General features: G+C 33.7%; 5 protein-coding genes across 5 annotated transcripts; all 5 read right to left on the bottom strand.

Annotated features, from left to right (window-relative positions):
* Positions 1-8,059: 8,059 nt before the first annotated feature.
* Positions 8,060-8,751, bottom strand: LOC131868881 (putative germin-like protein 2-2). Its single transcript, XM_059215687.1, has 2 exons — positions 8,694-8,751; positions 8,060-8,595 (listed from the first exon to the last, which is right to left on the bottom strand). The coding sequence occupies exons 1-2, from the start codon at positions 8,749-8,751 to the stop codon at positions 8,060-8,062; spliced, it is 594 nt and encodes a 197-aa protein (XP_059071670.1).
* A 12,000-nt stretch (positions 8,752-20,751) lies between these two features.
* Positions 20,752-21,443, bottom strand: LOC131868880 (putative germin-like protein 2-2). The gene is made up of 2 exons (XM_059215686.1): positions 21,386-21,443; positions 20,752-21,287 (listed from the first exon to the last, which is right to left on the bottom strand). Exons 1-2 carry the CDS (start codon positions 21,441-21,443, stop codon positions 20,752-20,754), a joined length of 594 nt encoding a protein of 197 aa, XP_059071669.1.
* A 12,000-nt stretch (positions 21,444-33,443) lies between these two features.
* LOC131868879 (putative germin-like protein 2-2) lies at positions 33,444-34,135 on the bottom strand. The gene is made up of 2 exons (XM_059215685.1): positions 34,078-34,135; positions 33,444-33,979 (listed from the first exon to the last, which is right to left on the bottom strand). Exons 1-2 carry the CDS (start codon positions 34,133-34,135, stop codon positions 33,444-33,446), a joined length of 594 nt encoding a protein of 197 aa, XP_059071668.1.
* A 15,495-nt stretch (positions 34,136-49,630) lies between these two features.
* Positions 49,631-50,322, bottom strand: LOC131868878 (putative germin-like protein 2-2). The gene is made up of 2 exons (XM_059215684.1): positions 50,265-50,322; positions 49,631-50,166 (listed from the first exon to the last, which is right to left on the bottom strand). The coding sequence occupies exons 1-2, from the start codon at positions 50,320-50,322 to the stop codon at positions 49,631-49,633; spliced, it is 594 nt and encodes a 197-aa protein (XP_059071667.1).
* A 15,487-nt stretch (positions 50,323-65,809) lies between these two features.
* LOC131868895 (putative germin-like protein 2-2) lies at positions 65,810-66,501 on the bottom strand. Its single transcript, XM_059215703.1, has 2 exons — positions 66,444-66,501; positions 65,810-66,345 (listed from the first exon to the last, which is right to left on the bottom strand). Exons 1-2 carry the CDS (start codon positions 66,499-66,501, stop codon positions 65,810-65,812), a joined length of 594 nt encoding a protein of 197 aa, XP_059071686.1.
* Between the last annotated feature and the right edge of the window lie 5,588 nt (positions 66,502-72,089).

The following is a 72,089-nucleotide window of genomic DNA, read 5'->3' as shown; positions in this document are numbered from 1 at the left end:
CCTTATGACCACACATAATAAGGTCAAGTCATCCTAAAGCCCATACAACCTTGCATCCCTCTAATGACATGTGTGGTTAATAATCACATTCTAAACTGAATTAACAATAGCTTCGATTTTATGTCCAACGACCATTAAGTTTAATTTAATCTAAATTGTTCTATTGATCTAGATTCTCCTTTAAATAAGAATAATATTTAAGAAGTCATAAACATATAATTTAATATTAAATTTTTTAAATACATAATTAATTATTTTAATATTATAAACTTTTAAAAGCAATAAATATTAATAGATAAAAATTTCAAAATAAATTAAAACAAATTATTTTTAAAATTCAAAATATAATTTAAAAATAATAATATATAGAACTTTTTACATTTTTAAAAATACTAAAAAATCGAACTATTTCAACAATGAGGTTTAGACCAACCATGCACTACAATTTGCAATCAACAAATAACAAATGGTATGAGCACTAAGTAATTCATCATATATCTTCGCATTTCTCCATCATAATCAGTAAAATTCAATTAACTTTGAGAAGTAACAAGAACCCATGCAAAATGTAGAAAGACAGCACAAACATCCACCATATCTTCAACAAAACTTATGTATTAATTTCAACAAGTCTTGGAAACAATCTCTAGCTTCCTCCTCCTACTCTACTTTCTAACAGTTCTGCTCTACTCTATTATCCACCTATTAACCTTTAAAAATGAGAAGGCAAACCTTATATAGAAGTCTTGATACAAATGAATGTCCGAGATTGATTTGAATTTAATGGCCGAGATTTAACCATGAAACCCTAATTAGGGCTAGTTATAACAACAACCACTTTAACCAATGAGAAAACTACAACACTTTGGGCACATGTCCCTCTTTGAATGTGGATCAATGAGAAATGAGATTAGGTACATTGAATAATATTTGATGTAATGCCATATGTCACTTGCTCCTCCTTTGATGAGTTAGGTTCAATACACCTACAAGAACTGACTTGGCATCACTGAATTGGTCTATGATGATCAAGCACCACCTTAGCTTGCATGTCTCCCTAGCAATATGTCGACACTCAACATCATCCAATTGCTTGATGTGATGGTTCATATTCTCAAATTGCATCCTCTTGAAAATCAAGTTTCTAGCTTTGATTAACTCTTCTAAAACTATTTATAACATGTAATTTTTTTCATATCAGTTATCTTTTTCTTGAATAATATTTTAGGAGATTGACAAAATACCTAGGTTTACATTTATTATACTTTTAGTATTGTTATCTATTCTTTCATTGTGGTAGATGTAAAATGTTTCTATCATAATTTTGTGGGATACATATATGACTAATCCATTACAATACAAGGAACATTTTGGAGCACCAACAACAACTACGTATTTAGACTTTGTTAGTGTATCTGAATGTTCCTTCTAGATAAATTTTAGAGTTGATATTAGCTTGTTAGGATGTTGGTTTCTTGGGATTCTATGCCTGTGTGTGATGACATTTCATTATATTAATTAAAATATTTCTAATTGATAGAGTTTCTATTTTATTTATGATTTTAATATACATATTTATATAATTTATAAAAAACTTTTCAATAAAATATTTAATATATTTATAAAAATCTTTATCATAATAATGTATATTTAATTCAAATAAAAATTTCTATCTTAATTTGTTTTAAATTTAATGAAAAATAAATAAATAAGTATAAATTATTTTGTAATTTATGAAATAGGCTCATGACAATAACTGCATAGTTACTCTCTAGTTGGTATGATGTCAAAAAAATTAGATGCACGTAACATCATTTGGCTACCAGTTGGAGGAATTGTTGAAGAGATTGTATGGTTAATTAGTAACTTATATTTCATAAGTTTTATTTTTCAAAAAGCTTTGAATGAAACCTACACTAGATGTGTGTGCATGTAACCACCCAGATGATGGAACTTTACTACATTTTGTGTAGTATAATTCACGAAATGATACTTCATCATTAAAATATGTGAACAATTTTTAAAATAACCAAATTGGAAAGAGCATAAACAATACGGGGGCAAAAAGAACACAAAATATGCACTAGGAACTATTATTGTCTTCCTCCATAAAAGCCTCCACAAAAAAGTGCTTGTAATAGGAATAAATCTCTGGAAGCAATTATTCTCATCCAAAATTCATGTAACAAAGATTCATAGTTGACAAAGGATCTTTTCATCAGCAATGGAACAAGGGACACTATAGCCTAAAAAGGCAAACGTGACTACCAAAATAAAGTAAAACTAGATGAGGCCATGAGGCAAAACAAAATCTCCACATGCCCTCTAATGCTAGATAACTGGTCTAAGTGGTGCAAAACATGACCTTGAAGAACTCAAGTAACGGTAAAAAAAGGTTAAAAATTAGACCAAGAAGGAGTCTTGCGGCCTTTTAAATAGCCAAAATGACATTCATGCAAGGAAAAATTAATAGAGAAAGACAAAACAGTTTTATTCAAATTGTTCAAAATTCATGCAAAAATAGATAAGCAACATATGCAACTCTAAGATTGACCAAAAATTGATTTGATTTGACAATATTTATGTTAACAACAGCCAAGAGGGAAGAATGAGAGGGGGGTGAATCAGTCTTCACCGGAATAACAAACTTTACCGCAAAACACAGATTTGATAAACTGCAGTAATAAGACAGATAAGAAAATTAATAGCACAACACACAACACTAAGATTTTGATGCGCAAAACCCAGTTAAGCGAAAAACCATGGTGGGAACCTACCCACAGTAAGATGATACTCTACAATAGTATGTGAAAATATTACAATGAGGAATGCACATGCATTCAGGCACACTGCCTAGAGCTCACTGCTCAAATAATATTTGCTCGGAAGGCTACAACCCTTAGGGAAGTCTCACTGACTCGCAATAAGATTTGGACTACAATTCGAAAGAAATGAACGGAAAGAATAGCATCTCCAAATAGAATCTCACCACAAACTCAACATCGAAGGATACATCACATGTTCGCACACAAACCTCTCTCTGATAATGAAGACACAACATCAAACAACCAAATTACATGACTATATCACCTATATATATAATTTATCAACCTTGATAACAAGGTCGGCTAAACCCTCGACCCTCAATTAAAAAATTACATCACACGATACAAACACTGACCACCAGACCAATATAGTGGTTTACATAGCATAGCATGGTTCTAGGTCAAATTCCCAAACACATAACTCCACCGAAAATCACGCAAAGATCAATCGCAACACGCTACACCACCAGAAATGGTGCATAACACACAAATCATCACTGGTTGATAGAAACCACCAAAAACTCACACAACGATAAATACAGATTGCCAAAACAAATAGGACATAATTAAAAAAAATACCAGCAAGCACATTAGAATCATCCACAATAGCTGCACCAACACTACTTTTCAAATCTTCATCGGTCAACGTCTGAAAGCTAAAGAACACAACCAATCAACAACGGCCAGGAAGAAAGATAACTTGCGGAGAACCAAATCATGATTCAACTGAAATTAAGATACACAAGACCTTCCCAAGAAATATCCCAAAATCTCAGCACCAGATCTGATCACACCAAAATATACCAGAGGATATACCGAACTCTGCGAAACAGTGATCAACAAAGCATCGCTACAAACCGGATCAGAAAATCTTCCCAATCTGCAATCACCAGAGAAAATCATAGGAATATGTTGACATCAATGACCACAACATATCCTAGCATGACCAACAATATCCAACAATTTATGCCAAAACAACCACTTTATATCACTAGTTCAAATCAAATATCTATGCCAAAAGATCAGCCTATGCAAATTTTACCACACCAGAAAGTGCCAAAAAGCCAGCACACAAGGATCGGCTTTTTAATAAAATATCCCAAACCTTTACACATGCAGATTGACCATAGTAAAATAATTGATCGTCTTATTAAAATTGAAGACAAATCATCTTTTAGCTAATTAAGCGCTTCCACTATCCACACAATAATGTGTTCCTAAAAAATCGCCCTACAGTAGAGCTTCAAATTTGTCAACTTGGTCTCCATGATCAACAATTTAATAAAAAATATATATAATTTAAAATACACTAATCAACCATGAAATAAAATCTCCTATTTTTATTTTATTATTTATACGATGAATTTTATAAACTTCAATTCATCGGGATTTTTAAAATCACAGTAGAAACACCTTCGGATTATCATGTCCTCACAAGAACACAAAAATATTATGGCACAAATCCACATTCCTTTCAGATGCTCAACCTCAATCAAAACCTCTATAAATCTGCAGTCATAATTAAAATAAATTACAAACATGTGAGTACCAAAAAACTAGTGGAGCTCAAAAAAAGAAAATGCACAGATTGAGATGAATGATAAGCTCTTAATATCTTTGATCAACTTAGGGGTGATTAAAAATACATATCTAATACAGTTCCACCTATAATATCAGATGCTATCTAGAATCATGTAATGTTTCATGGATAAGATTAACATAACCAGGCATTATTCTAACAACTAACCATCTAGCAAACTTACATAGAAGAATATTCTAGTTAGAATATCATACACTAACAACACATAGCTTGAAAAATTGGCGTAGGCTATTTTGGGTTCATGGAGGTGCGAGCAAACGTTAATCTATAGTAAGTGAAATTGCTCAAACCCACAAAAAGGTCATTTGGAGCTCGTCGATTTTGCACAAGTCACGAGTTTTCTCTTGCACAAGTGTTTATCCTTTTGTAGACTACGGTCTTCTTCAGCATGGTTTTCTATGTGGTTTTCTTCTATTTTTTTGTGTGTGCCTGGTTTATTCGTGTGTGTACCTAATGTTCAGATTGCTTTGGAAAACCAGGTTATTTCCCCTGTTGGTGAACTTTTAACTAGCACATTTTTCAAGGACTAGTGCACCCAACACCCCTATTTTGCTAAAATAGGCTCAACTGTTGAGAGATGAAAGTGGACCTTGTAATTTGCATGAATCTAATTTGTTTTGTTGTCCCATCACAACAAAATGTTTCGAAAAGGTGTGAACTTCATATAAACACAACTCCCTTTCCCATTCTAGGAATCAATGTACTCAATATAGAAAACCAAAAAACCTAGTCAATCAAGCATTCAGGGAGCGAAACGATAAAGAAGTCCCAATTTGATTATTCAATCATTGAAATATATGCTATAGCAATTATGATCAAGTGTATTATGTAATTCGTACCTAAGATAAGGTGTCATCATTTCACCATTTATCATTTGCTTAGCCTCTTTTCTTGTGGGGGCATGCATCCTATCTCATCATTATCATTGTTGAAGAGAGAACACTAATACGCGGTTTGGATAAGGTAATCCCTTATATGAAATAACCATTTCTCCCAATTTTCTCTATCTACAGGTCCAAATCCGATAACAAGAAAGTTAAAGAAAAGTAGACCAGACATTAGCAGGCATCACAAAACATTGATTGAACGAAAACCCTAAGAACAGGGCACCCAGCAGTCATTGACCCATATTTTTAAGAGGCAAGTGATCAAATATTGTCGATTTCATTTTCGATCATCTCTCAATTTTCCCTCAACTTTAGACACGGATCTCCAACGTTTCTCTCTAGTACAATTAGCTTCATATTACAGTCCCAATTTCCTCTCTATGTCTCCATCTCAGATATGTCTTACTCTTTCTATATTTCATCTTGTATCTACTACATTCTATAAAACTTAGTCATTTTACCATTGTTAGACTAGTTCATCTATAGACACTTCACTGTCTCCATCTCATGCAACAAAAGGAACAGGAACCTAATTTCGTATCCCTTCCTTAAAGACAACAACTAGTCCTATTCTTATTACTAATTATGTTGTGTCAACTAAGATCTTCTAGCTTACATTGGTCAATCGTAGGATCTTGTTTCCTCCATTTCAAGGTTTACATTGATTTATGAGATGGTATGATTATATATGCTACATAAACCAACATTTTTTAAGGTATGATCCCATATTGTATTGGTATAAAATTGGTGGTACTGAAACCAACATTGATATAGAAAAAAATAGACATTTTTATTTCTAACGTGTTTCCATCTACATCTTTCACTTGTCTTGCAATTGTGTACATTCTCATGTAAATACCAACGATGTTATACTCGCGCCCTTTTATGCTTCATACCATAATGTGACTCCTCTAATTCCATAAGACCAGGAGTGCGCAAGGAGTGTAATGCTTCGTGTGGTTCATGTAACTAAACTCGGCTTCTATTTGTAGATATGAGCAAAGGTTGTGTTTTTATCACTTAAAATGTGCTTTATATGTTTTCTTAAATGCTCACATATACATACTGGTGGCATAAAATGAAAGTAAGCGTGTAGGACTCAATAGAATATAAAATAGTGACTAGTGATTTAGAACTTTCCTTGGTGTAACCCAATAAAAAATATTGAAAAGAATGGAGTTGTACCCTCATCTCTAGTATCAATTAAATGCAAGATTCACAAGCCAACTTCTCAATTTGAGTCTTAAATACAAAGTGGACATTACCTAGCACTTATGTAATTTCGTACAATATTGTATTCTTGTGGAAAGAGCTTGCTTAACAATATGCTCGAGTTCTACGCTCATTGACTAATTCTCTCCAATGACAAAACTTATGTTTCCATGAGTTGAAATCTAGAATCTCCATTTCCAAGTGTTGCACCATCTTATTACTCGACGTTTTTCTTCATCCAAATCTATTGATTGATATCTTCATTATTTTATAGTCTCTCTTTTCAATGTCTTCCCCCAAGCTAAACTATGCAACCAAATAGCGTTCACTTCCTTGTCAACCTCAATCAAAACCTAGAATAAAAAACATGCACCTAGCTATCAAATATGGAATAAAATACATGCACTTGTCTAAAACAAATTAGCACTTCCCTAAATAAATCATGTAGAAAACTTTCTCCAATACCAACCGATCGATAATCAAATCGAATATTCCATTCTAATCTCACCATCGCTGATTTTTGTTCTCTTCACTTATGTGCCGATCCAATGCACTATGCTACTGATGTGAACATTCAGAAAGCCAAAATTGGTATCTTCTACATCTACACCTTCCACTTGTCTTGAAATTTTGTATGTGGTCAAATTTTGTGCCTACAATGTTATACATAATATTTCGCACCCCTTTGTGATTTATAACAATATGTCACCCCTGTAATACCACAAGACTATTTAATAAAGAGTATGTTGATTGAATAAGATTTATGTATTTGAAATATGCTTCTTTTTTGTTGTGAGCATGTACTATGTTTTTCATCAACTCAAGACATTATTGTTGCAGTTTCTTAAGAATTTGAGTATCTGCAGTAGTTGCATAGAATGAAAATGAGCAAGCTTCAAAGACATAGGTTATATAGACATCGAAGGCATGAAAGAAGAGGTCGTGAAGCTTTAGAATGAACTGATGTATGAAGCTCTATTTTATTAGATCATTTATAAATGCATGGGAAAAGTAGAAGATTATGATATTTGCAGATCTCACTGATAATGTATGAGTTATATCTATTATCTTATTCTTGATGGAAATGCGATTGCCAATTTCTCAATATGACGACACTTTTATCTTCTTCGTATCAATCAACAAATACCTTGAGATATTGGAAATTATATTCAAAATGCGCTTACAACTTACCTTAAAATGTGTTACAGCAAAGTGAAATTTTAATGTTGTCATCAAAGGGACAAAACGACATCAATATTTAATTTTCAATCTTTGGAATATGATGAGGACATACTGATGTCCAAAACAGATGCTATGAATGGCACAAGAGGACGCCAATAACCCTAAAATGATAGTTTTATTCAACGGTTAATTTTCAATCTTTGGAATATGATGAGGACATGCTGATGTCCAAAACAGATGCTATGAATGGCACAAGAGGACGCCAATAACCCTAAAATGATAGTTTTATTCAACGGTGAGAAAAAAGAATTGGGAAAGACGGTCTTCATTGGGAGACCTCTTGTTTGTTTTGTTTAGTATGCGAATTTCTTTTGAATGTAATTCACCAGTTCCTGGGTGATGCGGAAGGCCTTGCTCAAAACGGAATCGGGGAGAGGGGGATTCGCCGCAAACAGAGAATTGGCGATTGTCTGAACTCCGGGAAACTGGCTGCTCAATCCAGCTATGGCCACTGCATTTTCATGCCCCACATTCTGCTGGAAATGAACAAGTGCCTTTGGAAACACAAACACATCTCCCTTCTCCAAAGTTTTGCTGAAAAATTTGTTGCTGGTGTCAATGAAACCCACAAGAAGCTGGCCTTCCAGTAAAACAAGAACTTCGGTGGCTCTTGGGTGTGTGTGAGGAGGATTTATTCCACCCACTGCGTAGTCGATGCGGACCAACGATATTCCAAACGTATTGAGGCCTGGTATCTGTTTAACGTTCGCCATCGTTACGTTGGAGCCCACATCATTGTCGGTGTTCCCTGCCTGCCCAAGTCCCCGGAAGAAGAAATCGTTTGCTGAAACTTGCATTGGGTCTTTGCAAACGAACCCGTTCACCAAAACTGTTTAAAACAAGATCAAATCAATCTGTCTGTTAGTAACTCGACTCGTCTAATAAGCAAATCATTATCATTGTTTATGTATAAATATTCTCACTCACCGTTGCTTTCCTCATCTGCAACGCAGAAATCTTGCAAGGGATCCGGATCCCCTGCCATGACCCTGTCGCTGTAACAGCATATCAACAGAAAAAGTCCCAACGTGAAGTAAATCATGCGGTTAGCCATTGTAATAGAAACGCAGACACAAGAGATCAGGATATGAATGTCTATTACAAACCCATTACACGCTTTATATAGCCCAAACCATAACTCTCCGCAAAGACTAATTCATCTTGACTCCGTATATTTCACGGATCCTTCCAGAGTTGTTGCTCTTTTCCTTACGTCACACTAAGTCTTACTGCATGTGGTTGTCTCGCCTGCTACCGCAGATGTATTCTCACCATCCTTTCATTAACGTTGAAATTTTCTATCTTCTCCCTGCCCTGCTGCGTATGCCTATCTCAAGATCAACTTACCTCCTGCCTTACACGTATTCTCGCCATCGCCATCATTTTAGTAATGTGGAATTGTTTAGACTTAATTGGAACGGTGGGCTTCTTCAAAGGAAACAATATATAAATCTTTCTCCACCGTGGGAGAATCGGTATGAGAGGAAAGTTTCTTTCTTGGAGTTGGATATTGGCCTAAAGACTGTCCATGCTTTGTACCCTTTTTCAATGAGATTTTTATCTCTCGTCATTTAAATTAATTTATGTTATTCAATGTTTATTTCTCAGATTGTCTATGTTCTAGGACAGAAAAACATTGCTCAAAATAACTTATGTTCATTTACTTTACATTGAATGCGTTGATTAGAATATCTATTTCACATCCATCTACAATTTTGAAGTCAAGTAGGTGTATTACTTTTCTTTAGCAGTTTTGGAGACCTAAATTATAGGTTTAAGACAACATATGCAAACATAAGAACCAATTTATGGAGGATAAATGTATAAGAAGATAGATTTTGGAGAGGTATTCTACAAGAAAAAAAACTTTTTGGTGGTGTTGAGAATCCCATCTTGGAAGAGACCATGTTGTCCAAGGGATCTAGTATTTAGAATTATTTAAGATCGTTTTATTTTTCCAAACCCTAGAGGGTAGATGGGTAGCGGAAATAGAATCCGGTTTTGACATTACAATTCACTAGAATCCATCACCTCTATAAGATATAACCTTATTAAGACGTTGATGTCTGATTTTCAGAATGTCATGGGTGAGTAGTTTGAATGCATCTTGAACTACCTTGGGTCAAGGTACAACAGTGACTAAAAATCGTACCGCTTCCAATACTCATAACTATAATGAATGTAAACCGCGATATTTTAGAGAAAAGAGCCTTCATTCTCAAACTGTTGATGGGTGCGAAAACATTGCTCACGTTGCGTTGAGTGCGTTGCTTAGATTGTCTCTTTCACATCCATCTACAGTTGAACTCGGCCAAAATTTAATCTTTAGGTGAGTGTGTTGTTGTAAATGAAGTGCATTGTTGTAAATGAAGTAGGTGTCTTTTCTAGCAGTTTTGGAGATCAAAATTTTACCTTTAGGTGAGTGAATTCTCTTTAATAAAGTAGGTTTACTACTTTTTCTAATGTTTGAGATCTGTCTATTTCCATTTTTCGACACCAAAACTTTTCGTCCAGTTGACTGCATTGTCCTCTCGATTCTCCTTTTAACAAAGTACATACAGTTGATTTAGATGATTTATTTTTTATTATTTTTGTGAGATATATGTTTATTTAATATTTTTTTTAACTTAATGTTTTGATGAATTAGTTGTTTGGGGTAACTAAATAGGAAAATATAATATTAAAGATTATTTTTTTCCTCTTACTTCAATCAAATATATGAGAAAAGTATTTCATATTGATTAGACATTTCATTTTATTTATTTTTATTTATATTGATTGAATTTTCTTTTCTTTTATATCAAATAATATGACAATTATAAATAGTTTATAAAAAATATTCAATTTGAGAAGTAAAAAATGCGTTAAAAGTGATATATTGGGATGATTCTTGGTTGGGAAACGTTTAGTTCCATGATCCCTTGTTTACCTATCAAGAATTATCTTTTTACTCTCTTTGGATAAGGGTGGCTAACTAATGAACTTTTTACAATTAAGAAATCAAAGTGATCAACAATCGAATATAAGGAACAAATAGAGTGAGAGGGGGAATAAAATTCTACACCTGATCGATTCATGATTATAATAAGTGGTTCATATTATAGAAGAGCAAGTCAATAAAACAGTTTGGTCATATTTTACGCTAGTATAATCTCAGTTTTCTTGATAACTACTCGAGTACATTTTTTTTTAATATCTCTCATAGGTTTTACCTTGTCTTTCATACCACACTCACAATCTCCAATTCCCCATTGAGTTTCCACAAATGACTAATACGAAAGGTAAATCTACATCCATGTAAGAGCATGGACACCGGGAGTGATCTAATATTGGATGCAATTAAGTGAGGAATATTTTTTGAATGAATCCCTATACTTTTGGACCCTTTAATGACATGGTTTGCATAAGTAAGAAAATGTTTATTAATGTAGAGAGCATGGTTTTAGGTACTTTTCTATGTGGAGGTGATACAAATAGGCATGGGTAGCCTATGCGGTTACAGATGATTGTGGTTCTTCCATCAACGCTATTCTCTTTTTTATTGAATGATATGGTGTAATAGAAAAGTCAAGAATATACAACTAGCAATTGCACCTTGGTGTGCAATATGTACGCCGAATAGATGTGGAATGATTATTAAAAAAAATTGATCTATTTTTTCATATATTTGTGCAACACGTGAGATAAATTAGCAAACCATTTAGTAAATGATATTATTTATTCAACAAAGGTCTCAACATTTGAAAAAATTATAGATCCAAATCAACTATGCATCTACTTAAACGGACAAATGCAATCAAACAAAACCCTTAAACCGGGAATATAATCGAGTTCCATTACCAATATTCTTATGTTTTGTTTGAAATAGGGAGAGAAGGAGAGAGGGAGATATAGGGATATAAAGAGAGAGATAGAGGAGGAAGAGTGAGGGAAAGATAAAGGAGTGAGGAGATAGAGTTAGGCGATAAATATAGAGAGGAAGATAGAGATCGAGATTGATATAGATATGGAGAAGAATAGGGATATGGATATGAGAGGAAGAGATAAAGAGAGAGGAGAGAGAAATAGATAGAGATAGAAGAGATAAATATATAGAGAGGGGGAGAGAGAATGAGCGAGGGATAACTTTGAATCAATTGTGCATTCATTAATACAAACCAAACATAAGTGAAAGAAAACCTTTCAATCAAAAGATAATTGAACTCCATTACCAATAGGCTCATGTTATGTTTGCAATAGTGAGAGGGGAGAGATGAATAGATAAAGAGAGCGAGACATGTCTGGAGATAGGGTGACAGAGGAAGAGAGAGCTAGAGATGGGAATGAAGAGAGGGAGGTGGCAAAGAAATAGATGGTTAAAGAGAGTGAGACGTGCCTAGATAGAGTGAGAGAGGATGAAAAGGACAAATAAAGAGAGATATAGTTGTAGAGGGATAAGGAGAAATTAAGATAAAGATTAGGAGATAGAAACGGATAGAAAAGAAGAGATACAAAGATACAAAAGGGGAGAGAGAGAGGGAGGGAGGGAGGGATATTTTTGGGCCAATTTGTAATTCAAACTCGTTAATGAAGATGTTAACATAGGTTGACACCTAGTATGGTGGTTATACCTTTTGTAAATCTTTGAACCAATAGTAATAGTATTAACATAGTATTGAATTATTTGTAATTGCCATGTATAACCTCATTTTGTGTGTTTTGTCACGTATGCACTATCCTTTAGTGCATTATCCACTTATACTTCTCAGTACATAATACATCTGAGGAATTTTGTAGATAGAGTGGCAAGGGAAGAAGTTACATAGAAGTTGTATACTTCAACACTTCTCTTGTTTGTATTTATTTCTCACATTTGGGAGTCTTAAATTACACACTATAATTATTTTCTCGATATCCATACTTGCCTTGCTTTAGCTTTACAAACAACCTTATGACCACACATAATAAGGTCAAGTCATCCTAAAGCCCATACAACCTTGCATCCCTCTAATGACATGTGTGGTTAATAATCACATTCTAAACTGAATTAACAATAGCTTCGATTTTATGTCCAACGACCATTAAGTTTAATTTAATCTAAATTGTTCTATTGATCTAGATTCTCCTTTAAATAAGAATAATATTTAAGAAGTCATAAACATATAATTTAATATTAAATTTTTTAAATACATAATTAATTATTTTAATATTATAAACTTTTAAAAGCAATAAATATTAATAGATAAAAATTTCAAAATAAATTAAAACAAATTATTTTTAAAATTCAAAATATAATTTAAAAATAATAATATATAGAACTTTTTACATTTTTAAAAATACTAAAAAATCGAACTATTTCAACAATGAGGTTTAGACCAACCATGCACTACAATTTGCAATCAACAAATAACAAATGGTATGAGCACTAAGTAATTCATCATATATCTTCGCATTTCTCCATCATAATCAGTAAAATTCAATTAACTTTGAGAAGTAACAAGAACCCATGCAAAATGTAGAAAGACAGCACAAACATCCACCATATCTTCAACAAAACTTATGTATTAATTTCAACAAGTCTTGGAAACAATCTCTAGCTTCCTCCTCCTACTCTACTTTCTAACAGTTCTGCTCTACTCTATTATCCACCTATTAACCTTTAAAAATGAGAAGGCAAACCTTATATAGAAGTCTTGATACAAATGAATGTCCGAGATTGATTTGAATTTAATGGCCGAGATTTAACCATGAAACCCTAATTAGGGCTAGTTATAACAACAACCACTTTAACCAATGAGAAAACTACAACACTTTGGGCACATGTCCCTCTTTGAATGTGGATCAATGAGAAATGAGATTAGGTACATTGAATAATATTTGATGTAATGCCATATGTCACTTGCTCCTCCTTTGATGAGTTAGGTTCAATACACCTACAAGAACTGACTTGGCATCACTGAATTGGTCTATGATGATCAAGCACCACCTTAGCTTGCATGTCTCCCTAGCAATATGTCGACACTCAACATCATCCAATTGCTTGATGTGATGGTTCATATTCTCAAATTGCATCCTCTTGAAAATCAAGTTTCTAGCTTTGATTAACTCTTCTAAAACTATTTATAACATGTAATTTTTTTCATATCAGTTATCTTTTTCTTGAATAATATTTTAGGAGATTGACAAAATACCTAGGTTTACATTTATTATACTTTTAGTATTGTTATCTATTCTTTCATTGTGGTAGATGTAAAATGTTTCTATCATAATTTTGTGGGATACATATATGACTAATCCATTACAATACAAGGAACATTTTGGAGCACCAACAACAACTACGTATTTAGACTTTGTTAGTGTATCTGAATGTTCCTTCTAGATAAATTTTAGAGTTGATATTAGCTTGTTAGGATGTTGGTTTCTTGGGATTCTATGCCTGTGTGTGATGACATTTCATTATATTAATTAAAATATTTCTAATTGATAGAGTTTCTATTTTATTTATGATTTTAATATACATATTTATATAATTTATAAAAAACTTTTCAATAAAATATTTAATATATTTATAAAAATCTTTATCATAATAATGTATATTTAATTCAAATAAAAATTTCTATCTTAATTTGTTTTAAATTTAATGAAAAATAAATAAATAAGTATAAATTATTTTGTAATTTATGAAATAGGCTCATGACAATAACTGCATAGTTACTCTCTAGTTGGTATGATGTCAAAAAAATTAGATGCACGTAACATCATTTGGCTACCAGTTGGAGGAATTGTTGAAGAGATTGTATGGTTAATTAGTAACTTATATTTCATAAGTTTTATTTTTCAAAAAGCTTTGAATGAAACCTACACTAGATGTGTGTGCATGTAACCACCCAGATGATGGAACTTTACTACATTTTGTGTAGTATAATTCACGAAATGATACTTCATCATTAAAATATGTGAACAATTTTTAAAATAACCAAATTGGAAAGAGCATAAACAATACGGGGGCAAAAAGAACACAAAATATGCACTAGGAACTATTATTGTCTTCCTCCATAAAAGCCTCCACAAAAAAGTGCTTGTAATAGGAATAAATCTCTGGAAGCAATTATTCTCATCCAAAATTCATGTAACAAAGATTCATAGTTGACAAAGGATCTTTTCATCAGCAATGGAACAAGGGACACTATAGCCTAAAAAGGCAAACGTGACTACCAAAATAAAGTAAAACTAGATGAGGCCATGAGGCAAAACAAAATCTCCACATGCCCTCTAATGCTAGATAACTGGTCTAAGTGGTGCAAAACATGACCTTGAAGAACTCAAGTAACGGTAAAAAAAGGTTAAAAATTAGACCAAGAAGGAGTCTTGCGGCCTTTTAAATAGCCAAAATGACATTCATGCAAGGAAAAATTAATAGAGAAAGACAAAACAGTTTTATTCAAATTGTTCAAAATTCATGCAAAAATAGATAAGCAACATATGCAACTCTAAGATTGACCAAAAATTGATTTGATTTGACAATATTTATGTTAACAACAGCCAAGAGGGAAGAATGAGAGGGGGGTGAATCAATCTTCACCGGAATAACAAACTTTACCGCAAAACACAGATTTGATAAACTGCAGTAATAAGACAGATAAGAAAATTAATAGCACAACACACAACACTAAGATTTTGATGCGCAAAACCCAGTTAAGCGAAAAACCATGGTGGGAACCTACCCACAGTAAGATGATACTCTACAATAGTATGTGAAAATATTACAATGAGGAATGCACATGCATTCAGGCACACTGCCTAGAGCTCACTGCTCAAATAATATTTGCTCGGAAGGCTACAACCCTTAGGGAAGTCTCACTGACTCGCAATAAGATTTGGACTACAATTCGAAAGAAATGAACGGAAAGAATAGCATCTCCAAATAGAATCTCACCACAAACTCAACATCGAAGGATACATCACATGTTCGCACACAAACCTCTCTCTGATAATGAAGACACAACATCAAACAACCAAATTACATGACTATATCACCTATATATATAATTTATCAACCTTGATAACAAGGTCGGCTAAACCCTCGACCCTCAATTAAAAAATTACATCACACGATACAAACACTGACCACCAGACCAATATAGTGGTTTACATAGCATAGCATGGTTCTAGGTCAAATTCCCAAACACATAACTCCACCGAAAATCACGCAAAGATCAATCGCAACACGCTACACCACCAGAAATGGTGCATAACACACAAATCATCACTGGTTGATAGAAACCACCAAAAACTCACACAACGATAAATACAGATTGCCAAAACAAATAGGACATAATTAAAAAAAATACCAGCAAGCACATTAGAATCATCCACAATAGCTGCACCAACACTACTTTTCAAATCTTCATCGGTCAACGTCTGAAAGCTAAAGAACACAACCAATCAACAACGGCCAGGAAGAAAGATAACTTGCGGAGAACCAAATCATGATTCAACTGAAATTAAGATACACAAGACCTTCCCAAGAAATATCCCAAAATCTCAGCACCAGATCTGATCACACCAAAATATACCAGAGGATATACCGAACTCTGCGAAACAGTGATCAACAAAGCATCGCTACAAACCGGATCAGAAAATCTTCCCAATCTGCAATCACCAGAGAAAATCATAGGAATATGTTGACATCAATGACCACAACATATCCTAGCATGACCAACAATATCCAACAATTTATGCCAAAACAACCACTTTATATCACTAGTTCAAATCAAATATCTATGCCAAAAGATCAGCCTATGCAAATTTTACCACACCAGAAAGTGCCAAAAAGCCAGCACACAAGGATCGGCTTTTTAATAAAATATCCCAAACCTTTACACATGCAGATTGACCATAGTAAAATAATTGATCGTCTTATTAAAATTGAAGACAAATCATCTTTTAGCTAATTAAGCGCTTCCACTATCCACACAATAATGTGTTCCTAAAAAATCGCCCTACAGTAGAGCTTCAAATTTGTCAACTTGGTCTCCATGATCAACAATTTAATAAAAAATATATATAATTTAAAATACACTAATCAACCATGAAATAAAATCTCCTATTTTTATTTTATTATTTATACGATGAATTTTATAAACTTCAATTCATCGGGATTTTTAAAATCACAGTAGAAACACCTTCGGATTATCATGTCCTCACAAGAACACAAAAATATTATGGCACAAATCCACATTCCTTTCAGATGCTCAACCTCAATCAAAACCTCTATAAATCTGCAGTCATAATTAAAATAAATTACAAACATGTGAGTACCAAAAAACTAGTGGAGCTCAAAAAAAGAAAATGCACAGATTGAGATGAATGATAAGCTCTTAATATCTTTGATCAACTTAGGGGTGATTAAAAATACATATCTAATACAGTTCCACCTATAATATCAGATGCTATCTAGAATCATGTAATGTTTCATGGATAAGATTAACATAACCAGGCATTATTCTAACAACTAACCATCTAGCAAACTTACATAGAAGAATATTCTAGTTAGAATATCATACACTAACAACACATAGCTTGAAAAATTGGCGTAGGCTATTTTGGGTTCATGGAGGTGCGAGCAAACGTTAATCTATAGTAAGTGAAATTGCTCAAACCCACAAAAAGGTCATTTGGAGCTCGTCGATTTTGCACAAGTCACGAGTTTTCTCTTGCACAAGTGTTTATCCTTTTGTAGACTACGGTCTTCTTCAGCATGGTTTTCTATGTGGTTTTCTTCTATTTTTTTGTGTGTGCCTGGTTTATTCGTGTGTGTACCTAATGTTCAGATTGCTTTGGAAAACCAGGTTATTTCCCCTGTTGGTGAACTTTTAACTAGCACATTTTTCAAGGACTAGTGCACCCAACACCCCTATTTTGCTAAAATAGGCTCAACTGTTGAGAGATGAAAGTGGACCTTGTAATTTGCATGAATCTAATTTGTTTTGTTGTCCCATCACAACAAAATGTTTCGAAAAGGTGTGAACTTCATATAAACACAACTCCCTTTCCCATTCTAGGAATCAATGTACTCAATATAGAAAACCAAAAAACCTAGTCAATCAAGCATTCAGGGAGCGAAACGATAAAGAAGTCCCAATTTGATTATTCAATCATTGAAATATATGCTATAGCAATTATGATCAAGTGTATTATGTAATTCGTACCTAAGATAAGGTGTCATCATTTCACCATTTATCATTTGCTTAGCCTCTTTTCTTGTGGGGGCATGCATCCTATCTCATCATTATCATTGTTGAAGAGAGAACACTAATACGCGGTTTGGATAAGGTAATCCCTTATATGAAATAACCATTTCTCCCAATTTTCTCTATCTACAGGTCCAAATCCGATAACAAGAAAGTTAAAGAAAAGTAGACCAGACATTAGCAGGCATCACAAAACATTGATTGAACGAAAACCCTAAGAACAGGGCACCCAGCAGTCATTGACCCATATTTTTAAGAGGCAAGTGATCAAATATTGTCGATTTCATTTTCGATCATCTCTCAATTTTCCCTCAACTTTAGACACGGATCTCCAACGTTTCTCTCTAGTACAATTAGCTTCATATTACAGTCCCAATTTCCTCTCTATGTCTCCATCTCAGATATGTCTTACTCTTTCTATATTTCATCTTGTATCTACTACATTCTATAAAACTTAGTCATTTTACCATTGTTAGACTAGTTCATCTATAGACACTTCACTGTCTCCATCTCATGCAACAAAAGGAACAGGAACCTAATTTCGTATCCCTTCCTTAAAGACAACAACTAGTCCTATTCTTATTACTAATTATGTTGTGTCAACTAAGATCTTCTAGCTTACATTGGTCAATCGTAGGATCTTGTTTCCTCCATTTCAAGGTTTACATTGATTTATGAGATGGTATGATTATATATGCTACATAAACCAACATTTTTTAAGGTATGATCCCATATTGTATTGGTATAAAATTGGTGGTACTGAAACCAACATTGATATAGAAAAAAATAGACATTTTTATTTCTAACGTGTTTCCATCTACATCTTTCACTTGTCTTGCAATTGTGTACATTCTCATGTAAATACCAACGATGTTATACTCGCGCCCTTTTATGCTTCATACCATAATGTGACTCCTCTAATTCCATAAGACCAGGAGTGCGCAAGGAGTGTAATGCTTCGTGTGGTTCATGTAACTAAACTCGGCTTCTATTTGTAGATATGAGCAAAGGTTGTGTTTTTATCACTTAAAATGTGCTTTATATGTTTTCTTAAATGCTCACATATACATACTGGTGGCATAAAATGAAAGTAAGCGTGTAGGACTCAATAGAATATAAAATAGTGACTAGTGATTTAGAACTTTCCTTGGTGTAACCCAATAAAAAATATTGAAAAGAATGGAGTTGTACCCTCATCTCTAGTATCAATTAAATGCAAGATTCACAAGCCAACTTCTCAATTTGAGTCTTAAATACAAAGTGGACATTACCTAGCACTTATGTAATTTCGTACAATATTGTATTCTTGTGGAAAGAGCTTGCTTAACAATATGCTCGAGTTCTACGCTCATTGACTAATTCTCTCCAATGACAAAACTTATGTTTCCATGAGTTGAAATCTAGAATCTCCATTTCCAAGTGTTGCACCATCTTATTACTCGACGTTTTTCTTCATCCAAATCTATTGATTGATATCTTCATTATTTTATAGTCTCTCTTTTCAATGTCTTCCCCCAAGCTAAACTATGCAACCAAATAGCGTTCACTTCCTTGTCAACCTCAATCAAAACCTAGAATAAAAAACATGCACCTAGCTATCAAATATGGAATAAAATACATGCACTTGTCTAAAACAAATTAGCACTTCCCTAAATAAATCATGTAGAAAACTTTCTCCAATACCAACCGATCGATAATCAAATCGAATATTCCATTCTAATCTCACCATCGCTGATTTTTGTTCTCTTCACTTATGTGCCGATCCAATGCACTATGCTACTGATGTGAACATTCAGAAAGCCAAAATTGGTATCTTCTACATCTACACCTTCCACTTGTCTTGAAATTTTGTATGTGGTCAAATTTTGTGCCTACAATGTTATACATAATATTTCGCACCCCTTTGTGATTTATAACAATATGTCACCCCTGTAATACCACAAGACTATTTAATAAAGAGTATGTTGATTGAATAAGATTTATGTATTTGAAATATGCTTCTTTTTTGTTGTGAGCATGTACTATGTTTTTCATCAACTCAAGACATTATTGTTGCAGTTTCTTAAGAATTTGAGTATCTGCAGTAGTTGCATAGAATGAAAATGAGCAAGCTTCAAAGACATAGGTTATATAGACATCGAAGGCATGAAAGAAGAGGTCGTGAAGCTTTAGAATGAACTGATGTATGAAGCTCTATTTTATTAGATCATTTATAAATGCATGGGAAAAGTAGAAGATTATGATATTTGCAGATCTCACTGATAATGTATGAGTTATATCTATTATCTTATTCTTGATGGAAATGCGATTGCCAATTTCTCAATATGACGACACTTTTATCTTCTTCGTATCAATCAACAAATACCTTGAGATATTGGAAATTATATTCAAAATGCGCTTACAACTTACCTTAAAATGTGTTACAGCAAAGTGAAATTTTAATGTTGTCATCAAAGGGACAAAACGACATCAATATTTAATTTTCAATCTTTGGAATATGATGAGGACATACTGATGTCCAAAACAGATGCTATGAATGGCACAAGAGGACGCCAATAACCCTAAAATGATAGTTTTATTCAACGGTTAATTTTCAATCTTTGGAATATGATGAGGACATGCTGATGTCCAAAACAGATGCTATGAATGGCACAAGAGGACGCCAATAACCCTAAAATGATAGTTTTATTCAACGGTGAGAAAAAAGAATTGGGAAAGACGGTCTTCATTGGGAGACCTCTTGTTTGTTTTGTTTAGTATGCGAATTTCTTTTGAATGTAATTCACCAGTTCCTGGGTGATGCGGAAGGCCTTGCTCAAAACGGAATCGGGGAGAGGGGGATTCGCCGCAAACAGAGAATTGGCGATTGTCTGAACTCCGGGAAACTGGCTGCTCAATCCAGCTATGGCCACTGCATTTTCATGCCCCACATTCTGCTGGAAATGAACAAGTGCCTTTGGAAACACAAACACATCTCCCTTCTCCAAAGTTTTGCTGAAAAATTTGTTGCTGGTGTCAATGAAACCCACAAGAAGCTGGCCTTCCAGTAAAACAAGAACTTCGGTGGCTCTTGGGTGTGTGTGAGGAGGATTTATTCCACCCACTGCGTAGTCGATGCGGACCAACGATATTCCAAACGTATTGAGGCCTGGTATCTGTTTAACGTTCGCCATCGTTACGTTGGAGCCCACATCATTGTCGGTGTTCCCTGCCTGCCCAAGTCCCCGGAAGAAGAAATCGTTTGCTGAAACTTGCATTGGGTCTTTGCAAACGAACCCGTTCACCAAAACTGTTTAAAACAAGATCAAATCAATCTGTCTGTTAGTAACTCGACTCGTCTAATAAGCAAATCATTATCATTGTTTATGTATAAATATTCTCACTCACCGTTGCTTTCCTCATCTGCAACGCAGAAATCTTGCAAGGGATCCGGATCCCCTGCCATGACCCTGTCGCTGTAACAGCATATCAACAGAAAAAGTCCCAACGTGAAGTAAATCATGCGGTTAGCCATTGTAATAGAAACGCAGACACAAGAGATCAGGATATGAATGTCTATTACAAACCCATTACACGCTTTATATAGCCCAAACCATAACTCTCCGCAAAGACTAATTCATCTTGACTCCGTATATTTCACGGATCCTTCCAGAGTTGTTGCTCTTTTCCTTACGTCACACTAAGTCTTACTGCATGTGGTTGTCTCGCCTGCTACCGCAGATGTATTCTCACCATCCTTTCATTAACGTTGAAATTTTCTATCTTCTCCCTGCCCTGCTGCGTATGCCTATCTCAAGATCAACTTACCTCCTGCCTTACACGTATTCTCGCCATCGCCATCATTTTAGTAATGTGGAATTGTTTAGACTTAATTGGAACGGTGGGCTTCTTCAAAGGAAACAATATATAAATCTTTCTCCACCGTGGGAGAATCGGTATGAGAGGAAAGTTTCTTTCTTGGAGTTGGATATTGGCCTAAAGACTGTCCATGCTTTGTACCCTTTTTCAATGAGATTTTTATCTCTCGTCATTTAAATTAATTTATGTTATTCAATGTTTATTTCTCAGATTGTCTATGTTCTAGGACAGAAAAACATTGCTCAAAATAACTTATGTTCATTTACTTTACATTGAATGCGTTGATTAGAATATCTATTTCACATCCATCTACAATTTTGAAGTCAAGTAGGTGTATTACTTTTCTTTAGCAGTTTTGGAGACCTAAATTATAGGTTTAAGACAACATATGCAAACATAAGAACCAATTTATGGAGGATAAATGTATAAGAAGATAGATTTTGGAGAGGTATTCTACAAGAAAAAAAACTTTTTGGTGGTGTTGAGAATCCCATCTTGGAAGAGACCATGTTGTCCAAGGGATCTAGTATTTAGAATTATTTAAGATCGTTTTATTTTTCCAAACCCTAGAGGGTAGATGGGTAGCGGAAATAGAATCCGGTTTTGACATTACAATTCACTAGAATCCATCACCTCTATAAGATATAACCTTATTAAGACGTTGATGTCTGATTTTCAGAATGTCATGGGTGAGTAGTTTGAATGCATCTTGAACTACCTTGGGTCAAGGTACAACAGTGACTAAAAATCGTACCGCTTCCAATACTCATAACTATAATGAATGTAAACCGCGATATTTTAGAGAAAAGAGCCTTCATTCTCAAACTGTTGATGGGTGCGAAAACATTGCTCACGTTGCGTTGAGTGCGTTGCTTAGATTGTCTCTTTCACATCCATCTACAGTTGAACTCGGCCAAAATTTAATCTTTAGGTGAGTGTGTTGTTGTAAATGAAGTGCATTGTTGTAAATGAAGTAGGTGTCTTTTCTAGCAGTTTTGGAGATCAAAATTTTACCTTTAGGTGAGTGAATTCTCTTTAATAAAGTAGGTTTACTACTTTTTCTAATGTTTGAGATCTGTCTATTTCCATTTTTCGACACCAAAACTTTTCGTCCAGTTGACTGCATTGTCCTCTCGATTCTCCTTTTAACAAAGTACATACAGTTGATTTAGATGATTTATTTTTTATTATTTTTGTGAGATATATGTTTATTTAATATTTTTTTTAACTTAATGTTTTGATGAATTAGTTGTTTGGGGTAACTAAATAGGAAAATATAATATTAAAGATTATTTTTTTCCTCTTACTTCAATCAAATATATGAGAAAAGTATTTCATATTGATTAGACATTTCATTTTATTTATTTTTATTTATATTGATTGAATTTTCTTTTCTTTTATATCAAATAATATGACAATTATAAATAGTTTATAAAAAATATTCAATTTGAGAAGTAAAAAATGCGTTAAAAGTGATATATTGGGATGATTCTTGGTTGGGAAACGTTTAGTTCCATGATCCCTTGTTTACCTATCAAGAATTATCTTTTTACTCTCTTTGGATAAGGGTGGCTAACTAATGAACTTTTTACAATTAAGAAATCAAAGTGATCAACAATCGAATATAAGGAACAAATAGAGTGAGAGGGGGAATAAAATTCTACACCTGATCGATTCATGATTATAATAAGTGGTTCATATTATAGAAGAGCAAGTCAATAAAACAGTTTGGTCATATTTTACGCTAGTATAATCTCAGTTTTCTTGATAACTACTCGAGTACATTTTTTTTTAATATCTCTCATAGGTTTTACCTTGTCTTTCATACCACACTCACAATCTCCAATTCCCCATTGAGTTTCCACAAATGACTAATACGAAAGGTAAATCTACATCCATGTAAGAGCATGGACACCGGGAGTGATCTAATATTGGATGCAATTAAGTGAGGAATATTTTTTGAATGAATCCCTATACTTTTGGACCCTTTAATGACATGGTTTGCATAAGTAAGAAAATGTTTATTAATGTAGAGAGCATGGTTTTAGGTACTTTTCTATGTGGAGGTGATACAAATAGGCATGGGTAGCCTATGCGGTTACAGATGATTGTGGTTCTTCCATCAACGCTATTCTCTTTTTTATTGAATGATATGGTGTAATAGAAAAGTCAAGAATATACAACTAGCAATTGCACCTTGGTGTGCAATATGTACGCCGAATAGATGTGGAATGATTATTAAAAAAAATTGATCTATTTTTTCATATATTTGTGCAACACGTGAGATAAATTAGCAAACCATTTAGTAAATGATATTATTTATTCAACAAAGGTCTCAACATTTGAAAAAATTATAGATCCAAATCAACTATGCATCTACTTAAACGGACAAATGCAATCAAACAAAACCCTTAAACCGGGAATATAATCGAGTTCCATTACCAATATTCTTATGTTTTGTTTGAAATAGGGAGAGAAGGAGAGAGGGAGATATAGGGATATAAAGAGAGAGATAGAGGAGGAAGAGTGAGGGAAAGATAAAGGAGTGAGGAGATAGAGTTAGGCGATAAATATAGAGAGGAAGATAGAGATCGAGATTGATATAGATATGGAGAAGAATAGGGATATGGATATGAGAGGAAGAGATAAAGAGAGAGGAGAGAGAAATAGATAGAGATAGAAGAGATAAATATATAGAGAGGGGGAGAGAGAATGAGCGAGGGATAACTTTGAATCAATTGTGCATTCATTAATACAAACCAAACATAAGTGAAAGAAAACCTTTCAATCAAAAGATAATTGAACTCCATTACCAATAGGCTCATGTTATGTTTGCAATAGTGAGAGGGGAGATATGAATAGATAAAGAGAGCGAGACATGTCTGGAGATAGGGTGACAGAGGAAGAGAGAGCTAGAGATGGGAATGAAGAGAGGGAGGTGGCAAAGAAATAGATGGTTAAAGAGAGTGAGACGTGCCTAGATAGAGTGAGAGAGGATGAAAAGGACAAATAAAGAGAGATATAGTTGTAGAGGGATAAGGAGAAATTAAGATAAAGATTAGGAGATAGAAACGGATAGAAAAGAAGAGATACAAAGATACAAAAGGGGAGAGAGAGAGGGAGGGAGGGAGGGATATTTTTGGGCCAATTTGTAATTCAAACTCGTTAATGAAGATGTTAACATAGGTTGACACCTAGTATGGTGGTTATACCTTTTGTAAATCTTTGAACCAATAGTAATAGTATTAACATAGTATTGAATTATTTGTAATTGCCATGTATAACCTCATTTTGTGTGTTTTGTCACGTATGCACTATCCTTTAGTGCATTATCCACTTATACTTCTCAGTACATAATACATCTGAGGAATTTTGTAGATAGAGTGGCAAGGGAAGAAGTTACATAGAAGTTGTATACTTCAACACTTCTCTTGTTTGTATTTATTTCTCACATTTGGGAGTCTTAAATTACACACTATAATTATTTTCTCGATATCCATACTTGCCTTGCTTTAGCTTTACAAACAACCTTATGACCACACATAATAAGGTCAAGTCATCCTAAAGCCCATACAACCTTGCATCCCTCTAATGACATGTGTGGTTAATAATCACATTCTAAACTGAATTAACAATAGCTTCGATTTTATGTCCAACGACCATTAAGTTTAATTTAATCTAAATTGTTCTATTGATCTAGATTCTCCTTTAAATAAGAATAATATTTAAGAAGTCATAAACATATAATTTAATATTAAATTTTTTAAATACATAATTAATTATTTTAATATTATAAACTTTTAAAAGCAATAAATATTAATAGATAAAAATTTCAAAATAAATTAAAACAAATTATTTTTAAAATTCAAAATATAATTTAAAAATAATAATATATAGAACTTTTTACATTTTTAAAAATACTAAAAAATCGAACTATTTCAACAATGAGGTTTAGACCAACCATGCACTACAATTTGCAATCAACAAATAACAAATGGTATGAGCACTAAGTAATTCATCATATATCTTCGCATTTCTCCATCATAATCAGTAAAATTCAATTAACTTTGAGAAGTAACAAGAACCCATGCAAAATGTAGAAAGACAGCACAAACATCCACCATATCTTCAACAAAACTTATGTATTAATTTCAACAAGTCTTGGAAACAATCTCTAGCTTCCTCCTCCTACTCTACTTTCTAACAGTTCTGCTCTACTCTATTATCCACCTATTAACCTTTAAAAATGAGAAGGCAAACCTTATATAGAAGTCTTGATACAAATGAATGTCCGAGATTGATTTGAATTTAATGGCCGAGATTTAACCATGAAACCCTAATTAGGGCTAGTTATAACAACAACCACTTTAACCAATGAGAAAACTACAACACTTTGGGCACATGTCCCTCTTTGAATGTGGATCAATGAGAAATGAGATTAGGTACATTGAATAATATTTGATGTAATGCCATATGTCACTTGCTCCTCCTTTGATGAGTTAGGTTCAATACACCTACAAGAACTGACTTGGCATCACTGAATTGGTCTATGATGATCAAGCACCACCTTAGCTTGCATGTCTCCCTAGCAATATGTCGACACTCAACATCATCCAATTGCTTGATGTGATGGTTCATATTCTCAAATTGCATCCTCTTGAAAATCAAGTTTCTAGCTTTGATTAACTCTTCTAAAACTATTTATAACATGTAATTTTTTTCATATCAGTTATCTTTTTCTTGAATAATATTTTAGGAGATTGACAAAATACCTAGGTTTACATTTATTATACTTTTAGTATTGTTATCTATTCTTTCATTGTGGTAGATGTAAAATGTTTCTATCATAATTTTGTGGGATACATATATGACTAATCCATTACAATACAAGGAACATTTTGGAGCACCAACAACAACTACGTATTTAGACTTTGTTAGTGTATCTGAATGTTCCTTCTAGATAAATTTTAGAGTTGATATTAGCTTGTTAGGATGTTGGTTTCTTGGGATTCTATGCCTGTGTGTGATGACATTTCATTATATTAATTAAAATATTTCTAATTGATAGAGTTTCTATTTTATTTATGATTTTAATATACATATTTATATAATTTATAAAAAACTTTTCAATAAAATATTTAATATATTTATAAAAATCTTTATCATAATAATGTATATTTAATTCAAATAAAAATTTCTATCTTAATTTGTTTTAAATTTAATGAAAAATAAATAAATAAGTATAAATTATTTTGTAATTTATGAAATAGGCTCATGACAATAACTGCATAGTTACTCTCTAGTTGGTATGATGTCAAAAAAATTAGATGCACGTAACATCATTTGGCTACCAGTTGGAGGAATTGTTGAAGAGATTGTATGGTTAATTAGTAACTTATATTTCATAAGTTTTATTTTTCAAAAAGCTTTGAATGAAACCTACACTAGATGTGTGTGCATGTAACCACCCAGATGATGGAACTTTACTACATTTTGTGTAGTATAATTCACGAAATGATACTTCATCATTAAAATATGTGAACAATTTTTAAAATAACCAAATTGGAAAGAGCATAAACAATACGGGGGCAAAAAGAACACAAAATATGCACTAGGAACTATTATTGTCTTCCTCCATAAAAGCCTCCACAAAAAAGTGCTTGTAATAGGAATAAATCTCTGGAAGCAATTATTCTCATCCAAAATTCATGTAACAAAGATTCATAGTTGACAAAGGATCTTTTCATCAGCAATGGAACAAGGGACACTATAGCCTAAAAAGGCAAACGTGACTACCAAAATAAAGTAAAACTAGATGAGGCCATGAGGCAAAACAAAATCTCCACATGCCCTCTAATGCTAGATAACTGGTCTAAGTGGTGCAAAACATGACCTTGAAGAACTCAAGTAACGGTAAAAAAAGGTTAAAAATTAGACCAAGAAGGAGTCTTGCGGCCTTTTAAATAGCCAAAATGACATTCATGCAAGGAAAAATTAATAGAGAAAGACAAAACAGTTTTATTCAAATTGTTCAAAATTCATGCAAAAATAGATAAGCAACATATGCAACTCTAAGATTGACCAAAAATTGATTTGATTTGACAATATTTATGTTAACAACAGCCAAGAGGGAAGAATGAGAGGGGGGTGAATCAGTCTTCACCGGAATAACAAACTTTACCGCAAAACACAGATTTGATAAACTGCAGTAATAAGACAGATAAGAAAATTAATAGCACAACACACAACACTAAGATTTTGATGCGCAAAACCCAGTTAAGCGAAAAACCATGGTGGGAACCTACCCACAGTAAGATGATACTCTACAATAGTATGTGAAAATATTACAATGAGGAATGCACATGCATTCAGGCACACTGCCTAGAGCTCACTGCTCAAATAATATTTGCTCGGAAGGCTACAACCCTTAGGGAAGTCTCACTGACTCGCAATAAGATTTGGACTACAATTCGAAAGAAATGAACGGAAAGAATAGCATCTCCAAATAGAATCTCACCACAAACTCAACATCGAAGGATACATCACATGTTCGCACACAAACCTCTCTCTGATAATGAAGACACAACATCAAACAACCAAATTACATGACTATATCACCTATATATATAATTTATCAACCTTGATAACAAGGTCGGCTAAACCCTCGACCCTCAATTAAAAAATTACATCACACGATACAAACACTGACCACCAGACCAATATAGTGGTTTACATAGCATAGCATGGTTCTAGGTCAAATTCCCAAACACATAACTCCACCGAAAATCACGCAAAGATCAATCGCAACACGCTACACCACCAGAAATGGTGCATAACACACAAATCATCACTGGTTGATAGAAACCACCAAAAACTCACACAACGATAAATACAGATTGCCAAAACAAATAGGACATAATTAAAAAAAATACCAGCAAGCACATTAGAATCATCCACAATAGCTGCACCAACACTACTTTTCAAATCTTCATCGGTCAACGTCTGAAAGCTAAAGAACACAACCAATCAACAACGGCCAGGAAGAAAGATAACTTGCGGAGAACCAAATCATGATTCAACTGAAATTAAGATACACAAGACCTTCCCAAGAAATATCCCAAAATCTCAGCACCAGATCTGATCACACCAAAATATACCAGAGGATATACCGAACTCTGCGAAACAGTGATCAACAAAGCATCGCTACAAACCGGATCAGAAAATCTTCCCAATCTGCAATCACCAGAGAAAATCATAGGAATATGTTGACATCAATGACCACAACATATCCTAGCATGACCAACAATATCCAACAATTTATGCCAAAACAACCACTTTATATCACTAGTTCAAATCAAATATCTATGCCAAAAGATCAGCCTATGCAAATTTTACCACACCAGAAAGTGCCAAAAAGCCAGCACACAAGGATCGGCTTTTTAATAAAATATCCCAAACCTTTACACATGCAGATTGACCATAGTAAAATAATTGATCGTCTTATTAAAATTGAAGACAAATCATCTTTTAGCTAATTAAGCGCTTCCACTATCCACACAATAATGTGTTCCTAAAAAATCGCCCTACAGTAGAGCTTCAAATTTGTCAACTTGGTCTCCATGATCAACAATTTAATAAAAAATATATATAATTTAAAATACACTAATCAACCATGAAATAAAATCTCCTATTTTTATTTTATTATTTATACGATGAATTTTATAAACTTCAATTCATCGGGATTTTTAAAATCACAGTAGAAACACCTTCGGATTATCATGTCCTCACAAGAACACAAAAATATTATGGCACAAATCCACATTCCTTTCAGATGCTCAACCTCAATCAAAACCTCTATAAATCTGCAGTCATAATTAAAATAAATTACAAACATGTGAGTACCAAAAAACTAGTGGAGCTCAAAAAAAGAAAATGCACAGATTGAGATGAATGATAAGCTCTTAATATCTTTGATCAACTTAGGGGTGATTAAAAATACATATCTAATACAGTTCCACCTATAATATCAGATGCTATCTAGAATCATGTAATGTTTCATGGATAAGATTAACATAACCAGGCATTATTCTAACAACTAACCATCTAGCAAACTTACATAGAAGAATATTCTAGTTAGAATATCATACACTAACAACACATAGCTTGAAAAATTGGCGTAGGCTATTTTGGGTTCATGGAGGTGCGAGCAAACGTTAATCTATAGTAAGTGAAATTGCTCAAACCCACAAAAAGGTCATTTGGAGCTCGTCGATTTTGCACAAGTCACGAGTTTTCTCTTGCACAAGTGTTTATCCTTTTGTAGACTACGGTCTTCTTCAGCATGGTTTTCTATGTGGTTTTCTTCTATTTTTTTGTGTGTGCCTGGTTTATTCGTGTGTGTACCTAATGTTCAGATTGCTTTGGAAAACCAGGTTATTTCCCCTGTTGGTGAACTTTTAACTAGCACATTTTTCAAGGACTAGTGCACCCAACACCCCTATTTTGCTAAAATAGGCTCAACTGTTGAGAGATGAAAGTGGACCTTGTAATTTGCATGAATCTAATTTGTTTTGTTGTCCCATCACAACAAAATGTTTCGAAAAGGTGTGAACTTCATATAAACACAACTCCCTTTCCCATTCTAGGAATCAATGTACTCAATATAGAAAACCAAAAAACCTAGTCAATCAAGCATTCAGGGAGCGAAACGATAAAGAAGTCCCAATTTGATTATTCAATCATTGAAATATATGCTATAGCAATTATGATCAAGTGTATTATGTAATTCGTACCTAAGATAAGGTGTCATCATTTCACCATTTATCATTTGCTTAGCCTCTTTTCTTGTGGGGGCATGCATCCTATCTCATCATTATCATTGTTGAAGAGAGAACACTAATACGCGGTTTGGATAAGGTAATCCCTTATATGAAATAACCATTTCTCCCAATTTTCTCTATCTACAGGTCCAAATCCGATAACAAGAAAGTTAAAGAAAAGTAGACCAGACATTAGCAGGCATCACAAAACATTGATTGAACGAAAACCCTAAGAACAGGGCACCCAGCAGTCATTGACCCATATTTTTAAGAGGCAAGTGATCAAATATTGTCGATTTCATTTTCGATCATCTCTCAATTTTCCCTCAACTTTAGACACGGATCTCCAACGTTTCTCTCTAGTACAATTAGCTTCATATTACAGTCCCAATTTCCTCTCTATGTCTCCATCTCAGATATGTCTTACTCTTTCTATATTTCATCTTGTATCTACTACATTCTATAAAACTTAGTCATTTTACCATTGTTAGACTAGTTCATCTATAGACACTTCACTGTCTCCATCTCATGCAACAAAAGGAACAGGAACCTAATTTCGTATCCCTTCCTTAAAGACAACAACTAGTCCTATTCTTATTACTAATTATGTTGTGTCAACTAAGATCTTCTAGCTTACATTGGTCAATCGTAGGATCTTGTTTCCTCCATTTCAAGGTTTACATTGATTTATGAGATGGTATGATTATATATGCTACATAAACCAACATTTTTTAAGGTATGATCCCATATTGTATTGGTATAAAATTGGTGGTACTGAAACCAACATTGATATAGAAAAAAATAGACATTTTTATTTCTAACGTGTTTCCATCTACATCTTTCACTTGTCTTGCAATTGTGTACATTCTCATGTAAATACCAACGATGTTATACTCGCGCCCTTTTATGCTTCATACCATAATGTGACTCCTCTAATTCCATAAGACCAGGAGTGCGCAAGGAGTGTAATGCTTCGTGTGGTTCATGTAACTAAACTCGGCTTCTATTTGTAGATATGAGCAAAGGTTGTGTTTTTATCACTTAAAATGTGCTTTATATGTTTTCTTAAATGCTCACATATACATACTGGTGGCATAAAATGAAAGTAAGCGTGTAGGACTCAATAGAATATAAAATAGTGACTAGTGATTTAGATCTTTCCTTGGTGTAACCCAATAAAAAATATTGAAAAGAATGGAGTTGTACCCTCATCTCTAGTATCAATTAAATGCAAGATTCACAAGCCAACTTCTCAATTTGAGTCTTAAATACAAAGTGGACATTACCTAGCACTTATGTAATTTCGTACAATATTGTATTCTTGTGGAAAGAGCTTGCTTAACAATATGCTCGAGTTCTACGCTCATTGACTAATTCTCTCCAATGACAAAACTTATGTTTCCATGAGTTGAAATCTAGAATCTCCATTTCCAAGTGTTGCACCATCTTATTACTCGACGTTTTTCTTCATCCAAATCTATTGATTGATATCTTCATTATTTTATAGTCTCTCTTTTCAATGTCTTCCCCCAAGCTAAACTATGCAACCAAATAGCGTTCACTTCCTTGTCAACCTCAATCAAAACCTAGAATAAAAAACATGCACCTAGCTATCAAATATGGAATAAAATACATGCACTTGTCTAAAACAAATTAGCACTTCCCTAAATAAATCATGTAGAAAACTTTCTCCAATACCAACCGATCGATAATCAAATCGAATATTCCATTCTAATCTCACCATCGCTGATTTTTGTTCTCTTCACTTATGTGCCGATCCAATGCACTATGCTACTGATGTGAACATTCAGAAAGCCAAAATTGGTATCTTCTACATCTACACCTTCCACTTGTCTTGAAATTTTGTATGTGGTCAAATTTTGTGCCTACAATGTTATACATAATATTTCGCACCCCTTTGTGATTTATAACAATATGTCACCCCTGTAATACCACAAGACTATTTAATAAAGAGTATGTTGATTGAATAAGATTTATGTATTTGAAATATGCTTCTTTTTTGTTGTGAGCATGTACTATGTTTTTCATCAACTCAAGACATTATTGTTGCAGTTTCTTAAGAATTTGAGTATCTGCAGTAGTTGCATAGAATGAAAATGAGCAAGCTTCAAAGACATAGGTTATATAGACATCGAAGGCATGAAAGAAGAGGTCGTGAAGCTTTAGAATGAACTGATGTATGAAGCTCTATTTTATTAGATCATTTATAAATGCATGGGAAAAGTAGAAGATTATGATATTTGCAGATCTCACTGATAATGTATGAGTTATATCTATTATCTTATTCTTGATGGAAATGCGATTGCCAATTTCTCAATATGACGACACTTTTATCTTCTTCGTATCAATCAACAAATACCTTGAGATATTGGAAATTATATTCAAAATGCGCTTACAACTTACCTTAAAATGTGTTACAGCAAAGTGAAATTTTAATGTTGTCATCAAAGGGACAAAACGACATCAATATTTAATTTTCAATCTTTGGAATATGATGAGGACATACTGATGTCCAAAACAGATGCTATGAATGGCACAAGAGGACGCCAATAACCCTAAAATGATAGTTTTATTCAACGGTTAATTTTCAATCTTTGGAATATGATGAGGACATGCTGATGTCCAAAACAGATGCTATGAATGGCACAAGAGGACGCCAATAACCCTAAAATGATAGTTTTATTCAACGGTGAGAAAAAAGAATTGGGAAAGACGGTCTTCATTGGGAGACCTCTTGTTTGTTTTGTTTAGTATGCGAATTTCTTTTGAATGTAATTCACCAGTTCCTGGGTGATGCGGAAGGCCTTGCTCAAAACGGAATCGGGGAGAGGGGGATTCGCCGCAAACAGAGAATTGGCGATTGTCTGAACTCCGGGAAACTGGCTGCTCAATCCAGCTATGGCCACTGCATTTTCATGCCCCACATTCTGCTGGAAATGAACAAGTGCCTTTGGAAACACAAACACATCTCCCTTCTCCAAAGTTTTGCTGAAAAATTTGTTGCTGGTGTCAATGAAACCCACAAGAAGCTGGCCTTCCAGTAAAACAAGAACTTCGGTGGCTCTTGGGTGTGTGTGAGGAGGATTTATTCCACCCACTGCGTAGTCGATGCGGACCAACGATATTCCAAACGTATTGAGGCCTGGTATCTGTTTAACGTTCGCCATCGTTACGTTGGAGCCCACATCATTGTCGGTGTTCCCTGCCTGCCCAAGTCCCCGGAAGAAGAAATCGTTTGCTGAAACTTGCATTGGGTCTTTGCAAACGAACCCGTTCACCAAAACTGTTTAAAACAAGATCAAATCAATCTGTCTGTTAGTAACTCGACTCGTCTAATAAGCAAATCATTATCATTGTTTATGTATAAATATTCTCACTCACCGTTGCTTTCCTCATCTGCAACGCAGAAATCTTGCAAGGGATCCGGATCCCCTGCCATGACCCTGTCGCTGTAACAGCATATCAACAGAAAAAGTCCCAACGTGAAGTAAATCATGCGGTTAGCCATTGTAATAGAAACGCAGACACAAGAGATCAGGATATGAATGTCTATTACAAACCCATTACACGCTTTATATAGCCCAAACCATAACTCTCCGCAAAGACTAATTCATCTTGACTCCGTATATTTCACGGATCCTTCCAGAGTTGTTGCTCTTTTCCTTACGTCACACTAAGTCTTACTGCATGTGGTTGTCTCGCCTGCTACCGCAGATGTATTCTCACCATCCTTTCATTAACGTTGAAATTTTCTATCTTCTCCCTGCCCTGCTGCGTATGCCTATCTCAAGATCAACTTACCTCCTGCCTTACACGTATTCTCGCCATCGCCATCATTTTAGTAATGTGGAATTGTTTAGACTTAATTGGAACGGTGGGCTTCTTCAAAGGAAACAATATATAAATCTTTCTCCACCGTGGGAGAATCGGTATGAGAGGAAAGTTTCTTTCTTGGAGTTGGATATTGGCCTAAAGACTGTCCATGCTTTGTACCCTTTTTCAATGAGATTTTTATCTCTCGTCATTTAAATTAATTTATGTTATTCAATGTTTATTTCTCAGATTGTCTATGTTCTAGGACAGAAAAACATTGCTCAAAATAACTTATGTTCATTTACTTTACATTGAATGCGTTGATTAGAATATCTATTTCACATCCATCTACAATTTTGAAGTCAAGTAGGTGTATTACTTTTCTTTAGCAGTTTTGGAGACCTAAATTATAGGTTTAAGACAACATATGCAAACATAAGAACCAATTTATGGAGGATAAATGTATAAGAAGATAGATTTTGGAGAGGTATTCTACAAGAAAAAAAACTTTTTGGTGGTGTTGAGAATCCCATCTTGGAAGAGACCATGTTGTCCAAGGGATCTAGTATTTAGAATTATTTAAGATCGTTTTATTTTTCCAAACCCTAGAGGGTAGATGGGTAGCGGAAATAGAATCCGGTTTTGACATTACAATTCACTAGAATCCATCACCTCTATAAGATATAACCTTATTAAGACGTTGATGTCTGATTTTCAGAATGTCATGGGTGAGTAGTTTGAATGCATCTTGAACTACCTTGGGTCAAGGTACAACAGTGACTAAAAATCGTACCGCTTCCAATACTCATAACTATAATGAATGTAAACCGCGATATTTTAGAGAAAAGAGCCTTCATTCTCAAACTGTTGATGGGTGCGAAAACATTGCTCACGTTGCGTTGAGTGCGTTGCTTAGATTGTCTCTTTCACATCCATCTACAGTTGAACTCGGCCAAAATTTAATCTTTAGGTGAGTGTGTTGTTGTAAATGAAGTGCATTGTTGTAAATGAAGTAGGTGTCTTTTCTAGCAGTTTTGGAGATCAAAATTTTACCTTTAGGTGAGTGAATTCTCTTTAATAAAGTAGGTTTACTACTTTTTCTAATGTTTGAGATCTGTCTATTTCCATTTTTCGACACCAAAACTTTTCGTCCAGTTGACTGCATTGTCCTCTCGATTCTCCTTTTAACAAAGTACATACAGTTGATTTAGATGATTTATTTTTTATTATTTTTGTGAGATATATGTTTATTTAATATTTTTTTTAACTTAATGTTTTGATGAATTAGTTGTTTGGGGTAACTAAATAGGAAAATATAATATTAAAGATTATTTTTTTCCTCTTACTTCAATCAAATATATGAGAAAAGTATTTCATATTGATTAGACATTTCATTTTATTTATTTTTATTTATATTGATTGAATTTTCTTTTCTTTTATATCAAATAATATGACAATTATAAATAGTTTATAAAAAATATTCAATTTGAGAAGTAAAAAATGCGTTAAAAGTGATATATTGGGATGATTCTTGGTTGGGAAACGTTTAGTTCCATGATCCCTTGTTTACCTATCAAGAATTATCTTTTTACTCTCTTTGGATAAGGGTGGCTAACTAATGAACTTTTTACAATTAAGAAATCAAAGTGATCAACAATCGAATATAAGGAACAAATAGAGTGAGAGGGGGAATAAAATTCTACACCTGATCGATTCATGATTATAATAAGTGGTTCATATTATAGAAGAGCAAGTCAATAAAACAGTTTGGTCATATTTTACGCTAGTATAATCTCAGTTTTCTTGATAACTACTCGAGTACATTTTTTTTTAATATCTCTCATAGGTTTTACCTTGTCTTTCATACCACACTCACAATCTCCAATTCCCCATTGAGTTTCCACAAATGACTAATACGAAAGGTAAATCTACATCCATGTAAGAGCATGGACACCGGGAGTGATCTAATATTGGATGCAATTAAGTGAGGAATATTTTTTGAATGAATCCCTATACTTTTGGACCCTTTAATGACATGGTTTGCATAAGTAAGAAAATGTTTATTAATGTAGAGAGCATGGTTTTAGGTACTTTTCTATGTGGAGGTGATACAAATAGGCATGGGTAGCCTATGCGGTTACAGATGATTGTGGTTCTTCCATCAACGCTATTCTCTTTTTTATTGAATGATATGGTGTAATAGAAAAGTCAAGAATATACAACTAGCAATTGCACCTTGGTGTGCAATATGTACGCCGAATAGATGTGGAATGATTATTAAAAAAAATTGATCTATTTTTTCATATATTTGTGCAACACGTGAGATAAATTAGCAAACCATTTAGTAAATGATATTATTTATTCAACAAAGGTCTCAACATTTGAAAAAATTATAGATCCAAATCAACTATGCATCTACTTAAACGGACAAATGCAATCAAACAAAACCCTTAAACCGGGAATATAATCGAGTTCCATTACCAATATTCTTATGTTTTGTTTGAAATAGGGAGAGAAGGAGAGAGGGAGATATAGGGATATAAAGAGAGAGATAGAGGAGGAAGAGTGAGGGAAAGATAAAGGAGTGAGGAGATAGAGTTAGGCGATAAATATAGAGAGGAAGATAGAGATCGAGATTGATATAGATATGGAGAAGAATAGGGATATGGATATGAGAGGAAGAGATAAAGAGAGAGGAGAGAGAAATAGATAGAGATAGAAGAGATAAATATATAGAGAGGGGGAGAGAGAATGAGCGAGGGATAACTTTGAATCAATTGTGCATTCATTAATACAAACCAAACATAAGTGAAAGAAAACCTTTCAATCAAAAGATAATTGAACTCCATTACCAATAGGCTCATGTTATGTTTGCAATAGTGAGAGGGGAGATATGAATAGATAAAGAGAGCGAGACATGTCTGGAGATAGGGTGACAGAGGAAGAGAGAGCTAGAGATGGGAATGAAGAGAGGGAGGTGGCAAAGAAATAGATGGTTAAAGAGAGTGAGACGTGCCTAGATAGAGTGAGAGAGGATGAAAAGGACAAATAAAGAGAGATATAGTTGTAGAGGGATAAGGAGAAATTAAGATAAAGATTAGGAGATAGAAACGGATAGAAAAGAAGAGATACAAAGATACAAAAGGGGAGAGAGAGAGAGAGGGAGGGAGGGATATTTTTGGGCCAATTTGTAATTCAAACTCGTTAATGAAGATGTTAACATAGGTTGACACCTAGTATGGTGGTTATACCTTTTGTAAATCTTTGAACCAATAGTAATAGTATTAACATAGTATTGAATTATTTGTAATTGCCATGTATAACCTCATTTTGTGTGTTTTGTCACGTATGCACTATCCTTTAGTGCATTATCCACTTATACTTCTCAGTACATAATACATCTGAGGAATTTTGTAGATAGAGTGGCAAGGGAAGAAGTTACATAGAAGTTGTATACTTCAACACTTCTCTTGTTTGTATTTATTTCTCACATTTGGGAGTCTTAAATTACACACTATAATTATTTTCTCGATATCCATACTTGCCTTGCTTTAGCTTTACAAACAACCTTATGACCACACATAATAAGGTCAAGTCATCCTAAAGCCCATACAACCTTGCATCCCTCTAATGACATGTGTGGTTAATAATCACATTCTAAACTGAATTAACAATAGCTTCGATTTTATGTCCAACGACCATTAAGTTTAATTTAATCTAAATTGTTCTATTGATCTAGATTCTCCTTTAAATAAGAATAATATTTAAGAAGTCATAAACATATAATTTAATATTAAATTTTTTAAATACATAATTAATTATTTTAATATTATAAACTTTTAAAAGCAATAAATATTAATAGATAAAAATTTCAAAATAAATTAAAACAAATTATTTTTAAAATTCAAAATATAATTTAAAAATAATAATATATAGAACTTTTTACATTTTTAAAAATACTAAAAAATCGAACTATTTCAACAATGAGGTTTAGACCAACCATGCACTACAATTTGCAATCAACAAATAACAAATGGTATGAGCACTAAGTAATTCATCATATATCTTCGCATTTCTCCATCATAATCAGTAAAATTCAATTAACTTTGAGAAGTAACAAGAACCCATGCAAAATGTAGAAAGACAGCACAAACATCCACCATATCTTCAACAAAACTTATGTATTAATTTCAACAAGTCTTGGAAACAATCTCTAGCTTCCTCCTCCTACTCTACTTTCTAACAGTTCTGCTCTACTCTATTATCCACCTATTAACCTTTAAAAATGAGAAGGCAAACCTTATATAGAAGTCTTGATACAAATGAATGTCCGAGATTGATTTGAATTTAATGGCCGAGATTTAACCATGAAACCCTAATTAGGGCTAGTTATAACAACAACCACTTTAACCAATGAGAAAACTACAACACTTTGGGCACATGTCCCTCTTTGAATGTGGATCAATGAGAAATGAGATTAGGTACATTGAATAATATTTGATGTAATGCCATATGTCACTTGCTCCTCCTTTGATGAGTTAGGTTCAATACACCTACAAGAACTGACTTGGCATCACTGAATTGGTCTATGATGATCAAGCACCACCTTAGCTTGCATGTCTCCCTAGCAATATGTCGACACTCAACATCATCCAATTGCTTGATGTGATGGTTCATATTCTCAAATTGCATCCTCTTGAAAATCAAGTTTCTAGCTTTGATTAACTCTTCTAAAACTATTTATAACATGTAATTTTTTTCATATCAGTTATCTTTTTCTTGAATAATATTTTAGGAGATTGACAAAATACCTAGGTTTACATTTATTATACTTTTAGTATTGTTATCTATTCTTTCATTGTGGTAGATGTAAAATGTTTCTATCATAATTTTGTGGGATACATATATGACTAATCCATTACAATACAAGGAACATTTTGGAGCACCAACAACAACTACGTATTTAGACTTTGTTAGTGTATCTGAATGTTCCTTCTAGATAAATTTTAGAGTTGATATTAGCTTGTTAGGATGTTGGTTTCTTGGGATTCTATGCCTGTGTGTGATGACATTTCATTATATTAATTAAAATATTTCTAATTGATAGAGTTTCTATTTTATTTATGATTTTAATATACATATTTATATAATTTATAAAAAACTTTTCAATAAAATATTTAATATATTTATAAAAATCTTTATCATAATAATGTATATTTAATTCAAATAAAAATTTCTATCTTAATTTGTTTTAAATTTAATGAAAAATAAATAAATAAGTATAAATTATTTTGTAATTTATGAAATAGGCTCATGACAATAACTGCATAGTTACTCTCTAGTTGGTATGATGTCAAAAAAATTAGATGCACGTAACATCATTTGGCTACCAGTTGGAGGAATTGTTGAAGAGATTGTATGGTTAATTAGTAACTTATATTTCATAAGTTTTATTTTTCAAAAAGCTTTGAATGAAACCTACACTAGATGTGTGTGCATGTAACCACCCAGATGATGGAACTTTACTACATTTTGTGTAGTATAATTCACGAAATGATACTTCATCATTAAAATATGTGAACAATTTTTAAAATAACCAAATTGGAAAGAGCATAAACAATACGGGGGCAAAAAGAACACAAAATATGCACTAGGAACTATTATTGTCTTCCTCCATAAAAGCCTCCACAAAAAAGTGCTTGTAATAGGAATAAATCTCTGGAAGCAATTATTCTCATCCAAAATTCATGTAACAAAGATTCATAGTTGACAAAGGATCTTTTCATCAGCAATGGAACAAGGGACACTATAGCCTAAAAAGGCAAACGTGACTACCAAAATAAAGTAAAACTAGATGAGGCCATGAGGCAAAACAAAATCTCCACATGCCCTCTAATGCTAGATAACTGGTCTAAGTGGTGCAAAACATGACCTTGAAGAACTCAAGTAACGGTAAAAAAAGGTTAAAAATTAGACCAAGAAGGAGTCTTGCGGCCTTGTAAATAGCCAAAATGACATTCATGCAAGGAAAAATTAATAGAGAAAGACAAAACAGTTTTATTCAAATTGTTCAAAATTCATGCAAAAATAGATAAGCAACATATGCAACTCTAAGATTGACCAAAAATTGATTTGATTTGACAATATTTATGTTAACAACAGCCAAGAGGGAAGAATGAGAGGGGGGTGAATCAGTCTTCACCGGAATAACAAACTTTACCGCAAAACACAGATTTGATAAACTGCAGTAATAAGACAGATAAGAAAATTAATAGCACAACACACAACACTAAGATTTTGATGCGCAAAACCCAGTTAAGCGAAAAACCATGGTGGGAACCTACCCACAGTAAGATGATACTCTACAATAGTATGTGAAAATATTACAATGAGGAATGCACATGCATTCAGGCACACTGCCTAGAGCTCACTGCTCAAATAATATTTGCTCGGAAGGCTACAACCCTTAGGGAAGTCTCACTGACTCGCAATAAGATTTGGACTACAATTCGAAAGATGTCACAACCCTCCTTTATCACCCTTTTTTTTGTTTTAAATTACAAAACTCTACTTATATTCTTTGGATGAATTATTGAATGAATATTGTAAGGGAATAAAAAAAATAATAATAATAATAAACCCCACACATGGAAAATGCATATATATTTTAAATTAGTTACTTAATTTCCCTCACATTAAGGCACATGTTGTAGGAGGAATAAGAAGCTTCTAGAGGCTTCTCCACCTCCTTGCATGTAACTCCTCCCACTAAGCCCAATTAATTTGCATGGAGGCCAAATTGGGAGAGAATCTCATTTTTTTTTTAATTTAAAATTAGGTAGTGGGAATTTGAAATTTGCTTTATAAAATAGGTACAAGTTTCAAAAGAAAAGCTAGCTATTCCATAAGAAAATTCTGCAATTTCTCCTTTGTAGTCCATTTTTCATTTGCAGCCAAGGTTTTGTTGGGAGGATTTCTCTTCAATTTGGAGGATCAAGGAAGACTCTACACCATTTTTGCAAGCATCCAGGTTCCTTCAAGCTTAGTTTGTGCATCTTGTTCTTGTTGTAGATTAGATTAGATTATTTTATGGAAAAGAAATTCATTCGTGAAATTAGTTTCAGACTTTGATAAGAATTAGATTAAAATGTTTTAAATTGTTTATTCATTGTTTGGATTCTTGATTTTGGAAAATTGTTGATTCATTATTCAGATTTTGATAAAATTTAGTTCAAATTTGGAGTAGATTAAAATGTTTGATAGAAAGAAAAATAAATTTGTTGATTCATTGTTTCAACTTTGATAAAATTTAGTTTTAAATTTTGGAGTGGAATAGAACAAATTGTTGATTATTAGTTTCAGATTCTTGAAGTAGATTAAATTTGCTTGACAAAGAATTAGATTCACTGTTTTTTTTAAAAAAAAAAATAATGTAATATTAAATCTAGATCCAGATTTAAATTGTTCCTCTTATTCTTTTTGATTCTTGCTAAGAAGAACCATCTTTCATCTCTCTGGTTATTGTTATCCAAATCTCATTTAAGGAGTATTCTTATTATTATTTTCTTTTTGAAACTCTCTGTGGATTGAACAAAGAGCTCACTGAAATTACCAGTCGAATAAATCCTCCTGGACTCTGAGAATAACCCTGGAAACAAACCAATTTCCTGAGAAGTCTAAGAACAACTCCCTTCCTGTAATGGCTGGATAAATCTTTCTCTCTCTCTCTGTGATTCAGATAAAAATATATATATATACATTAAAAGTCTGGTTTCTGTAAGGAGACAAACCAAGAAATGCTCAGTTATTTTACCTGTTCTTACCTTCTTAAATAAAAATTATCCTTTGTAAAGAATTTGAAACCATATATATATATATATATAAATATATATATATATATATATATATATATATATATATATATTTATATATATATATATATATATATATATATATATATATATATATATATATATATTTATAATCCTAATGTCAATTTACAAATATTAATGTTGCATTATCAATCACTGCATTCGGCACAGACCCCAAAATATCCGCACGTACGCACAGACCCGAAAATAACCGCGTGTACGCAGAGCGGCGTTACCGAAAACCGGCAGGGTTAGTGGTACCCCCCCACTACCCTGCGGTCACTACAAGTGGCCGCAGGGGAGTGGAGGGGACCACGTGGCCCCGCCAACCCCTATGGGCCTGCATATGCAGGACCGCAGGGAGTGACGGGACCCGTGGTCCCCACCCCCTGGTTTTATATATATATTAATAAAACGAGATTGCCGTAGGAATTTTCGATGGAAGTTTTAACATTCGATTTAACATTTAAGTATTTTTGTGTATCGTTTTAAATTAAAATTAAATTAATTTCTTTTTCATGTACATTTGTTTAGTTAAATTTAATTTCCTTAAAATTAACAAGAGTTGAATTCAATGTATTATTTCAATTCCTTAGAGAAATGAATGGATTATTTGACCCATAATTTTTGGAGATAAGTAAAGTCTCATTATTATTCAATTTGGTCACTCATGAGAAATTTGTAACATTATAACTAATTAAGTCTTGCGATAGAGAAAACATTTCTGCATTTTGAATATAAATTACGTTACTTTTGCATTGCATTATGATTAATTCGTATTTTTCATGCAATTACTCATAAGTTCGCAATTATCATTACCATGCTAATACATGTATTAATCCAATTAATTGTAGAATAATGATATTCTTTGTTCAAATAGTATTTAAGGTTTAAATTATGTACATCCATTTCATAATTATATTCAAGTATGATGTTAGTTTAGAAAACTAAACAAATGGAGTTGGAAAACTAAAACTAGCAGCGTTCGGTATATACGGTGCCTCTGGGTCACGCTTACGGGTAATGCCGTCGTGTTGAACTACTGCACTTAACGCCTAATAAAGCTGCATTAACGACGTCTGTGGCATCGTCCCTATAAATCGTCGGGGAGTAATAAGGGACATTTGGAAGTTAAAAATCCAAGGGGCGGGTAATCCCTCTTGGATCGATAATTTAATAAGATAACTTTCAATTGAATTCCACATCCGTTGAGATAAACCATAGTAAACCCTCTTAGGGATGGTCAAGTTAAGAGCTCTCGTGAAATTTACTTTATTTATTTATTTATTTATTCACCTCGAAGGGATATTGGTGATTGAAATTGGGTGACGCTCATGATAAGAATTAGGTTCTAGTTATTTTGTTTAGGCCACAAGCAATAGGCCATCTTGAGCCTTCGCTTAAGTGCTACCTTCGTGGGTAGCAACCGCAGAGAAACTGTCTGGGACACTGACCCTAGAAAGGGTTGCGTACCCACAAAAATCAGTTTACATCAAACCATAGATTAGAAGATAGAACTACATACTTTACGCCTTGATCCCACGCCGAAGTGGGTATGTAGGCAGTCTTGGGACGGAGTTGTCCCTCGTACTCAGGCGTTCGTGGGTGGGGTCTAGGCTTGGTTGAGTAAGAATCCTAATTGAAAGATAAGATAATCAAACTTAATTCAATGCATACTCGGAAGGAATCCCGTATGGATTCGCTTGACTTCCCGAGGCTTTAAGCCAAATTCCGAGGCGGAATTCAAGCTTGTGTTATTTTTCTTATTACTCCTAAGGACGACGACCTCGGTGCATTCTTGTTAGAAGAATGTAGTACTTAGTGAGTGGCTCAGGACCCGAATGGTCCCGATGAGTCTAAGTCTCTGGCCAGAGCATCTCCTATCCCGTTTGGATAGATGCCTACCCCGTATGGGTAGATGCCTATCCCGTATTGGATAGATGGAATTTACGTCCCGTATGGACAATTGCCTAACCCGTATGGTTAGAAGCTCATCCCGAATGGATGATTGCCCAATCCTATTTGGATGGATGCCCAGAGTATGTAATTGAATAAAACATAATAAAAGAAAAGAAAAAAAAAATATATATATATATATACTCAATTTTGTTGGGTTAATTTTGGTGGGTTATTACAAAAGAAATGAACGGAAAGAATAGCATCTCCAAATAGAATCTCACCACAAACTCAACATCGAAGGATACATCACATGTTCGCACACAAACCTCTCTCTGATAATGAAGACACAACATCAAACAACCAAATTACATGACTATATCACCTATATATATAATTTATCAACCTTGATAACAAGGTCGGCTAAACCCTCGACCCTCAATTAAAAAATTACATCACACGATACAAACACTGACCACCAGACCAATATAGTGGTTTACATAGCATAGCATGGTTCTAGGTCAAATTCCCAAACACATAACTCCACCGAAAATCACGCAAAGATCAATCGCAACACGCTACACCACCAGAAATGGTGCATAACACACAAATCATCACTGGTTGATAGAAACCACCAAAAACTCACACAACGATAAATACAGATTGCCAAAACAAATAGGACATAATTAAAAAAAATACCAGCAAGCACATTAGAATCATCCACAATAGCTGCACCAACACTACTTTTCAAATCTTCATCGGTCAACGTCTGAAAGCTAAAGAACACAACCAATCAACAACGGCCAGGAAGAAAGATAACTTGCGGAGAACCAAATCATGATTCAACTGAAATTAAGATACACAAGACCTTCCCAAGAAATATCCCAAAATCTCAGCACCAGATCTGATCACACCAAAATATACCAGAGGATATACCGAACTCTGCGAAACAGTGATCAACAAAGCATCGCTACAAACCGGATCAGAAAATCTTCCCAATCTGCAATCACCAGAGAAAATCATAGGAATATGTTGACATCAATGACCACAACATATCCTAGCATGACCAACAATATCCAACAATTTATGCCAAAACAACCACTTTATATCACTAGTTCAAATCAAATATCTATGCCAAAAGATCAGCCTATGCAAATTTTACCACACCAGAAAGTGCCAAAAAGCCAGCACACAAGGATCGGCTTTTTAATAAAATATCCCAAACCTTTACACATGCAGATTGACCATAGTAAAATAATTGATCGTCTTATTAAAATTGAAGACAAATCATCTTTTAGCTAATTAAGCGCTTCCACTATCCACACAATAATGTGTTCCTAAAAAATCGCCCTACAGTAGAGCTTCAAATTTGTCAACTTGGTCTCCATGATCAACAATTTAATAAAAAATATATATAATTTAAAATACACTAATCAACCATGAAATAAAATCTCCTATTTTTATTTTATTATTTATACGATGAATTTTATAAACTTCAATTCATCGGGATTTTTAAAATCACAGTAGAAACACCTTCGGATTATCATGTCCTCACAAGAACACAAAAATATTATGGCACAAATCCACATTCCTTTCAGATGCTCAACCTCAATCAAAACCTCTATAAATCTGCAGTCATAATTAAAATAAATTACAAACATGTGAGTACCAAAAAACTAGTGGAGCTCAAAAAAAGAAAATGCACAGATTGAGATGAATGATAAGCTCTTAATATCTTTGATCAACTTAGGGGTGATTAAAAATACATATCTAATACAGTTCCACCTATAATATCAGATGCTATCTAGAATCATGTAATGTTTCATGGATAAGATTAACATAACCAGGCATTATTCTAACAACTAACCATCTAGCAAACTTACATAGAAGAATATTCTAGTTAGAATATCATACACTAACAACACATAGCTTGAAAAATTGGCGTAGGCTATTTTGGGTTCATGGAGGTGCGAGCAAACGTTAATCTATAGTAAGTGAAATTGCTCAAACCCACAAAAAGGTCATTTGGAGCTCGTCGATTTTGCACAAGTCACGAGTTTTCTCTTGCACAAGTGTTTATCCTTTTGTAGACTACGGTCTTCTTCAGCATGGTTTTCTATGTGGTTTTCTTCTATTTTTTTGTGTGTGCCTGGTTTATTCGTGTGTGTACCTAATGTTCAGATTGCTTTGGAAAACCAGGTTATTTCCCCTGTTGGTGAACTTTTAACTAGCACATTTTTCAAGGACTAGTGCACCCAACACCCCTATTTTGCTAAAATAGGCTCAACTATTGAGAGATGAAAGTGGACCTTGTAATTTGCATGAATCTAATTTGTTTTGTTGTCCCATCACAACAAAATGTTTCGAAAAGGTGTGAACTTCATATAAACACAACTCCCTTTCCCATTCTAGGAATCAATGTACTCAATATAGAAAACCAAAAAACCTAGTCAATCAAGCATTCAGGGAGCGAAACGATAAAGAAGTCCCAATTTGATTATTCAATCATTGAAATATATGCTATAGCAATTATGATCAAGTGTATTATGTAATTCGTACCTAAGATAAGGTGTCATCATTTCACCATTTATCATTTGCTTAGCCTCTTTTCTTGTGGGGGCATGCATCCTATCTCATCATTATCATTGTTGAAGAGAGAACACTAATACGCGGTTTGGATAAGGTAATCCCTTATATGAAATAACCATTTCTCCCAATTTTCTCTATCTACAGGTCCAAATCCGATAACAAGAAAGTTAAAGAAAAGTAGACCAGACATTAGCAGGCATCACAAAACATTGATTGAACGAAAACCCTAAGAACAGGGCACCCAGCAGTCATTGACCCATATTTTTAAGAGGCAAGTGATCAAATATTGTCGATTTCATTTTCGATCATCTCTCAATTTTCCCTCAACTTTAGACACGGATCTCCAACGTTTCTCTCTAGTACAATTAGCTTCATATTACAGTCCCAATTTCCTCTCTATGTCTCCATCTCAGATATGTCTTACTCTTTCTATATTTCATCTTGTATCTACTACATTCTATAAAACTTAGTCATTTTACCATTGTTAGACTAGTTCATCTATAGACACTTCACTGTCTCCATCTCATGCAACAAAAGGAACAGGAACCTAATTTCGTATCCCTTCCTTAAAGACAACAACTAGTCCTATTCTTATTACTAATTATGTTGTGTCAACTAAGATCTTCTAGCTTACATTGGTCAATCGTAGGATCTTGTTTCCTCCATTTCAAGGTTTACATTGATTTATGAGATGGTATGATTATATATGCTACATAAACCAACATTTTTTAAGGTATGATCCCATATTGTATTGGTATAAAATTGGTGGTACTGAAACCAACATTGATATAGAAAAAAATAGACATTTTTATTTCTAACGTGTTTCCATCTACATCTTTCACTTGTCTTGCAATTGTGTACATTCTCATGTAAATACCAACGATGTTATACTCGCGCCCTTTTATGCTTCATACCATAATGTGACTCCTCTAATTCCATAAGACCAGGAGTGCGCAAGGAGTGTAATGCTTCGTGTGGTTCATGTAACTAAACTCGGCTTCTATTTGTAGATATGAGCAAAGGTTGTGTTTTTATCACTTAAAATGTGCTTTATATGTTTTCTTAAATGCTCACATATACATACTGGTGGCATAAAATGAAAGTAAGCGTGTAGGACTCAATAGAATATAAAATAGTGACTAGTGATTTAGATCTTTCCTTGGTGTAACCCAATAAAAAATATTGAAAAGAATGGAGTTGTACCCTCATCTCTAGTATCAATTAAATGCAAGATTCACAAGCCAACTTCTCAATTTGAGTCTTAAATACAAAGTGGACATTACCTAGCACTTATGTAATTTCGTACAATATTGTATTCTTGTGGAAAGAGCTTGCTTAACAATATGCTCGAGTTCTACGCTCATTGACTAATTCTCTCCAATGACAAAACTTATGTTTCCATGAGTTGAAATCTAGAATCTCCATTTCCAAGTGTTGCACCATCTTATTACTCGACGTTTTTCTTCATCCAAATCTATTGATTGATATCTTCATTATTTTATAGTCTCTCTTTTCAATGTCTTCCCCCAAGCTAAACTATGCAACCAAATAGCGTTCACTTCCTTGTCAACCTCAATCAAAACCTAGAATAAAAAACATGCACCTAGCTATCAAATATGGAATAAAATACATGCACTTGTCTAAAACAAATTAGCACTTCCCTAAATAAATCATGTAGAAAACTTTCTCCAATACCAACCGATCGATAATCAAATCGAATATTCCATTCTAATCTCACCATCGCTGATTTTTGTTCTCTTCACTTATGTGCCGATCCAATGCACTATGCTACTGATGTGAACATTCAGAAAGCCAAAATTGGTATCTTCTACATCTACACCTTCCACTTGTCTTGAAATTTTGTATGTGGTCAAATTTTGTGCCTACAATGTTATACATAATATTTCGCACCCCTTTGTGATTTATAACAATATGTCACCCCTGTAATACCACAAGACTATTTAATAAAGAGTATGTTGATTGAATAAGATTTATGTATTTGAAATATGCTTCTTTTTTGTTGTGAGCATGTACTATGTTTTTCATCAACTCAAGACATTATTGTTGCAGTTTCTTAAGAATTTGAGTATCTGCAGTAGTTGCATAGAATGAAAATGAGCAAGCTTCAAAGACATAGGTTATATAGACATCGAAGGCATGAAAGAAGAGGTCGTGAAGCTTTAGAATGAACTGATGTATGAAGCTCTATTTTATTAGATCATTTATAAATGCATGGGAAAAGTAGAAGATTATGATATTTGCAGATCTCACTGATAATGTATGAGTTATATCTATTATCTTATTCTTGATGGAAATGCGATTGCCAATTTCTCAATATGACGACACTTTTATCTTCTTCGTATCAATCAACAAATACCTTGAGATATTGGAAATTATATTCAAAATGCGCTTACAACTTACCTTAAAATGTGTTACAGCAAAGTGAAATTTTAATGTTGTCATCAAAGGGACAAAACGACATCAATATTTAATTTTCAATCTTTGGAATATGATGAGGACATACTGATGTCCAAAACAGATGCTATGAATGGCACAAGAGGACGCCAATAACCCTAAAATGATAGTTTTATTCAACGGTTAATTTTCAATCTTTGGAATATGATGAGGACATGCTGATGTCCAAAACAGATGCTATGAATGGCACAAGAGGACGCCAATAACCCTAAAATGATAGTTTTATTCAACGGTGAGAAAAAAGAATTGGGAAAGACGGTCTTCATTGGGAGACCTCTTGTTTGTTTTGTTTAGTATGCGAATTTCTTTTGAATGTAATTCACCAGTTCCTGGGTGATGCGGAAGGCCTTGCTCAAAACGGAATCGGGGAGAGGGGGATTCGCCGCAAACAGAGAATTGGCGATTGTCTGAACTCCGGGAAACTGGCTGCTCAATCCAGCTATGGCCACTGCATTTTCATGCCCCACATTCTGCTGGAAATGAACAAGTGCCTTTGGAAACACAAACACATCTCCCTTCTCCAAAGTTTTGCTGAAAAATTTGTTGCTGGTGTCAATGAAACCCACAAGAAGCTGGCCTTCCAGTAAAACAAGAACTTCGGTGGCTCTTGGGTGTGTGTGAGGAGGATTTATTCCACCCACTGCGTAGTCGATGCGGACCAACGATATTCCAAACGTATTGAGGCCTGGTATCTGTTTAACGTTCGCCATCGTTACGTTGGAGCCCACATCATTGTCGGTGTTCCCTGCCTGCCCAAGTCCCCGGAAGAAGAAATCGTTTGCTGAAACTTGCATTGGGTCTTTGCAAACGAACCCGTTCACCAAAACTGTTTAAAACAAGATCAAATCAATCTGTCTGTTAGTAACTCGACTCGTCTAATAAGCAAATCATTATCATTGTTTATGTATAAATATTCTCACTCACCGTTGCTTTCCTCATCTGCAACGCAGAAATCTTGCAAGGGATCCGGATCCCCTGCCATGACCCTGTCGCTGTAACAGCATATCAACAGAAAAAGTCCCAACGTGAAGTAAATCATGCGGTTAGCCATTGTAATAGAAACGCAGACACAAGAGATCAGGATATGAATGTCTATTACAAACCCATTACACGCTTTATATAGCCCAAACCATAACTCTCCGCAAAGACTAATTCATCTTGACTCCGTATATTTCACGGATCCTTCCAGAGTTGTTGCTCTTTTCCTTACGTCACACTAAGTCTTACTGCATGTGGTTGTCTCGCCTGCTACCGCAGATGTATTCTCACCATCCTTTCATTAACGTTGAAATTTTCTATCTTCTCCCTGCCCTGCTGCGTATGCCTATCTCAAGATCAACTTACCTCCTGCCTTACACGTATTCTCGCCATCGCCATCATTTTAGTAATGTGGAATTGTTTAGACTTAATTGGAACGGTGGGCTTCTTCAAAGGAAACAATATATAAATCTTTCTCCACCGTGGGAGAATCGGTATGAGAGGAAAGTTTCTTTCTTGGAGTTGGATATTGGCCTAAAGACTGTCCATGCTTTGTACCCTTTTTCAATGAGATTTTTATCTCTCGTCATTTAAATTAATTTATGTTATTCAATGTTTATTTCTCAGATTGTCTATGTTCTAGGACAGAAAAACATTGCTCAAAATAACTTATGTTCATTTACTTTACATTGAATGCGTTGATTAGAATATCTATTTCACATCCATCTACAATTTTGAAGTCAAGTAGGTGTATTACTTTTCTTTAGCAGTTTTGGAGACCTAAATTATAGGTTTAAGACAACATATGCAAACATAAGAACCAATTTATGGAGGATAAATGTATAAGAAGATAGATTTTGGAGAGGTATTCTACAAGAAAAAAAACTTTTTGGTGGTGTTGAGAATCCCATCTTGGAAGAGACCATGTTGTCCAAGGGATCTAGTATTTAGAATTATTTAAGATCGTTTTATTTTTCCAAACCCTAGAGGGTAGATGGGTAGCGGAAATAGAATCCGGTTTTGACATTACAATTCACTAGAATCCATCACCTCTATAAGATATAACCTTATTAAGACGTTGATGTCTGATTTTCAGAATGTCATGGGTGAGTAGTTTGAATGCATCTTGAACTACCTTGGGTCAAGGTACAACAGTGACTAAAAATCGTACCGCTTCCAATACTCATAACTATAATGAATGTAAACCGCGATATTTTAGAGAAAAGAGCCTTCATTCTCAAACTGTTGATGGGTGCGAAAACATTGCTCACGTTGCGTTGAGTGCGTTGCTTAGATTGTCTCTTTCACATCCATCTACAGTTGAACTCGGCCAAAATTTAATCTTTAGGTGAGTGTGTTGTTGTAAATGAAGTGCATTGTTGTAAATGAAGTAGGTGTCTTTTCTAGCAGTTTTGGAGATCAAAATTTTACCTTTAGGTGAGTGAATTCTCTTTAATAAAGTAGGTTTACTACTTTTTCTAATGTTTGAGATCTGTCTATTTCCATTTTTCGACACCAAAACTTTTCGTCCAGTTGACTGCATTGTCCTCTCGATTCTCCTTTTAACAAAGTACATACAGTTGATTTAGATGATTTATTTTTTATTATTTTTGTGAGATATATGTTTATTTAATATTTTTTTTAACTTAATGTTTTGATGAATTAGTTGTTTGGGGTAACTAAATAGGAAAATATAATATTAAAGATTATTTTTTTCCTCTTACTTCAATCAAATATATGAGAAAAGTATTTCATATTGATTAGACATTTCATTTTATTTATTTTTATTTATATTGATTGAATTTTCTTTTCTTTTATATCAAATAATATGACAATTATAAATAGTTTATAAAAAATATTCAATTTGAGAAGTAAAAAATGCGTTAAAAGTGATATATTGGGATGATTCTTGGTTGGGAAACGTTTAGTTCCATGATCCCTTGTTTACCTATCAAGAATTATCTTTTTACTCTCTTTGGATAAGGGTGGCTAACTAATGAACTTTTTACAATTAAGAAATCAAAGTGATCAACAATCGAATATAAGGAACAAATAGAGTGAGAGGGGGAATAAAATTCTACACCTGATCGATTCATGATTATAATAAGTGGTTCATATTATAGAAGAGCAAGTCAATAAAATAGTTTGGTCATATTTTACGCTAGTATAATCTCAGTTTTCTTGATAACTACTCGAGTACATTTTTTTTTAATATCTCTCATAGGTTTTACCTTGTCTTTCATACCACACTCACAATCTCCAATTCCCCATTGAGTTTCCACAAATGACTAATACGAAAGGTAAATCTACATCCATGTAAGAGCATGGACACCGGGAGTGATCTAATATTGGATGCAATTAAGTGAGGAATATTTTTTGAATGAATCCCTATACTTTTGGACCCTTTAATGACATGGTTTGCATAAGTAAGAAAATGTTTATTAATGTAGAGAGCATGGTTTTAGGTACTTTTCTATGTGGAGGTGATACAAATAGGCATGGGTAGCCTATGCGGTTACAGATGATTGTGGTTCTTCCATCAACGCTATTCTCTTTTTTATTGAATGATATGGTGTAATAGAAAAGTCAAGAATATACAACTAGCAATTGCACCTTGGTGTGCAATATGTACGCCGAATAGATGTGGAATGATTATTAAAAAAAATTGATCTATTTTTTCATATATTTGTGCAACACGTGAGATAAATTAGCAAACCATTTAGTAAATGATATTATTTATTCAACAAAGGTCTCAACATTTGAAAAAATTATAGATCCAAATCAACTATGCATCTACTTAAACGGACAAATGCAATCAAACAAAACCCTTAAACCGGGAATATAATCGAGTTCCATTACCAATATTCTTATGTTTTGTTTGAAATAGGGAGAGAAGGAGAGAGGGAGATATAGGGATATAAAGAGAGAGATAGAGGAGGAAGAGTGAGGGAAAGATAAAGGAGTGAGGAGATAGAGTTAGGCGATAAATATAGAGAGGAAGATAGAGATCGAGATTGATATAGATATGGAGAAGAATAGGGATATGGATATGAGAGGAAGAGATAAAGAGAGAGGAGAGAGAAATAGATAGAGATAGAAGAGATAAATATATAGAGAGGGGGAGAGAGAATGAGCGAGGGATAACTTTGAATCAATTGTGCATTCATTAATACAAACCAAACATAAGTGAAAGAAAACCTTTCAATCAAAAGATAATTGAACTCCATTACCAATAGGCTCATGTTATGTTTGCAATAGTGAGAGGGGAGATATGAATAGATAAAGAGAGCGAGACATGTCTGGAGATAGGGTGACAGAGGAAGAGAGAGCTAGAGATGGGAATGAAGAGAGGGAGGTGGCAAAGAAATAGATGGTTAAAGAGAGTGAGACGTGCCTAGATAGAGTGAGAGAGGATGAAAAGGACAAATAAAGAGAGATATAGTTGTAGAGGGATAAGGAGAAATTAAGATAAAGATTAGGAGATAGAAACGGATAGAAAAGAAGAGATACAAAGATACAAAAGGGGAGAGAGAGAGAGAGGGAGGGAGGGATATTTTTGGGCCAATTTGTAATTCAAACTCGTTAATGAAGATGTTAACATAGGTTGACACCTAGTATGGTGGTTATACCTTTTGTAAATCTTTGAACCAATAGTAATAGTATTAACATAGTATTGAATTATTTGTAATTGCCATGTATAACCTCATTTTGTGTGTTTTGTCACGTATGCACTATCCTTTAGTGCATTATCCACTTATACTTCTCAGTACATAATACATCTGAGGAATTTTGTAGATAGAGTGGCAAGGGAAGAAGTTACATAGAAGTTGTATACTTCAACACTTCTCTTGTTTGTATTTATTTCTCACATTTGGGAGTCTTAAATTACACACTATAATTATTTTCTCGATATCCATACTTGCCTTGCTTTAGCTTTACAAACAACCTTATGACCACACATAATAAGGTCAAGTCATCCTAAAGCCCATACAACCTTGCATCCCTCTAATGACATGTGTGGTTAATAATCACATTCTAAACTGAATTAACAATAGCTTCGATTTTATGTCCAACGACCATTAAGTTTAATTTAATCTAAATTGTTCTATTGATCTAGATTCTCCTTTAAATAAGAATAATATTTAAGAAGTCATAAACATATAATTTAATATTAAATTTTTTAAATACATAATTAATTATTTTAATATTATAAACTTTTAAAAGCAATAAATATTAATAGATAAAAATTTCAAAATAAATTAAAACAAATTATTTTTAAAATTCAAAATATAATTTAAAAATAATAATATATAGAACTTTTTACATTTTTAAAAATACTAAAAAATCGAACTATTTCAACAATGAGGTTTAGACCAACCATGCACTACAATTTGCAATCAACAAATAACAAATGGTATGAGCACTAAGTAATTCATCATATATCTTCGCATTTCTCCATCATAATCAGTAAAATTCAATTAACTTTGAGAAGTAACAAGAACCCATGCAAAATGTAGAAAGACAGCACAAACATCCACCATATCTTCAACAAAACTTATGTATTAATTTCAACAAGTCTTGGAAACAATCTCTAGCTTCCTCCTCCTACTCTACTTTCTAACAGTTCTGCTCTACTCTATTATCCACCTATTAACCTTTAAAAATGAGAAGGCAAACCTTATATAGAAGTCTTGATACAAATGAATGTCCGAGATTGATTTGAATTTAATGGCCGAGATTTAACCATGAAACCCTAATTAGGGCTAGTTATAACAACAACCACTTTAACCAATGAGAAAACTACAACACTTTGGGCACATGTCCCTCTTTGAATGTGGATCAATGAGAAATGAGATTAGGTACATTGAATAATATTTGATGTAATGCCATATGTCACTTGCTCCTCCTTTGATGAGTTAGGTTCAATACACCTACAAGAACTGACTTGGCATCACTGAATTGGTCTATGATGATCAAGCACCACCTTAGCTTGCATGTCTCCCTAGCAATATGTCGACACTCAACATCATCCAATTGCTTGATGTGATGGTTCATATTCTCAAATTGCATCCTCTTGAAAATCAAGTTTCTAGCTTTGATTAACTCTTCTAAAACTATTTATAACATGTAATTTTTTTCATATCAGTTATCTTTTTCTTGAATAATATTTTAGGAGATTGACAAAATACCTAGGTTTACATTTATTATACTTTTAGTATTGTTATCTATTCTTTCATTGTGGTAGATGTAAAATGTTTCTATCATAATTTTGTGGGATACATATATGACTAATCCATTACAATACAAGGAACATTTTGGAGCACCAACAACAACTACGTATTTAGACTTTGTTAGTGTATCTGAATGTTCCTTCTAGATAAATTTTAGAGTTGATATTAGCTTGTTAGGATGTTGGTTTCTTGGGATTCTATGCCTGTGTGTGATGACATTTCATTATATTAATTAAAATATTTCTAATTGATAGAGTTTCTATTTTATTTATGATTTTAATATACATATTTATATAATTTATAAAAAACTTTTCAATAAAATATTTAATATATTTATAAAAATCTTTATCATAATAATGTATATTTAATTCAAATAAAAATTTCTATCTTAATTTGTTTTAAATTTAATGAAAAATAAATAAATAAGTATAAATTATTTTGTAATTTATGAAATAGGCTCATGACAATAACTGCATAGTTACTCTCTAGTTGGTATGATGTCAAAAAAATTAGATGCACGTAACATCATTTGGCTACCAGTTGGAGGAATTGTTGAAGAGATTGTATGGTTAATTAGTAACTTATATTTCATAAGTTTTATTTTTCAAAAAGCTTTGAATGAAACCTACACTAGATGTGTGTGCATGTAACCACCCAGATGATGGAACTTTACTACATTTTGTGTAGTATAATTCACGAAATGATACTTCATCATTAAAATATGTGAACAATTTTTAAAATAACCAAATTGGAAAGAGCATAAACAATACGGGGGCAAAAAGAACACAAAATATGCACTAGGAACTATTATTGTCTTCCTCCATAAAAGCCTCCACAAAAAAGTGCTTGTAATAGGAATAAATCTCTGGAAGCAATTATTCTCATCCAAAATTCATGTAACAAAGATTCATAGTTGACAAAGGATCTTTTCATCAGCAATGGAACAAGGGACACTATAGCCTAAAAAGGCAAACGTGACTACCAAAATAAAGTAAAACTAGATGAGGCCATGAGGCAAAACAAAATCTCCACATGCCCTCTAATGCTAGATAACTGGTCTAAGTGGTGCAAAACATGACCTTGAAGAACTCAAGTAACGGTAAAAAAAGGTTAAAAATTAGACCAAGAAGGAGTCTTGCGGCCTTGTAAATAGCCAAAATGACATTCATGCAAGGAAAAATTAATAGAGAAAGACAAAACAGTTTTATTCAAATTGTTCAAAATTCATGCAAAAATAGATAAGCAACATATGCAACTCTAAGATTGACCAAAAATTGATTTGATTTGACAATATTTATGTTAACAACAGCCAAGAGGGAAGAATGAGAGGGGGGTGAATCAGTCTTCACCGGAATAACAAACTTTACCGCAAAACACAGATTTGATAAACTGCAGTAATAAGACAGATAAGAAAATTAATAGCACAACACACAACACTAAGATTTTGATGCGCAAAACCCAGTTAAGCGAAAAACCATGGTGGGAACCTACCCACAGTAAGATGATACTCTACAATAGTATGTGAAAATATTACAATGAGGAATGCACATGCATTCAGGCACACTGCCTAGAGCTCACTGCTCAAATAATATTTGCTCGGAAGGCTACAACCCTTAGGGAAGTCTCACTGACTCGCAATAAGATTTGGACTACAATTCGAAAGATGTCACAACCCTCCTTTATCACCCTTTTTTTTGTTTTAAATTACAAAACTCTACTTATATTCTTTGGATGAATTATTGAATGAATATTGTAAGGGAATAAAAATAATAATAATAATAATAAACCCCACACATGGAAAATGCATATATATTTTAAATTAGTTACTTAATTTCCCTCACATTAAGGCACATGTTGTAGGAGGAATAAGAAGCTTCTAGAGGCTTCTCCACCTCCTTGCATGTAACTCCTCCCACTAAGCCCAATTAATTTGCATGGAGGCCAAATTGGGAGAGAATCTCATTTTTTTTTTAATTTAAAATTAGGTAGTGGGAATTTGAAATTTGCTTTATAAAATAGGTACAAGTTTCAAAAGAAAAGCTAGCTATTCCATAAGAAAATTCTGCAATTTCTCCTTTGTAGTCCATTTTTCATTTGCAGCCAAGGTTTTGTTGGGAGGATTTCTCTTCAATTTGGAGGATCAAGGAAGACTCTACACCATTTTTGCAAGCATCCAGGTTCCTTCAAGCTTAGTTTGTGCATCTTGTTCTTGTTGTAGATTAGATTAGATTATTTTATGGAAAAGAAATTCATTCGTGAAATTAGTTTCAGACTTTGATAAGAATTAGATTAAAATGTTTTAAATTGTTTATTCATTGTTTGGATTCTTGATTTTGGAAAATTGTTGATTCATTATTCAGATTTTGATAAAATTTAGTTCAAATTTGGAGTAGATTAAAATGTTTGATAGAAAGAAAAATAAATTTGTTGATTCATTGTTTCAACTTTGATAAAATTTAGTTTTAAATTTTGGAGTGGAATAGAACAAATTGTTGATTATTAGTTTCAGATTCTTGAAGTAGATTAAATTTGCTTGACAAAGAATTAGATTCACTGTTTTTTTTAAAAAAAAAAATAATGTAATATTAAATCTAGATCCAGATTTAAATTGTTCCTCTTATTCTTTTTGATTCTTGCTAAGAAGAACCATCTTTCATCTCTCTGGTTATTGTTATCCAAATCTCATTTAAGGAGTATTCTTATTATTATTTTCTTTTTGAAACTCTCTGTGGATTGAACAAAGAGCTCACTGAAATTACCAGTCGAATAAATCCTCCTGGACTCTGAGAATAACCCTGGAAACAAACCAATTTCCTGAGAAGTCTAAGAACAACTCCCTTCCTGTAATGGCTGGATAAATCTTTCTCTCTCTCTCTGTGATTCAGATAAAAATATATATATATACATTAAAAGTCTGGTTTCTGTAAGGAGACAAACCAAGAAATGCTCAGTTATTTTACCTGTTCTTACCTTCTTAAATAAAAATTATCCTTTGTAAAGAATTTGAAACCATATATATATATATATATAAATATATATATATATATATATATATATATATATATATATATATATATATATATATTTATATATATATATATATATATATATATATATTTATAATCCTAATGTCAATTTACAAATATTAATGTTGCATTATCAATCACTGCATTCGGCACAGACCCCAAAATATCCGCACGTACGCACAGACCCGAAAATAACCGCGTGTACGCAGAGCGGCGTTACCGAAAACCGGCAGGGTTAGTGGTACCCCCCCACTACCCTGCGGTCACTACAAGTGGCCGCAGGGGAGTGGAGGGGACCACGTGGCCCCGCCAACCCCTATGGGCCTGCATATGCAGGACCGCAGGGAGTGACGGGACCCGTGGTCCCCACCCCCTGGTTTTATATATATATTAATAAAACGAGATTGCCGTAGGAATTTTCGATGGAAGTTTTAACATTCGATTTAACATTTAAGTATTTTTGTGTATCGTTTTAAATTAAAATTAAATTAATTTCTTTTTCATGTACATTTGTTTAGTTAAATTTAATTTCCTTAAAATTAACAAGAGTTGAATTCAATGTATTATTTCAATTCCTTAGAGAAATGAATGGATTATTTGACCCATAATTTTTGGAGATAAGTAAAGTCTCATTATTATTCAATTTGGTCACTCATGAGAAATTTGTAACATTATAACTAATTAAGTCTTGCGATAGAGAAAACATTTCTGCATTTTGAATATAAATTACGTTACTTTTGCATTGCATTATGATTAATTCGTATTTTTCATGCAATTACTCGTAAGTTCGCAATTATCATTACCATGCTAATACATGTATTAATCCAATTAATTGTAGAATAATGATATTCTTTGTTCAAATAGTATTTAAGGTTTAAATTATGTACATCCATTTCATAATTATATTCAAGTATGATGTTAGTTTAGAAAACTAAACAAATGGAGTTGGAAAACTAAAACTAGCAGCGTTCGGTATATACGGTGCCTCTGGGTCACGCTTACGGGTAATGCCGTCGTGTTGAACTACTGCACTTAACGCCTAATAAAGCTGCATTAACGACGTCTGTGGCATCGTCCCTATAAATCGTCGGGGAGTAATAAGGGACATTTGGAAGTTAAAAATCCAAGGGGCGGGTAATCCCTCTTGGATCGATAATTTAATAAGATAACTTTCAATTGAATTCCACATCCGTTGAGATAAACCATAGTAAACCCTCTTAGGGATGGTCAAGTTAAGAGCTCTCGTGAAATTTACTTTATTTATTTATTTATTTATTCACCTCGAAGGGATATTGGTGATTGAAATTGGGTGACGCTCATGATAAGAATTAGGTTCTAGTTATTTTGTTTAGGCCACAAGCAATAGGCCATCTTGAGCCTTCGCTTAAGTGCTACCTTCGTGGGTAGCAACCGCAGAGAAACTGTCTGGGACACTGACCCTAGAAAGGGTTGCGTACCCACAAAAATCAGTTTACATCAAACCATAGATTAGAAGATAGAACTACATACTTTACGCCTTGATCCCACGCCGAAGTGGGTATGTAGGCAGTCTTGGGACGGAGTTGTCCCTCGTACTCAGGCGTTCGTGGGTGGGGTCTAGGCTTGGTTGAGTAAGAATCCTAATTGAAAGATAAGATAATCAAACTTAATTCAATGCATACTCGGAAGGAATCCCGTATGGATTCGCTTGACTTCCCGAGGCTTTAAGCCAAATTCCGAGGCGGAATTCAAGCTTGTGTTATTTTTCTTATTACTCCTAAGGACGACGACCTCGGTGCATTCTTGTTAGAAGAATGTAGTACTTAGTGAGTGGCTCAGGACCCGAATGGTCCCGATGAGTCTAAGTCTCTGGCCAGAGCATCTCCTATCCCGTTTGGATAGATGCCTACCCCGTATGGGTAGATGCCTATCCCGTATTGGATAGATGGAATTTACGTCCCGTATGGACAATTGCCTAACCCGTATGGTTAGAAGCTCATCCCGAATGGATGATTGCCCAATCCTATTTGGATGGATGCCCAGAGTATGTAATTGAATAAAACATAATAAAAGAAAAGAAAAAAAATATATATATATATATATACTCAATTTTGTTGGGTTAATTTTGGTGGGTTATTACAAAAGAAATGAACGGAAAGAATAGCATCTCCAAATAGAATCTCACCACAAACTCAACATCGAAGGATACATCACATGTTCGCACACAAACCTCTCTCTGATAATGAAGACACAACATCAAACAACCAAATTACATGACTATATCACCTATATATATAATTTATCAACCTTGATAACAAGGTCGGCTAAACCCTCGACCCTCAATTAAAAAATTACATCACACGATACAAACACTGACCACCAGACCAATATAGTGGTTTACATAGCATAGCATGGTTCTAGGTCAAATTCCCAAACACATAACTCCACCGAAAATCACGCAAAGATCAATCGCAACACGCTACACCACCAGAAATGGTGCATAACACACAAATCATCACTGGTTGATAGAAACCACCAAAAACTCACACAACGATAAATACAGATTGCCAAAACAAATAGGACATAATTAAAAAAAATACCAGCAAGCACATTAGAATCATCCACAATAGCTGCACCAACACTACTTTTCAAATCTTCATCGGTCAACGTCTGAAAGCTAAAGAACACAACCAATCAACAACGGCCAGGAAGAAAGATAACTTGCGGAGAACCAAATCATGATTCAACTGAAATTAAGATACACAAGACCTTCCCAAGAAATATCCCAAAATCTCAGCACCAGATCTGATCACACCAAAATATACCAGAGGATATACCGAACTCTGCGAAACAGTGATCAACAAAGCATCGCTACAAACCGGATCAGAAAATCTTCCCAATCTGCAATCACCAGAGAAAATCATAGGAATATGTTGACATCAATGACCACAACATATCCTAGCATGACCAACAATATCCAACAATTTATGCCAAAACAACCACTTTATATCACTAGTTCAAATCAAATATCTATGCCAAAAGATCAGCCTATGCAAATTTTACCACACCAGAAAGTGCCAAAAAGCCAGCACACAAGGATCGGCTTTTTAATAAAATATCCCAAACCTTTACACATGCAGATTGACCATAGTAAAATAATTGATCGTCTTATTAAAATTGAAGACAAATCATCTTTTAGCTAATTAAGCGCTTCCACTATCCACACAATAATGTGTTCCTAAAAAATCGCCCTACAGTAGAGCTTCAAATTTGTCAACTTGGTCTCCATGATCAACAATTTAATAAAAAATATATATAATTTAAAATACACTAATCAACCATGAAATAAAATCTCCTATTTTTATTTTATTATTTATACGATGAATTTTATAAACTTCAATTCATCGGGATTTTTAAAATCACAGTAGAAACACCTTCGGATTATCATGTCCTCACAAGAACACAAAAATATTATGGCACAAATCCACATTCCTTTCAGATGCTCAACCTCAATCAAAACCTCTATAAATCTGCAGTCATAATTAAAATAAATTACAAACATGTGAGTACCAAAAAACTAGTGGAGCTCAAAAAAAGAAAATGCACAGATTGAGATGAATGATAAGCTCTTAATATCTTTGATCAACTTAGGGGTGATTAAAAATACATATCTAATACAGTTCCACCTATAATATCAGATGCTATCTAGAATCATGTAATGTTTCATGGATAAGATTAACATAACCAGGCATTATTCTAACAACTAACCATCTAGCAAACTTACATAGAAGAATATTCTAGTTAGAATATCATACACTAACAACACATAGCTTGAAAAATTGGCGTAGGCTATTTTGGGTTCATGGAGGTGCGAGCAAACGTTAATCTATAGTAAGTGAAATTGCTCAAACCCACAAAAAGGTCATTTGGAGCTCGTCGATTTTGCACAAGTCACGAGTTTTCTCTTGCACAAGTGTTTATCCTTTTGTAGACTACGGTCTTCTTCAGCATGGTTTTCTATGTGGTTTTCTTCTATTTTTTTGTGTGTGCCTGGTTTATTCGTGTGTGTACCTAATGTTCAGATTGCTTTGGAAAACCAGGTTATTTCCCCTGTTGGTGAACTTTTAACTAGCACATTTTTCAAGGACTAGTGCACCCAACACCCCTATTTTGCTAAAATAGGCTCAACTGTTGAGAGATGAAAGTGGACCTTGTAATTTGCATGAATCTAATTTGTTTTGTTGTCCCATCACAACAAAATGTTTCGAAAAGGTGTGAACTTCATATAAACACAACTCCCTTTCCCATTCTAGGAATCAATGTACTCAATATAGAAAACCAAAAAACCTAGTCAATCAAGCATTCAGGGAGCGAAACGATAAAGAAGTCCCAATTTGATTATTCAATCATTGAAATATATGCTATAGCAATTATGATCAAGTGTATTATGTAATTCGTACCTAAGATAAGGTGTCATCATTTCACCATTTATCATTTGCTTAGCCTCTTTTCTTGTGGGGGCATGCATCCTATCTCATCATTATCATTGTTGAAGAGAGAACACTAATACGCGGTTTGGATAAGGTAATCCCTTATATGAAATAACCATTTCTCCCAATTTTCTCTATCTACAGGTCCAAATCCGATAACAAGAAAGTTAAAGAAAAGTAGACCAGACATTAGCAGGCATCACAAAACATTGATTGAACGAAAACCCTAAGAACAGGGCACCCAGCAGTCATTGACCCATATTTTTAAGAGGCAAGTGATCAAATATTGTCGATTTCATTTTCGATCATCTCTCAATTTTCCCTCAACTTTAGACACGGATCTCCAACGTTTCTCTCTAGTACAATTAGCTTCATATTACAGTCCCAATTTCCTCTCTACGTCTCCATCTCAGATATGTCTTACTCTTTCTATATTTCATCTTGTATCTACTACATTCTATAAAACTTAGTCATTTTACCATTGTTAGACTAGTTCATCTATAGACACTTCACTGTCTCCATCTCATGCAACAAAAGGAACAGGAACCTAATTTCGTATCCCTTCCTTAAAGACAACAACTAGTCCTATTCTTATTACTAATTATGTTGTGTCAACTAAGATCTTCTAGCTTACATTGGTCAATCGTAGGATCTTGTTTCCTCCATTTCAAGGTTTACATTGATTTATGAGATGGTATGATTATATATGCTACATAAACCAACATTTTTTAAGGTATGATCCCATATTGTATTGGTATAAAATTGGTGGTACTGAAACCAACATTGATATAGAAAAAAATAGACATTTTTATTTCTAACGTGTTTCCATCTACATCTTTCACTTGTCTTGCAATTGTGTACATTCTCATGTAAATACCAACGATGTTATACTCGCGCCCTTTTATGCTTCATACCATAATGTGACTCCTCTAATTCCATAAGACCAGGAGTGCGCAAGGAGTGTAATGCTTCGTGTGGTTCATGTAACTAAACTCGGCTTCTATTTGTAGATATGAGCAAAGGTTGTGTTTTTATCACTTAAAATGTGCTTTATATGTTTTCTTAAATGCTCACATATACATACTGGTGGCATAAAATGAAAGTAAGCGTGTAGGACTCAATAGAATATAAAATAGTGACTAGTGATTTAGAACTTTCCTTGGTGTAACCCAATAAAAAATATTGAAAAGAATGGAGTTGTACCCTCATCTCTAGTATCAATTAAATGCAAGATTCACAAGCCAACTTCTCAATTTGAGTCTTAAATACAAAGTGGACATTACCTAGCACTTATGTAATTTCGTACAATATTGTATTCTTGTGGAAAGAGCTTGCTTAACAATATGCTCGAGTTCTACGCTCATTGACTAATTCTCTCCAATGACAAAACTTATGTTTCCATGAGTTGAAATCTAGAATCTCCATTTCCAAGTGTTGCACCATCTTATTACTCGACGTTTTTCTTCATCCAAATCTATTGATTGATATCTTCATTATTTTATAGTCTCTCTTTTCAATGTCTTCCCCCAAGCTAAACTATGCAACCAAATAGCGTTCACTTCCTTGTCAACCTCAATCAAAACCTAGAATAAAAAACATGCACCTAGCTATCAAATATGGAATAAAATACATGCACTTGTCTAAAACAAATTAGCACTTCCCTAAATAAATCATGTAGAAAACTTTCTCCAATACCAACCGATCGATAATCAAATCGAATATTCCATTCTAATCTCACCATCGCTGATTTTTGTTCTCTTCACTTATGTGCCGATCCAATGCACTATGCTACTGATGTGAACATTCAGAAAGCCAAAATTGGTATCTTCTACATCTACACCTTCCACTTGTCTTGAAATTTTGTATGTGGTCAAATTTTGTGCCTACAATGTTATACATAATATTTCGCACCCCTTTGTGATTTATAACAATATGTCACCCCTGTAATACCACAAGACTATTTAATAAAGAGTATGTTGATTGAATAAGATTTATGTATTTGAAATATGCTTCTTTTTTGTTGTGAGCATGTACTATGTTTTTCATCAACTCAAGACATTATTGTTGCAGTTTCTTAAGAATTTGAGTATCTGCAGTAGTTGCATAGAATGAAAATGAGCAAGCTTCAAAGACATAGGTTATATAGACATCGAAGGCATGAAAGAAGAGGTCGTGAAGCTTTAGAATGAACTGATGTATGAAGCTCTATTTTATTAGATCATTTATAAATGCATGGGAAAAGTAGAAGATTATGATATTTGCAGATCTCACTGATAATGTATGAGTTATATCTATTATCTTATTCTTGATGGAAATGCGATTGCCAATTTCTCAATATGACGACACTTTTATCTTCTTCGTATCAATCAACAAATACCTTGAGATATTGGAAATTATATTCAAAATGCGCTTACAACTTACCTTAAAATGTGTTACAGCAAAGTGAAATTTTAATGTTGTCATCAAAGGGACAAAACGACATCAATATTTAATTTTCAATCTTTGGAATATGATGAGGACATACTGATGTCCAAAACAGATGCTATGAATGGCACAAGAGGACGCCAATAACCCTAAAATGATAGTTTTATTCAACGGTTAATTTTCAATCTTTGGAATATGATGAGGACATGCTGATGTCCAAAACAGATGCTATGAATGGCACAAGAGGACGCCAATAACCCTAAAATGATAGTTTTATTCAACGGTGAGAAAAAAGAATTGGGAAAGACGGTCTTCATTGGGAGACCTCTTGTTTGTTTTGTTTAGTATGCGAATTTCTTTTGAATGTAATTCACCAGTTCCTGGGTGATGCGGAAGGCCTTGCTCAAAACGGAATCGGGGAGAGGGGGATTCGCCGCAAACAGAGAATTGGCGATTGTCTGAACTCCGGGAAACTGGCTGCTCAATCCAGCTATGGCCACTGCATTTTCATGCCCCACATTCTGCTGGAAATGAACAAGTGCCTTTGGAAACACAAACACATCTCCCTTCTCCAAAGTTTTGCTGAAAAATTTGTTGCTGGTGTCAATGAAACCCACAAGAAGCTGGCCTTCCAGTAAAACAAGAACTTCGGTGGCTCTTGGGTGTGTGTGAGGAGGATTTATTCCACCCACTGCGTAGTCGATGCGGACCAACGATATTCCAAACGTATTGAGGCCTGGTATCTGTTTAACGTTCGCCATCGTTACGTTGGAGCCCACATCATTGTCGGTGTTCCCTGCCTGCCCAAGTCCCCGGAAGAAGAAATCGTTTGCTGAAACTTGCATTGGGTCTTTGCAAACGAACCCGTTCACCAAAACTGTTTAAAACAAGATCAAATCAATCTGTCTGTTAGTAACTCGACTCGTCTAATAAGCAAATCATTATCATTGTTTATGTATAAATATTCTCACTCACCGTTGCTTTCCTCATCTGCAACGCAGAAATCTTGCAAGGGATCCGGATCCCCTGCCATGACCCTGTCGCTGTAACAGCATATCAACAGAAAAAGTCCCAACGTGAAGTAAATCATGCGGTTAGCCATTGTAATAGAAACGCAGACACAAGAGATCAGGATATGAATGTCTATTACAAACCCATTACACGCTTTATATAGCCCAAACCATAACTCTCCGCAAAGACTAATTCATCTTGACTCCGTATATTTCACGGATCCTTCCAGAGTTGTTGCTCTTTTCCTTACGTCACACTAAGTCTTACTGCATGTGGTTGTCTCGCCTGCTACCGCAGATGTATTCTCACCATCCTTTCATTAACGTTGAAATTTTCTATCTTCTCCCTGCCCTGCTGCGTATGCCTATCTCAAGATCAACTTACCTCCTGCCTTACACGTATTCTCGCCATCGCCATCATTTTAGTAATGTGGAATTGTTTAGACTTAATTGGAACGGTGGGCTTCTTCAAAGGAAACAATATATAAATCTTTCTCCACCGTGGGAGAATCGGTATGAGAGGAAAGTTTCTTTCTTGGAGTTGGATATTGGCCTAAAGACTGTCCATGCTTTGTACCCTTTTTCAATGAGATTTTTATCTCTCGTCATTTAAATTAATTTATGTTATTCAATGTTTATTTCTCAGATTGTCTATGTTCTAGGACAGAAAAACATTGCTCAAAATAACTTATGTTCATTTACTTTACATTGAATGCGTTGATTAGAATATCTATTTCACATCCATCTACAATTTTGAAGTCAAGTAGGTGTATTACTTTTCTTTAGCAGTTTTGGAGACCTAAATTATAGGTTTAAGACAACATATGCAAACATAAGAACCAATTTATGGAGGATAAATGTATAAGAAGATAGATTTTGGAGAGGTATTCTACAAGAAAAAAAACTTTTTGGTGGTGTTGAGAATCCCATCTTGGAAGAGACCATGTTGTCCAAGGGATCTAGTATTTAGAATTATTTAAGATCGTTTTATTTTTCCAAACCCTAGAGGGTAGATGGGTAGCGGAAATAGAATCCGGTTTTGACATTACAATTCACTAGAATCCATCACCTCTATAAGATATAACCTTATTAAGACGTTGATGTCTGATTTTCAGAATGTCATGGGTGAGTAGTTTGAATGCATCTTGAACTACCTTGGGTCAAGGTACAACAGTGACTAAAAATCGTACCGCTTCCAATACTCATAACTATAATGAATGTAAACCGCGATATTTTAGAGAAAAGAGCCTTCATTCTCAAACTGTTGATGGGTGCGAAAACATTGCTCACGTTGCGTTGAGTGCGTTGCTTAGATTGTCTCTTTCACATCCATCTACAGTTGAACTCGGCCAAAATTTAATCTTTAGGTGAGTGTGTTGTTGTAAATGAAGTAGGTGTCTTTTCTAGCAGTTTTGGAGATCAAAATTTTACCTTTAGGTGAGTGAATTCTCTTTAATAAAGTAGGTTTACTACTTTTTCTAATGTTTGAGATCTGTCTATTTCCATTTTTCGACACCAAAACTTTTCGTCCAGTTGACTGCATTGTCCTCTCGATTCTCCTTTTAACAAAGTACATACAGTTGATTTAGATGATTTATTTTTTATTATTTTTGTGAGATATATGTTTATTTAATATTTTTTTTAACTTAATGTTTTGATGAATTAGTTGTTTGGGGTAACTAAATAGGAAAATATAATATTAAAGATTATTTTTTTCCTCTTACTTCAATCAAATATATGAGAAAAGTATTTCATATTGATTAGACATTTCATTTTATTTATTTTTATTTATATTGATTGAATTTTCTTTTCTTTTATATCAAATAATATGACAATTATAAATAGTTTATAAAAAATATTCAATTTGAGAAGTAAAAAATGCGTTAAAAGTGATATATTGGGATGATTCTTGGTTGGGAAACGTTTAGTTCCATGATCCCTTGTTTACCTATCAAGAATTATCTTTTTACTCTCTTTGGATAAGGGTGGCTAACTAATGAACTTTTTACAATTAAGAAATCAAAGTGATCAACAATCGAATATAAGGAACAAATAGAGTGAGAGGGGGAATAAAATTCTACACCTGATCGATTCATGATTATAATAAGTGGTTCATATTATAGAAGAGCAAGTCAATAAAACAGTTTGGTCATATTTTACGCTAGTATAATCTCAGTTTTCTTGATAACTACTCGAGTACATTTTTTTTTAATATCTCTCATAGGTTTTACCTTGTCTTTCATACCACACTCACAATCTCCAATTCCCCATTGAGTTTCCACAAATGACTAATACGAAAGGTAAATCTACATCCATGTAAGAGCATGGACACCGGGAGTGATCTAATATTGGATGCAATTAAGTGAGGAATATTTTTTGAATGAATCCCTATACTTTTGGACCCTTTAATGACATGGTTTGCATAAGTAAGAAAATGTTTATTAATGTAGAGAGCATGGTTTTAGGTACTTTTCTATGTGGAGGTGATACAAATAGGCATGGGTAGCCTATGCGGTTACAGATGATTGTGGTTCTTCCATCAACGCTATTCTCTTTTTTATTGAATGATATGGTGTAATAGAAAAGTCAAGAATATACAACTAGCAATTGCACCTTGGTGTGCAATATGTACGCCGAATAGATGTGGAATGATTATTAAAAAAAATTGATCTATTTTTTCATATATTTGTGCAACACGTGAGATAAATTAGCAAACCATTTAGTAAATGATATTATTTATTCAACAAAGGTCTCAACATTTGAAAAAATTATAGATCCAAATCAACTATGCATCTACTTAAACGGACAAATGCAATCAAACAAAACCCTTAAACCGGGAATATAATCGAGTTCCATTACCAATATTCTTATGTTTTGTTTGAAATAGGGAGAGAAGGAGAGAGGGAGATATAGGGATATAAAGAGAGAGATAGAGGAGGAAGAGTGAGGGAAAGATAAAGGAGTGAGGAGATAGAGTTAGGCGATAAATATAGAGAGGAAGATAGAGATCGAGATTGATATAGATATGGAGAAGAATAGGGATATGGATATGAGAGGAAGAGATAAAGAGAGAGGAGAGAGAAATAGATAGAGATAGAAGAGATAAATATATAGAGAGGGGGAGAGAGAATGAGCGAGGGATAACTTTGAATCAATTGTGCATTCATTAATACAAACCAAACATAAGTGAAAGAAAACCTTTCAATCAAAAGATAATTGAACTCCATTACCAATAGGCTCATGTTATGTTTGCAATAGTGAGAGGGGAGAGATGAATAGATAAAGAGAGCGAGACATGTCTGGAGATAGGGTGACAGAGGAAGAGAGAGCTAGAGATGGGAATGAAGAGAGGGAGGTGGCAAAGAAATAGATGGTTAAAGAGAGTGAGACGTGCCTAGATAGAGTGAGAGAGGATGAAAAGGACAAATAAAGAGAGATATAGTTGTAGAGGGATAAGGAGAAATTAAGATAAAGATTAGGAGATAGAAACGGATAGAAAAGAAGAGATACAAAGATACAAAAGGGGAGAGAGAGAGGGAGGGAGGGAGGGATATTTTTGGGCCAATTTGTAATTCAAACTCGTTAATGAAGATGTTAACATAGGTTGACACCTAGTATGGTGGTTATACCTTTTGTAAATCTTTGAACCAATAGTAATAGTATTAACATAGTATTGAATTATTTGTAATTGCCATGTATAACCTCATTTTGTGTGTTTTGTCACGTATGCACTATCCTTTAGTGCATTATCCACTTATACTTCTCAGTACATAATACATCTGAGGAATTTTGTAGATAGAGTGGCAAGGGAAGAAGTTACATAGAAGTTGTATACTTCAACACTTCTCTTGTTTGTATTTATTTCTCACATTTGGGAGTCTTAAATTACACACTATAATTATTTTCTCGATATCCATACTTGCCTTGCTTTAGCTTTACAAACAACCTTATGACCACACATAATAAGGTCAAGTCATCCTAAAGCCCATACAACCTTGCATCCCTCTAATGACATGTGTGGTTAATAATCACATTCTAAACTGAATTAACAATAGCTTCGATTTTATGTCCAACGACCATTAAGTTTAATTTAATCTAAATTGTTCTATTGATCTAGATTCTCCTTTAAATAAGAATAATATTTAAGAAGTCATAAACATATAATTTAATATTAAATTTTTTAAATACATAATTAATTATTTTAATATTATAAACTTTTAAAAGCAATAAATATTAATAGATAAAAATTTCAAAATAAATTAAAACAAATTATTTTTAAAATTCAAAATATAATTTAAAAATAATAATATATAGAACTTTTTACATTTTTAAAAATACTAAAAAATCGAACTATTTCAACAATGAGGTTTAGACCAACCATGCACTACAATTTGCAATCAACAAATAACAAATGGTATGAGCACTAAGTAATTCATCATATATCTTCGCATTTCTCCATCATAATCAGTAAAATTCAATTAACTTTGAGAAGTAACAAGAACCCATGCAAAATGTAGAAAGACAGCACAAACATCCACCATATCTTCAACAAAACTTATGTATTAATTTCAACAAGTCTTGGAAACAATCTCTAGCTTCCTCCTCCTACTCTACTTTCTAACAGTTCTGCTCTACTCTATTATCCACCTATTAACCTTTAAAAATGAGAAGGCAAACCTTATATAGAAGTCTTGATACAAATGAATGTCCGAGATTGATTTGAATTTAATGGCCGAGATTTAACCATGAAACCCTAATTAGGGCTAGTTATAACAACAACCACTTTAACCAATGAGAAAACTACAACACTTTGGGCACATGTCCCTCTTTGAATGTGGATCAATGAGAAATGAGATTAGGTACATTGAATAATATTTGATGTAATGCCATATGTCACTTGCTCCTCCTTTGATGAGTTAGGTTCAATACACCTACAAGAACTGACTTGGCATCACTGAATTGGTCTATGATGATCAAGCACCACCTTAGCTTGCATGTCTCCCTAGCAATATGTCGACACTCAACATCATCCAATTGCTTGATGTGATGGTTCATATTCTCAAATTGCATCCTCTTGAAAATCAAGTTTCTAGCTTTGATTAACTCTTCTAAAACTATTTATAACATGTAATTTTTTTCATATCAGTTATCTTTTTCTTGAATAATATTTTAGGAGATTGACAAAATACCTAGGTTTACATTTATTATACTTTTAGTATTGTTATCTATTCTTTCATTGTGGTAGATGTAAAATGTTTCTATCATAATTTTGTGGGATACATATATGACTAATCCATTACAATACAAGGAACATTTTGGAGCACCAACAACAACTACGTATTTAGACTTTGTTAGTGTATCTGAATGTTCCTTCTAGATAAATTTTAGAGTTGATATTAGCTTGTTAGGATGTTGGTTTCTTGGGATTCTATGCCTGTGTGTGATGACATTTCATTATATTAATTAAAATATTTCTAATTGATAGAGTTTCTATTTTATTTATGATTTTAATATACATATTTATATAATTTATAAAAAACTTTTCAATAAAATATTTAATATATTTATAAAAATCTTTATCATAATAATGTATATTTAATTCAAATAAAAA

This window comes from Cryptomeria japonica, unplaced genomic scaffold (assembly GCF_030272615.1).
Source record: "Cryptomeria japonica unplaced genomic scaffold, Sugi_1.0 HiC_scaffold_223, whole genome shotgun sequence".
Lineage (NCBI taxonomy): Eukaryota > Viridiplantae > Streptophyta > Pinopsida > Cupressales > Cupressaceae > Cryptomeria > Cryptomeria japonica.
The sequence above is the reverse complement of the archived record's forward strand: the minus strand, read 5'-3'. Positions and strand labels throughout refer to the sequence as shown.

Coding starts and splice junctions, on each gene's coding strand:
- LOC131868879 (XM_059215685.1), bottom strand. CDS start 34,135: ATGGCAGGGGATCCGGATCCCTTGCAAGATTTCTGCGTTGCAGATGAG. Junction 33,980..34,077: donor TGCAGATGAGGAAAGCAACG/GTGAGTGAGAAT, acceptor TGTTTTAAACAG/TTTTGGTGAACGGGTTCGTT.
- LOC131868880 (XM_059215686.1), bottom strand. CDS start 21,443: ATGGCAGGGGATCCGGATCCCTTGCAAGATTTCTGCGTTGCAGATGAG. Junction 21,288..21,385: donor TGCAGATGAGGAAAGCAACG/GTGAGTGAGAAT, acceptor TGTTTTAAACAG/TTTTGGTGAACGGGTTCGTT.
- LOC131868878 (XM_059215684.1), bottom strand. CDS start 50,322: ATGGCAGGGGATCCGGATCCCTTGCAAGATTTCTGCGTTGCAGATGAG. Junction 50,167..50,264: donor TGCAGATGAGGAAAGCAACG/GTGAGTGAGAAT, acceptor TGTTTTAAACAG/TTTTGGTGAACGGGTTCGTT.
- LOC131868881 (XM_059215687.1), bottom strand. CDS start 8,751: ATGGCAGGGGATCCGGATCCCTTGCAAGATTTCTGCGTTGCAGATGAG. Junction 8,596..8,693: donor TGCAGATGAGGAAAGCAACG/GTGAGTGAGAAT, acceptor TGTTTTAAACAG/TTTTGGTGAACGGGTTCGTT.
- LOC131868895 (XM_059215703.1), bottom strand. CDS start 66,501: ATGGCAGGGGATCCGGATCCCTTGCAAGATTTCTGCGTTGCAGATGAG. Junction 66,346..66,443: donor TGCAGATGAGGAAAGCAACG/GTGAGTGAGAAT, acceptor TGTTTTAAACAG/TTTTGGTGAACGGGTTCGTT.